General features: G+C 37.6%; 1 protein-coding gene across 5 annotated transcripts; it reads right to left on the bottom strand.

The window, feature by feature from the left end:
* Positions 1 to 15,207: 15,207 nt before the first annotated feature.
* LOC135481773 (popeye domain-containing protein 3-like) lies at positions 15,208 to 56,994 on the bottom strand. 5 transcript variants are annotated; one of them, XM_064761464.1, is made up of 10 exons: positions 56,865 to 56,994; positions 54,038 to 54,182; positions 39,986 to 40,223; positions 39,184 to 39,373; positions 38,194 to 38,316; positions 35,837 to 35,942; positions 35,049 to 35,201; positions 33,715 to 33,913; positions 19,540 to 19,604; positions 15,622 to 15,758 (listed from the first exon to the last, which is right to left on the bottom strand). In XM_064761464.1, the coding sequence occupies exons 2-9, from the start codon at positions 54,044 to 54,046 to the stop codon at positions 19,543 to 19,545; spliced, it is 1,080 nt and encodes a 359-aa protein (XP_064617534.1). In that variant the 5' UTR covers positions 54,047 to 54,182; positions 56,865 to 56,994; the 3' UTR covers positions 15,622 to 15,758; positions 19,540 to 19,542. The 5 variants fall into 5 exon arrangements, with proteins under 5 accessions (XP_064617532.1, XP_064617534.1, XP_064617535.1 ...); XM_064761465.1 differs by having other exon boundaries at positions 15,633 to 15,758; positions 19,499 to 19,604; XM_064761463.1 differs by having other exon boundaries at positions 15,635 to 15,758; positions 19,544 to 19,604.
* Positions 56,995 to 72,089: the final 15,095 nt, after the last annotated feature.

Raw genomic sequence — 72,089 nt, 5'->3', positions numbered from 1 at the left:
CACCTTCGGTTGTACGTAAGAAGGTCTGCCAGCAACCTGCAGATGGTACTGGGTTCTCCCTGGGCTCTGCTCGGTTTCCTCCCAACATAATGCTGGCTGCCGTCATATAAGTGAAATATTCTTTAGTACGGCGTAAAACACCAATCCAATAAATAAATAAATAAATCAAATTTTTATTTTTACACTGTTAAAATAAAGCATTAAGTTATACATTTAAAACATTAAAACAAATGCTATTGGTTTTAAATAAACTCTAAATTAGCACAGCTGAAATACTCCACTATAATTGTTGTGCTTTCCCCTTCAAATAATATAAATTAAGAAATTAGGACAGTTTCATGTAAAGAAAAGCTGTCAACAATTCTCAGTAATAGGTGAAAGAATGTTCTAGACCAATGAATTATTAAAATCAGGATCCAAATTATAAAGACACATGAGAAAACCCTGTAGTTCCATGTTGTTCAGCTTTAAATTAACAATTAAACCCCACCACATTAACTACAGCTGCTGGTAAGCCACTGGGAGGTCCAAGCATTGACAAATACGCAATTTAAGAGTGATTCGCTGGAGTAGATAGATGTACATGTAGAGGCCAGACGTGAGATGTGATTGAAGACTTCAGACTCGTCTGGTACATCCTTTAAAACAGCTCATGCATAGAGGATCACTTATTTAGAACCCTCGACGAGTTTTTGTAATGGATTTCTTTTATACACATCTATAAATTTTCTAAAATGCAGACTACATAATTTCTGGTCATTATTTCGAAATGATTTATAGTACAGGAAAATGCACCATGTACAAAATGTGTATAGATATATTTTTTTGTTTGGGCAAGTCATTAGAAGTTTTACAAAATATATAAGGGTACATTTCCATAGGATCTAAAACTGATTTGATCAAAGATCGCATTCTGATCAAACTATTAAGCTTGATGTCTACAGAGGTCAACAGAAGATACATAAATGCATGCAAAAGCATCACTACAGGAGTTTTGAGTTTGAACTCTTTTATCAGTAAAGCTAAAACATTGTCCCACTGTATCATGTGACCTGTCCCAAATATTAGGCAACTATTTTCAATCTGGGCATCCGAAAAAGTTTCACAAAGGGTAACTCAGAAAAAACAAACGATGGAGAAAACTGGAGATCTCAACACTCTGTAAACCTGAAAAGTTCCCATAGGAAAGGGCTTCTTTGTGCCTCTGGAACATGTTGAGACATGTGATTGGTAAATTAAGGTCAGCAAAAGTAGCATAACATTTTTCGCAATTAAGTCACATGATAGAGCAGGGCTGTTTTTACCTTTACCAGCACAAGAGAGCTCAAAACTCTCCTACTGCGTCAAAATTTTCACAGTAAATAAACTGAAGGAATTTTTCTAATAACAAGGAATACTGGTAAGCATATTCTAGAACTACAAAACAAGATGCTCTGAAGTTTTAATTATGAATCATTAAGCACTAATTAAATGTTTTGTCATTTGGGCAATTCAGCTTATTTCCATTCCACACAAATGGAAACCTTAAGTTTTATTAATTCTTACTAACAAACAGCCTATTAGGCCTCAACTGAATTCTTTTCAAGACAAGTTCTAATACCATGCACATCCAGCAATTCAGTTAGAAAAAATAAGGAATTATTCCGCAATTAAAATACCTTCTTTCATTCTTCCATGCTTCATGATTTGTCCAATCAATAAGACAATACTTCGTGCGTATATCCTATCCATCTCTGCCGCTATTAACACCATTTCCCACACAGCCCATCCTGGCAGCCAACATGTACCTGCACAACGCACACCCACATCATCATGTATCTAATATATCTGCAACCAAACTGTATAACCACTACACTGGATAAGCTACAGCATGAAAAAAACAAGAACATTTAAACATTTTATTAAGAGTGCCCTCAGCTAATTCATCAAAAAGCTTAAAAGAAAAGAAAAATGATGCCAAAATCAGATGAAATCTTATAGGCAAGTATGGCTCTTAATATTTTCTTCGATTTTTCTTTTTGTTTCAGGAGAAAAAGATATTTAAAAACATTTTTGTACAGTGGGTATTTAGGACCACAATTTGGTCTACATCATCTATAACAGGATTAATGATGTGATGCATGTCTAATAAATTTATGTGAATGTAAATTTTTTGTTTATATCCAAACACATGCATTTAATTTGTGTTATGCTAATATCTATGCATATATTAAAACCATAAATATGATCAAAATCCAGGCTGAACACATTTCTTAGCTAAAAAGACAGAATTTTAGTGCAAATTACTTATTAAACATGTGTTACAACCTCATTTATAGGATTATTACACAAACACAATATATATCAAGAGGTGCTCCCAAGTACTCACCTTACAAAAAGATTTTTTTTTAAAGAAAAATCAAAGAAAATATTGTAGACCACATTTACAACTAATTTTTCCCACTCTTTTATGTAATTTTTAGGTTTTCTCCATCTTTAATCTGAAAACCAATCAAGAACCGACTGAAGATTGGAATATTCCAAGAGAGCCATCCAACAATGCAAGATCCATAAATATTCAAGTCTGAGAGTCTACATGACTTGTTTGATCCCTCAATACAATTAATTACCTTTGCATATCGAAACAGCTCCTACACCATCCATTTTAAAACAAATTTGTTTATATCCTGAAATGCCTTGTTGTGGAAATCTCAAATCTGATATTAAATTATTCTTTTTTAAAAAGTTTAATACAGGATTGATCCTCAATAACACATGACTGTTCCTCAATAATATAAGACTGGTCCCCAATAACACATGACTGGTCCTCATTAACACATGACTGGTCCTCAATAATACATGCTTGGTCCTCAATAATACATGACTGGTCCTCAATGATACATGATTGGTCCTCAATAATACAGGATTGGTCCTCAACAATACATGCTTGGTCCTCAATAACACATGACTGTTCCTGAATAATACAGGATTGGTCCTCAATAATACATGCTTGGTCCTCAATAACACATGACTGTTCCTGAATAATACAGGATTGGTCCTCAATAATACATGCTTGGTCCTCAATAACACATGACTGGTCCTCAATAACACATGACTGGTCCTCAATAATACAGGATTGATCCTCAATAACACATGACTGGTCCTCAATAACACATGCTTGGTCCTCAATAACACATGCTTGGTCCTCAATAACACATGACTGGTCCTCAATAACACATGACTGGTCCTCAATAACACATGACTGGTCCTCAATAATACAGGATTGATCCTCAATAACACATGACTGGTCCTCAATAATACAGGATTGATCCTCAATAACACATGACTGGTCCTCAATAATACATGACTGGTCATCAATAATATAGGATTGGTCCTCTATAATACATGTAACTTCACAACATCAAGCTTATATACATAGACCCTGTCCATCCGTTGGGAGTTTGTCTTTGTTGGCTTGGGAAATATCATACTGCGTTCAATATTTTTTGGGTCATATTCGAGGGAACTTAATTTGTCTTAGTGGCATTTAGATGTTAGGAAGGTAACATGACCAAATTTAGGTATTCAAATGACTTACAATTTCCATCAGTGAACAATTTGCTCATTTTGCTTGATACTGTGAGTTCTTTTGATCTTACAAAGGTTGGAAGGTAGGATGATATCCTACTGGACAAATAGTAAAGTTACAACGCCAAAAGATAAAAAAAGGAAATACATTTTATCGCATAATGTTTATTTGCCTCTAAAAAAACATTACATGTAATTTCAAAGAAAGTTAAAGTCAGTTAGCATATAATTCCTTTATTTATTTATTTGATTGGCGTTTTACGACGTACTCAAGAATATTTCACTTATACCACGGCAACCAGCATCATGATGGGAGGAAACGGGGCAGAGCCTGGGGAGAACCCACGACCATCCGCAGGTTGCTGGAAGACGTTCACACGTACGGCCGGAGAGGAAGCCAGCATGAGCTGGACTTGAACTCACAGCGACCACATTGGTGAGAGGCTACTGGGTAATTACGCTGCACTAGTGCGCTAACCAAGTGAGCCACGGAGGCCGCCGTTAGCATATAAAGATAACCCCTTACTTATTCTTCATGGATAACAGTTTCTTTTTTTATTCTTAAAGAATAAACAAGAAGTTGATATTCCATTCCATAGGCTAAACTTTACTGACAAATTATATAACAATGTCTCTTGAAGCTTATTACGTCGTCTCAAGGAGATCTAATTTCCAAAACAAAAGTATTTAGACTTGACCAACCTCAGGTTTGAACCTGCAACCTGCAACTTCTCACTATAAGTTCTATACAACTGAAGCTCTTAGCCCATATAGATGGCCCAAGCAACCAATTTAACTGATGTGTCTATAATGAAAGGTCTACTAATCCAAGATGACTTTGGTTTAACAACCAGACTCTGTCTGATACCATCTGGGTTTGTTGACATCAGGGTCAGTGAAGAACCGTGAGAGGAAACAGCTACTCTCCTGACCATCAGATTACACGACGTCAGTAAATCACTACTCGGAAATTCCACCATTCATTCTCAGCATGCACCAACATCATTGGGTCGATATCTTTCAACCAGAACTCCAAAGAGTCCAATGTAAAGCAGTTGAGCAGAAGAGCCCTTAATAGAGATCAAGATAAAGAAAAAGACTGTATTGATACTAATACTGTCATGCAGGAGACAGCTTTGGATGTAACTATGTTTCACAGGAGATAATTTGGTTGCAGTCTGGGTGAGCTATACAATGAGTTCATAAATGCATGTAGTGATTAGCATCCTTGGCACATTAATTATTGACATCAATATCACTACCGACTTGCCTGAAGTGTTGAAGACATAAAGCCATATTAAAATCACAGTCATTATATTTCTTTATTTGATTGGTGTTCTATGCCGTACTCAAGAATATTTCATTTATACAACGGCAGCCAGCATTATAGTGAGAGAAAACCGGGCACAGCCCTGGGGAAGCCCACAACCATCCGCAGGTTGCTGGCAGACCATTATAATGTACATGTATATGTCCTGACAAAATCAAGTATGTGACATGTACTTTTGGAAACTACAGTAATACTCAAAACAACATGGATTGTTATGCACGTTACTTTTAACCAGCTGTTAAAGAAGCTAGATCCAATATAAAAAAAAAAAAAAAAATTGTCGCGATAAAACTGAAATATTGTTGAAAGCGACGTTAAAACTTTCACTCACTCACTCACTCACTCCAAAAAAAAAAAATAAATAAAATCAATCAGCACAAATTCAGACAAATTTTTGTCATTATTTTTGGGTAGCCCAAATAATTACCTTTCACAAATTATTTGCCACCTGTTATCATTCAAAATAGGTAATAAAGTCTATGAAGTAGTAGGCCCCTATGCAGGAATTATAAATTTTTACAAAATTTAAAATCACTTTGTACAAGTCTGCCATTTATTGAAGGCAATTATTTGGTTTCACTAGCGAACAGGAGGCGAATCCTTGGCAAAAGTCTGCGCTATAGCATATTTATATATATATGTTTACTTCACACAAGGCAACATTATACCACACAGAGACCACTGATTTGGCTGTTCCATACCACTGACAGACCACTGGCTTTGATGTTCCATACCACCGACAGACCACTGGCTTTGATGTTCCATACCACCCAAAGACCACTGGCTTTGGTGTTCTATACCACCCAAAGACCATAGATTTGAGCGTTCGATATTACCCACAGACCTCTGGCTTTTGTGTTCCTTACCACCCACTGATCACTGACTTGAGTATTCCATACCACCCACAGGCCACTGGCTTTTGTGTTCCTTACCACCCACTGATCACTGACTTGAGTATTCCATACCACCCACAGGCCACTGGCTTTTGTGTTCCTTACCACCCACTGATCACTGACTTGAGTATTCCATACCACCCACAGGCCACTGGCTTTTGTGTTCCTTACCACCCACTGATCACTGACTTGAGTATTCCATACCACTCAAAGACCACTGGCTTTGGTGTTCCTTACCACCCACTGATCACTGACTTGAGTATTCCATACCACCCACAGGCCACTGGCTTTTGTGTTCCTTACTACCCACTGATCACTTGACTTGAGTATTCCATACCACCCACAGGCCACTGGCTTTTGTGTTCCTTACCACCCACTGATCACTGACTTGAGTATTCCATACCACCCACAGGCCACTGGCTTTTGTGTTCCTTACCACCCACTGATCACTGACTTGAGTATTCCATACCACCCACAGGCCACTGGCTTTTGTGTTCCTTACTACCCACTGATCACTGACTTGAGTATTCCATACCACCCACGGACCTCTGGCTTTTGTGTTCCTTACCACCCACTGATCACTGACTTGAGTATTCCATACCACCCACAGGCCACTGGCTTTTGTGTTCCTTACTACCCACTGATCACTTGACTTGAGTATTCCATACCACCCACAGGCCACTGGCTTTTGTGTTCCTTACCACCCACTGATCACTGACTTGAGTATTCCATACCACCCAAAGACCACTGGCTTTTGTGTTCCTTACCACCCACTGATCACTGACTTGAGTATTCCATACCACCCACAGGCCACTGGCTTTTGTGTTCCTTACTACCCACTGATCACTGACTTGAGTATTCCATACCACCCACAGGCCACTGGCTTTTGTGTTCCTTACCACCCACTGATCACTGACTTGAGTATTCCCTACCACCCACAGGCCACTGGCTTTTGTGTTCCTTACCACCCACTGATCACTGACTTGAGTATTCCATACCACCCACAGGCCACTGGCTTTTGTGTTCCTTACCACCCACTGATCACTGACTTGAGTATTCCATACCACCCAAAGACCTCTGGCTTTTGTGTTCCTTACCACCCACTGATCACTGACTTGAGTATTCCATACCACCCACAGGCCACTGGCTTTTGTGTTCCTTACCACCCACTGATCACTGACTTGAGTATTCCATACCACTCAAACACCACTGGCTTTGGTGTTCTATACCACCCAAAGACCATAGATTTGAGCGTTCGATATTACCCACAGACCTCTGGCTTTTGTGTTCCTTACCACCCACTGATCACTGACTTGAGTATTCCATACCACCCAAAGACCTCTGGCTTTTGTGTTCCTTACCACCCACTGATCACTGACTTGAGTATTCCATACCACCCACAGGCCACTGGCTTTGGTGTTCCTTACCACCCAGAGACCAGTGACTTGAGTATTCCATACCACTCAAAGACCACTGGCTTTGGTGTTCTATACCACCCAAAGGCCATAGATTTGAGCGTTCGATATTACCCACAGACCTCTGGCTTTTGTGTTCCTTACCACCCACTGATCACTGACTTGAGTATTCCATACCACCCACAGGCCACTGGCTTTTATGTTCCTTACCACCCAGAGACCAGTGACTTGGGTGTTCCTTACCACCCACAGGCCACTGGCTTTTGTGTTCCTTACCACCCAGACACCACTGGCTTTTGTGTTTCTTACCACCCAGAGACCAGTGACTTGGGTGATCTATCTCACCCACAGACCAATGGTTTTCGTCTTCCATACAACCCTGAGACCATTGACTAAGTTTAATTCCTGAAGCAGGTATCTCAAGGCACAATGCACAAAGGTGACATTTCTTGTCAATGTCAGTTAGCGAACAACTCTGCTCTAGAAAAACCACACAGCTCTGTGCAGCACACAAACTGACCAGCAGTGAGAGTGCGATACTGACCAAAGTACTGCCAAATAACCCCTGACAATAGCACTAATGAGGGTGGCTGACAACCTTAAAATCCAGACTGATTGGGCCACTGTTCTTTGATGTGGCCATACAGATAGGCTATTATCTGTGATGAGTTTGGTTAACCAATCAGCATCTATAACAGCCTGGCTTGTTTGCCCAACAGCGACTCAGAGTGGGCGAAAATTGCTTGTATCCATCCATCCACACCCTTAGGATACATGAGGTCAGCATACAAGCTGAGTGACTTCCACCATTCACTGCCAGCACATGTACACCAAGAACATAAGCCATCCCCTAAACAGGCTTAGCAATGGGTCCCAAATTAAACCGTACATGGAAAAAGTTCAGAAGGACAGTCTGTTTTCAGCATTATATTTCTATACAAGGAAAAAGGTTAAAGACAAAAAGTAAATTTTTAATTATTAAGCTTTCATGACTTCTTTTAATTATCTAACTGATTTATTGGAACAAAAAACTTAAGGTTTTCAATTTTTTTTTATCTTATTAGCACCAGAAAACATGTAGTAAAGGTTTATTAAATTCATAATTTACGTGCTCCTATTGGTTGTGTAAGTGCCAAACAAGGCAGGCAAGTCAATGAATTATTAACAATCCACAATTCATTTGTTGCCATTGGTTGTGTAAGAGGCCAAATGTGGTAGGCAAGTCAATGAATTATTAACAATCCACAATTCATTTGTTCCTATTGGTTGTGTAAGAGGCCAAATGTGGTAGGCAAGTCAATGAATTATTAACAATCCACAATTCATTTGTTCCTATTGGTTGTGTAAGAGGCCAAATGTGGTAGGCAAGTCAATAAATTATTAACAATTTACAATTCATTCATTTGGTCTTTTAGTACACCTGCAGTAGCTCCTCAGATTTACTGCTACAGTTTCACCATTTCCATTCTTTAAAGTTTCCTCATTTAATACCAATTACACGTTATTTTATATTAACACTGGAATTTATGGTCCGACTGACTCATTTTTTTTTTGGTATTACCTTTTTTTTTAGGACTAGCTGACCAAAAGTTGTCTGAAAGTAACGTTGTTAGGTTGTGAGGTTAAGGAATACCATTAGGTCATGTCCACTGATCTTGCATTAGACTTGGTACATGTGTTTTGATGTCTTAATAAATAAACATGAAATATTTGTCTCGGACAAGAGTTCGTGTCTGAACATGAAATATTTTTTTGGAATGAAGTGTTGCTTGCATGATATTTTTCCTCTTGTTTGAACATCTGTGTGTTGGTGGGAAATGTTTTCTTGTATTAAAAGACATTTATTTTCTGTATACTATTTACAATTTTTGACACTGAAATTTCCTCATATTGGAAGGAAATTTCACTTTTATATATAGTTAATTATTCTTATTTTGAATATTTTCCACTCTGGCATATCCCATGGCAGAGCAGTGACACTGGAAGTTAACACTGCCCATTGTATACATGTACATGGCTAAATAAAATGAGCTTTTCTGATGAAATTTATACACTTCCATTTTCCTCAGATGAATAACTGCAAATTCCATTTATGCATGCACTCCAATATCACACATCAAGGAAAAACTGAAAAGTTATTATAGGTAAATTCAAGAGAGAACTGTAAATCACAAAACTACTCATCTACCAACATGCATAAGGAAAATATTATTTAGAAATATACGCAGATTATAAAATCTCCAAATAAACCACCAAACCCACACCACCACCCCCCACCCCCACCAACCAACCAACAAAAAAACACATTGCTACAAGCTATGTCATGCAAGCTGCCATATTGTAATATCACAGCAGGGCAGGGATTAATCTGTCTGTCTGATCTAAATCTGACGTGGAATAGCACGTTACTGATAGATTGCCAGACAGACTGACATTCAATAAAACAACAAGCTACTGTAAAGACAATATAGGAACAGATACTATGATTACCAAACTGTGCAATTTAGTTAACTGTCACAATGACATTAACCGTTCCGAAGAAAAGGCCAACAACAACCAAAAAAAGTTTTCCAATAAATTTACCACTTGGTTGTTATATATGTATATTGATAAAATCCGATGCTACAACATTAATTTAGAGCAATTACCAGGTACTTTATACCACAGAAATCTATTGACCGCCTATCAGTCTTATAAATGATGGGGAGGGTATATGTAACTCTAGAAAGAAGGCTATTATCGTAATGCACCCTAAGTATGTTTGAAGAGTCAGTGAGACAACACTATTCGGAAAATGTGGGTGGCAATTTATTTGTGGAGAGACCCACAAGTCTTGACATCATCCATGCAATACCGTGTTCTGAATTTCTGAGAGTATCCGATTCCCCGTCAGTAATTCAATTCCAGCAAACCGTAGCTTCTGATCATCCATCTACAGCCAAGCTGACTGAAAAATCTATTGGCTGAGACACAAAGAATGTCTCCCCATTATTTCTGCCTCACTTAATTCCCCTCGTCCTATCCTAGGAGGAATTACAGAGACGGATACATGTACAGTCTTTATATTTAAATGTTTTTTTTTTCAAAGTCTTCACATTCGTTCTTTTAAGTCTACAAAGAAACAACTTTAGCCGACACCACTTTGGAAATATGCCAAGGCACTTACTTCATGACTTTATATTATTTACTTATTTATTTAATTGGTGTTTTACGCCGTACTCAAGAATATTTCACTTATACGACAGCGGCCAGCATTATGGTGGGAAGAAACCAGGCAGAGTCTGGGGGAAACTCAAGACTCTCCGCAGGTTGCTGGCAGGCCTTTCCCATGACTTTATATTACTGTATAGCTTTTATAATTATATATTTATTTGATTGGTGTTTTTACTCAATATTTCACTTGCACATCGGAGGCCAGCATTATGGTGTGGAGAAAACCAGGCTGAAGAAAACCAGGACAAAGGTTAATGGAAGACCTTCACAAGTACAACCGAAGAAGAAGTCATCAGGAGCTGGAGTTGAACCCACAATGACCGCTTTGGAAGGAGGCTCATGTATCTTTGTGCTGCTCTAGTAGCATGCTAATCAGCAGACCATGGCTATAGCTTAAATGGTTTAATGGGTTATTCCAGAGTGAATGAATGAATGCTTTGGAGTTTTAAGTCAATTTTTCAGTCATATGATGACAACGAGTGATCTGGTGTGTGTATAGACTGCATGCGTCCTCTTTTGGCAGGGCAAGTCCATGCTGCCAAACTGCTGCCACCACTGAAGTATAATACCGAAGACACCAAACATGACACTCCAACTAGTCATGTTATGCTTACACTTACAGTCCTGTTTCCTTGCTCTAGCCTCTAAGTGTTGAGCATCCAGCGAGGCAGAGACAACTACCATTGTTAAGGCTTTGGTATGATGCTCTAATAACTGGGTTACCGCATGGGTCAAGTTATTCCTGAAGTCAAATAAAATCTAAAATTTTATGCTAAGCATATAAGTATCATTGTCAATTTCCTTCAGTGGCCAAAGCTGTTTACGACTTATGTTAAGCCTGAAATATGAATTTAGAGCTTATTTTTTATATCCTAGAAATGAAAATGTTGATCACATATGTGTCCAAATTTCAACTTCCACCACCAAAAACTAAGCACGGCCATTATGAGACTTTACATTTCAACTTCCGTCAGAATTGACAATAAATTTGTGGAACATCAGACATTATTAAGGCTAGCAGACAAACCTCCTGGCTTTAAGCCAGCGTGGATCAGTTAACATGCAAATATACGAGTCCCAGTTTGTTAATACCAGTTAATATTAAACCACTACACATGAACTTTATGGAAGCCATACTGAGCAGTGTATATATATAGATAGTCTTCGAGAAATAAAAGAAAGAATTTAAAAAGAAAGTTAACTTGTAGCTGTTTAATATACATATTACTCAACAGAAAATTTTACAAGTTGACATGTTAATAAATATATGATACACATACATGCACATGACTTTATTCCATTTAGTACAATTTACAGGATTCGTAAGTACAGTGTAAAACACCAATCAAATAAATAAATAAATTAACAAAATACCGGTACATTAATGATAACATATACGTATCAATGTATACATGTGAACCAAATAAGTAGCACAATAATTAATTAACGAAATGATAATTATTGAAATACACTTTGTTTTAACAGCATTTCATGATCTAAATCAAACAAGGTTCACATTTTTTTTTCACATATATATAAACATTTAATGATGCACATCAATATTTTAAAAATGTTTCTATATCACAGAGGAAATTTGTAAGAACACATGTGAGACAAAATGCTTTCCACCGGTGATGAACTCCGTTCAAGTTCAGTCTGGTCTGGTCTCAGTCCAGCACTATAGATGTAAACAGCTTAATAGGTTAAAAAAATATGGTTAACAAAAGAACTAGTAATAAAATTGAGAAATGTTTTTGTGTAACGGAAAAGAAAACCATTGCAAGATTTATGTTCCCAGTCACAAAAAGCCAAATCCTGTGTTAAATCATGAACACAAGTCAAAAAGCGAACACGCAAATCACACTGAAATTGTTCTCGCTCTGTTCATTCTGATTCAATGAATATTCAACATTCACATTCAACAATATATCCCCATCACATGGCATTAGGTACGTTATATGGGAGTGTATATGTTGAAACAGATTTAGACAATTCAGCAATTCCTGAATGGCTATCTGCAGCTGCATATTCATTTATAAGTCTGCATTATCCAAAACATACTGTAACAATCAAAATAGATTAATATTTCACAGTGTCATACAAAGAGAGTAACCTTGCAAGTATTACAAAATATCAGGAAGCAGCTTTAACCATATGAAACGATGAGCCACTCCTATAATCATTCGATCTATTGAGTGCTACATACTAACGTTAAACAGAAAGAAACGTAAATGCAACTGAGAGAACATGTATCTAAATTTAATTTCACATAGATCAACCTATTAGATAAGTGTTGACCATTCTCCTTTACACATAAAACTTCAATACATGGTCACTGTATTGAAAGTGAAAAATTCGTAGATACCATAGCATGAGGTTCAAGAATAATCACATAAATATAATAAAATAAAATTCAATTTCTGGGATGAGATACTAAAATAAAATGTAAGGAAGTAATTAGTATCTATCAACATGAAAATGCTAGACTACCAATTTCTGATCTCACTTCTATGACAAAGTGACCACAAAGCAATTTGATCCAAAAATTATACATTATAGCTGAAGACATGATTGAGATGATTTTTGATTTATTTATTTGTTAATCTGATTGGTGTTTCACGCCATACTCAAGAATATTTCACTTATACGACAGCGACCCACATTATGAGGGGACAAAACCAGGCAGAGCCCGGTGGAAACCCTCAATCATCCGCAGGTTGCTGGCAGACCTTCCCACATACAGCCTGAGAGGAAGCCAGTATGGTTGGGATGAAGCCATTCATCAATCTTCAATTAAACTCGGAGGATGAAAATAAATCTAACATACTGTATTTATAATACATATATACACCGTCATGGTTCATCAATCTATAATATGTGGCTAAGTCTTCAGCAGGAACTGAATTAATGAAGGTAGCAGATGGGTTTCCAACATTTCATACATATAGAATAGCATATATAAACGCAGCTGTTTTATCGCAGATATAATCTCACATTCTCAAATATTCCCATCAACGACAGACAGGTTAACAAGAATAAACAAGACAGACACTGGACAACCAATATTTGTTTTGCCAGACATAGCTTTGTTGCCTATATGTCTGGCATTAATGGGATACCACCAACTGCTCAGAAACGTTCCCCTGCCTTCTTCTTTTCCTGTACCCCTTTACTGCTTTCCTCCAGGAGCCCTTGGAATCTAAGGTAACCAAGGAATTTTGTGCAAGCTATAATTGAACAGATTCCATTCGTTCAACATCAGGAGACCAGCTCAGGGTTCAGTCTAATTTATCTGGGTCGCTGATTTTTCACTGAAACCATACATGATTGCAAATATAATCCAGCAAACATGAACTCCTATTATGCAAGCCTGTTATTTGTCTTTCTTGATCAGCCAAGCTTGTTTTTCTCAGCATCAAGAATATAGCGTGATGCATAAGACATTTTTTCTGACTTTCATCGATTTCACTTCAACAAACCATCTCTGAGTTCATGCCATTTTTTTTATTTTTTTTTTTTATTTCTTGTACTTCGTCTTCAATAGATGATACCACAGGTACAAGAATCAATAAAAAGTCTTTCACAATTTTTTTTATCTTTTTCTTCCGTCAGCACTTCAGCTTGAGAGCTTTCCATTTTGTCTTTTCTTTTTTTTTCCATAAAAAAAAAATCCCAACAAAAAGAATTTCATCCGTTAGAACAGGAGGAGGTAATCAAGCTATGCAGCTACTTTGTCTACTCTGCATGTCTATAAACTACATGTCGTAACATAACAAAGTACTCAAGAATATTTTACTTAAACGACCAGCATTATGGTGGGTGGAAACAGGGCAAAGCCCGGGGAAAACCCACGACCAGCCACAGGTTGCTGGTAGACCTTCCCACGTACAGCCGGAGAGGAAGACAGCATGAGCTGGACTTGAACTCACAGCGACCGCATTGGTGAGAGGCTCCTGGATCATTATGCTGCGCTAGCACGCTAACCAACTGAGCCACGGAGGCCCTGTATCAGTGCTTTAAAAGTATTAAAGGTGTGGCCCTAGTTTGGAGGTCTGGATTATATTAATTATCTTAAAAATAATTTTAATAACATGTTACTCAACTAAATTATTTGGAAAGGTCACGTCAACACTTTAAATTTGATACTTTTGTTTTAGTTTAAAATGAGCAAGCACACATAACTAACAACACAGTTATTCGATGGCAGGAGATGGAAATATGTGGGATCAGTACACAAATATGAGAGTTACTGACTTCATATATTTCGCAGTCCTCTGGGTAACAGTGTATCAAATTTATCCCGCCGAACACCCATCATTTACATGTACCCATCGAGACCGTTGTACTAATGGTGGATCACTTAGATGATGCCATTGGTTTTGACAGCCGAACAAACCAAACAATGCTGCAAAACCTAATTAAGGGGCACACATGGCAACGGCTGCAGAATTTGGAAATATACAACTGCACATTCCGCTTGCTTTCCAATGAAACATTATTTGACACCATGTATATACATGTACATACAGGTATTAAATAGAAAGTAAAAATTTCGAACACCAATGACATATTCTTTCTAAATAATTTTACCAATTTCAACTTGCAGCGTTTCAAAGCGTATTTAAAGATAATACATGTATACACATGCTGGAACTTTATAATATATCTACAAATTCACCCAACCGTAAATTCTTATGTATTAAATCAGTGAAGGTATTCACAGAAGATACAGACAGTATCGTGTTACTGTTACTTGTTTTGAACTCTCGAGCTCAATAATGCTGTTATATATGAGTCTTTAGCTTCCAGGTAACCACATATTTTTAAGCACTAGTTCACAGCTCTTTTATTAAAAATATGTTCGTTCAGCATAAACCAACTAACCCTCCAAAACAATGGCCCAACTCGAAAGTGTTATTAAGTTTTTTTCTTCTTTCAATGTTCATATTTTTTACAATAATTTAAATATTTTCCTATAACCAGAAAAAAAAAGTCCAAACAACATACTGTATTTTTCCTAAAATGGTCACATTACGCTCTTCAAAGAATGTTTTTTTTTTTTTAGAATGGCCCAGTAAACCTTCTCTGTCGTACCAATATCACCTTCCGATTTCTTTCAGATTCACATTCCTGGTTCCAGTTTAATATCATGAAATATCACCGATCAATCAACATTGTTCATTTGACGTCCATGGATATATCACTTTAAGAAGTTCATGTTGATGGTGGCCGTCTCTTGCGCCTCCAGGGTAGCCGTCACATTGTATGGGGTGTAGCCAGCATGTTGAACTGTGTGGCCATTTAACAGGTGCATTTTCTCACCATGTTCTAGGTAGGCATCTATAAGAAAACATGTACTGAGTTAGTCCTTAGACAAATATAATATTCCATTGTGATTATAATAATAAATATGAAATGTATTAATTAGCAATGCATACCCATCAGTACATATACAGCTATAGATAGTCATTAATTTATTTATTTGTTTGATTGGTGTTTTATGCCGTACTCAAGAATATTTCACTTATACGACGGCGGCCTGCATTGTGCTGGGAGAAAACTGGGCTCAGCATGAGGGAAACCCATGACCATCTGTACGTTGCTGGCAGACCTTCCCACGTATGGTCGGAGAGGAAGCCATTCATTAATTTAAAGACAACACATGTACTCTGATGTATCTACATGTGTGTATGTTTAGTTTATTTAATTGTTTACCCTCACTAATTTCTGAATTCCAGATAACTTTAGAGAACTACTTTTACATAATGCAATAGGCTCATAAGTTAATTTTAAATTCAAATTTTCCAAAATACCACATTTGTCAGCCGTTAAATGTATATGGGGTTCAGTTAAACTTTGTTTATTGGCTCATGAAACCTATTTTTCCAACATGAAGCGTTTCTCCACAAAAGTTGATTTGACCACTCAAAGAGCTTAAATCAACAAATCAAATAAATCGCTTAAGTAAGGTAAAGATGTTGCTTAATTAACCCCAAAACATAGGACGTTTCATTAAACTGAGCCCTAGTTGATTTCTATTGTTAGGAAAGTCATATCGCCATTTGACCTCTGGGCATCAACCAGCAAGGTGGTCGCAATATGTTATAGTCATGGGATCCAATTTGTTTCGGTTTCTCCAGGGATTTGTCCATTTGTTCCATCTACATGTATTGTCACATCCTACTCTATAGCTGTTATGTAGGTGAACTATTTATGAGTGCATACATAAACACCAAATCAAACAAAATACAAAACCATATACACAAATTGGTTTAATGTTAATGTCAGCTGTTCTCTATGTTTGAATCTGAGCTTTTCTTAATACAGTTTAAGATCATAAATTTATTACTTAAATAAGAATGCATATATAAGTATACGAAGAGCATGTATTTGTTTCTATACAATAAAATTTCCATTTTATACAAATTTAACAATAACTTATGCCAATGAACAGACATACAATCAAATGGTAATCCCATTCATTTTATCAGTCTATACAAAGTTGCTTTAAAAAAACAGATTAAACTGTACATCATACATACATTCACAACAAGAATAAATACAAGTCTACCAAACTTTCAGGAATTTAGGTTTGAAACATGGATTTCCAATAAATGGATCTAGAAGCAAGCAACATATGATTGACAATAATAATGCATTCGCATATCAAGTTTGTAAAGTACATCATGGGGAGTGTGACACAACAATACAATACGACACAGCATGCCAAACAAAATAATAAATGTAAACAGAATACTTTCAAAATGGACCAATCAGCAGGTAATGAAGCGGGTGTGGACTAAAAAGGAAAATAAAAGGCTCAATCAGAATTTTTCAGAATTACCAGCCGTTACAAATTTAAGTTTGATTCAAATTCTAAAGAAACGCAAATTGTCATTATTGTGACTGTTGATATGGAGTTTCTTGTCTGTTCTTTTGCAGTGTGAATAGCTATGAATAGCTATCAATAGCTCTATATGTTCTTTTGCAGTGTGAATAGCTATGAATAGCTATCAATAGCTCTATATGTTCTTTTGCAGTGTGAATAGCTATAAATAGCTACATGTATATATATATATATATATACATATATGTATGATTGCTATATCATGACTGTCATTTCATAAGCAGTATTACTAGCTTAAAGAAATAGACACTGCTTTTTATAAAAACACTTACAAATGAATGTTCTTTCATGAACAGCTTTCAATTTGACTCATGCTTGTACTTAATTAGGTTCAGAGTTTGCCATTATCTGATTATAAAACCTATCACGTTACAACTGATGGTTTACAAAGTGACAGTATAATGGTAATGATAATTATCTTTTGAAAGAATACGGTAATTAAAGAACCTAAATGAAGAACTACGCAAAGATGCCGTAAAAACATGCAGTTGACATGGCTTTATTTTTTTTTAACTTACTTTTTCAATGCCACATTAATTGCACAAGCACATCTCTCAATTATTCCAGATGTATCTCATACAAGCTTAGATGACATTGTAATGCGTTCTCATTATCATCAATATGCATGGTAAATGATGACTTAGAGAACGTAGTAACAACTGGTCAAAACCCATGCTGTTTACTAATAAATAAACAAAGCCTCATCCAATGATCATGCTCAGAGGGCTGACATGAAATCGTACACCAATAATCTTGATGGTCACAGTTATCTGAGGCAATTAAGGTGGTTACACCGTTATATGAAAAGGCACTTTCCCACAGATTTTGGTCCTGATATTATCTTCAAACACAGATTTCGGCCACCTGCATCATCAATTAAAATGTTACTATTAGTGACCTCATCAAGAAAGCCAACCACATGGATTTGGCCAATTGTCACCCCTCTAAAGTAATATAGATTTATTATTGATGCCAAAACTTTTATGCAAATTTAATTCAACAATTATCTCCTTTCCTGACCAACAAACAACACTGGGTGATGTCTGCGACAGACTGTCTCAGAAAAAGAAATATGAGTTACATGTTCATCCCTAAAAGAACCTTCGTGCTTACATGTCAACAAATTACCTCCCTCCACCAGGCTCCATGCATGCTTATTGCAGCGCTGTGATTTTGAACCAATGGTTGACATCATTCGTCATGGCTGTTTGCACGTGCATTCGTCAAATCTTTTTTGATTGCCATCTTGAACCACAAAGATATTGCCGTTGTATTTTCGCTTCTTTCCTTAAAATTCCCCACGGTTCAATAATACCTTCAAGTTTAATTATGGTATATGGCTTTAAGGTGCACACAAACATTTTATAGGTAAAAACGTCTCAGATTTTATTTTCAAGGCAACGTGTTGGTGTATTGTATTATTCAAGTCTGCAGTGTTTCAAAATAGCAAGGTGGAGCTTGCACAACATGCAAGTCAAAAGAATGAACTGACAGGAAAAAAAAATGGCCATTACCAACACGTGTACAATTAATTATTCCTTGATTCATAAGCATTCATCCATAAAAAGATTCTGTGTTTCTATACATTATTGTAGGATCTAAAAGCCAATGACCGATTTTAAACAATTATAAAGATGTCCAGCCCATATTGCATAAAGAGGTAGCAAACAAATCAAGGTGCAATTAAGTAAATGGAGAAAAGAAAAGAACCCATCAGATGCATTATTCTAGGTATTATAGATTCCATACAGATAAAACATGGAAAGTAGAAATGCAAACAAAAACTAAGCCATGGATCCTCAAACCTCAGATTTCAAGTAAAACAGATCAACATGAGGATCTAAAATCAAACATGCTCATTTGGCAGCAGTTAAAACGATCGACATATTACCTTCAGCATATCGTTACAAGAATAACTGTCTACTAGCTACCATATCAGCTCTGAGAAATGCTACGTACAGGCCCCTATATATCCAGTGAATGTTTTTAACACTCGGTGCTAAATGAACTGCCCACCTGCCTAAAGTACAGACCACATGAAATAAAAAAATTGCAGGAATTAACAAGCAAAAAGCTACTTGGAAATCAGAGGTTATTTTGTTAATAATAAACTGAAAATTACTTGTGCCGCCACATGTATACCTTAACTTCCAAAACAGCATAAAAAAAATACCGGTAATTGCATGCCGATGACGATTATTCAGCCCTTCTGACCTACTATATGAAGTTCTTCCTCCAACCATCTGGCAATGATGGCCACACTTGGCTTACGTAGGTATCTTGAAAAATAAAATTATGGAAAATTTAACACAGCAGCCAGGGATCGAACAACTAACTTTTTTTTTTCTTTTCTTTTTTTTTTCACACAAAAACTGTACCTGCCAGGATCTGCAGGAAACTAAGCAATAACAATGGGAAAGCCAGCATCTACACTTTTACCATTACAATCATATGGAAAATATACAGTTCTAGATATACTGTGTAAAAACAAGGTGGATATATGGATTTCAATGCACTGTAATTCTTCCACCTTTTCGCATGTTTGCAAGATGTTTCTCAAGCATGTTCTGAGAGCATTGTTCTGTGTAGGCTGCTAAAATTACAATACTTTTTGAGAAGCCCCTACACTTGCCAACCCAAGCAATGCAGTTTACTTTGTCTTCAAAAACAAATTAAAGAGGTGCATCAATCACACTCAGTTACTCTTTCACACAGCAAAATGTAGAATTCATGGTGAGAAATAAACTATATAATAATCAATATGGCAAATGGATCTAAGGTGTTACAGTTTGTATATGGAAACAATGTACGAAAGGATGAATGATTATATGGTTTAATGCCATGTCTCCAAATAAATATTTAGGACTATGGAACTAAATAAACTAAATATGTACCTCCCAAACCTAAATATGTACCTCCCAAACTAAATATGTACCCCCCCCCCCCCAAACTAAATATGTACCCCCCAAACCTAAATATGTACCTCCCAAACAAAATAAATACCTCCCAAACACCTTCCCCACCAACTAGCATTTGTCAGATTAGATATGGAGCTCCTCCAAAACACTAATGATGCCTTGGAAAGAAGCAACTTTTGGCAAACAAGCATTAATGCCAAAGAAACATAGGTTGCTATATCCAACCTGAACGGTGGTCCACAGGATCAAAACATGGCAGAACTTTACAAAGCACATTCGGATGTATAATAATGTACAAGTCTGCAAAATGAGAATAATGGCCACAATGTCTGTCAGTTACATGTACAGCTAACAAGTCTACAAAATGAGGATAATGGTCACACTGTCTGTCAGTTACATGTACAGCTAACAAGTCTACAAAATGAGGATAATGGTCACACTGTCTGTCAGTTACATGTACAGCTAACAAGTCTACAAAATGAGGATAATGGTCACACTGTCTGTTCAGTTACATGTACAGCTAACAAGTCTACAAAATGAGGATAATGGCCACAATGTCTGTCAGTTACATGTACAGCTAACAAGTCTACAAAATGAGAATAATGGCCACAATGTCTGTCAGTTACATGTACAGCTAACAAGTCTACAAAATGAGGATAATGGTCACACTGTCTGTCAGTTACATGTACAGCTAACAAGTCTACAAAATGAGGATAATGGTCACACTGTCTGTCAGTTACATGTACAGCTAACAAGTCTACAAAATGAGGATAATGGTCACACTGTCTGTCAGTTACATGTACAGCTAACAAGTCTACAAAATGAGAATAATGGTCACAATGTCTGTCAGTTACATGTACAGCTAACAAGTCTACAAAATGAGGACAATGGTCGCACTGTCTGTCAGTTACATGTACAGCTAACAAGTCTACAAAATGAGGATAATGGTCACATTGTCTGTTCAGTTACATGTACCGGTACCACTAACCTGTTAAAACCTGTAACCCGCTCATCCGAAGCGCGTTTCCCTGTACTCACAATTATCTCCCATGTTTCAGCTGCAAAAAAGTGTCCTCTGCCTCATGGTAGCCAGTTTGAGCTATGTTCGAGAGATGTGACTTTTGTATTTGAGAAGCCTGTATGAGAGGCCTATATTTGGTTTGGTAGATGCTTATTCGAAATGGGGAGTCCTATTTGGCAGACCTTAATTACTGTATTCTTCAACCTTTTCGCATGTTCGCTAGGTCTGTATTCAAGCATATTAAGAGGGCATTACTCTGGGTAGACTAATCAAATTATACTTTTAGTGAAGCCCTGTAACTGGCCAATCCAGCCAATGTAGCTTGGTCTCCAAAATCAAATTAAAATCAAAACGTATATAAATTGCATTGAAAGTTGCCCTTTCATATGCAAAAGGTTGAGGAATTAGGGTAAGTTTGAGAGATGCTTGTGTGGGATATGTATGATTATGTGGTTTGGGAGATATTTATTTGGTCTGGGAGATGTTTTTTTGTTTTGGTACAAATGTATACAGTATGTTACATTTCTGGCAACACACCTGTATTTCTGCCTTCCGTAGTGGCTGAAAGTTGGACTACCTTATACAGAAATTTCCAACACTGTCACCCAGTGGGATGCAGTTTTATGTTATGTAAACAGCATTCACATATATATATATATAATTCTGTGAGGCCATGCATGTTAATCTACTCTTTCAGAATGTAGCAAGGCAGACAAAGAAGAATGAATGCATGTTGTTTTTTTTTTTTTTGTTTTTTTTACTGAATCCATATCATATAAATACATGCCTTTAATAGTCAGCTTTATGTAACAAGATTTTTCAGGTTCCAAGCAAAGGTCAATGGATTACTGAGTTAATTTTGTGTTTTTTATTTTGACTGGTGTTTTACGCTGTACACAAGAATATTTCACTTATACAACAGAGGCCAGCATTATGGTATGAGGAAACCGGGGAAGAAAAAACAAAAAAATGATGCCCAAATCAGATGAAAGAGCATCAAAACTTATTTGCAAATATAATCTTGAATATTTTTTGGGATTTTTTTTTTTTTAAGAGAAAAGGGTATTTGAAAATATTTTTGTATGGTGGGTATTTGGGACCAACTTTTAGTATTTATCATTGTTGCATAATAATGTTCTAAATAAGGATGTGGTGCTTGTCTAATAAATTTATTTAAATGTAAATTTGTTGCTTATATTGAAACATATATGCATTAAACCTAAATTATGATAATATTTATGAACATAATAAAAATATAAATATGATCCAAATTAAGGTTTAATACATTTGTTAGCTGAAAAGAACAAATTCTAGTGAAAAAATACATATTTAACCTGTGTTACATCCTCATTTATGACATTATTAAACAAGGACTATAAATACCAAAAGGTGGTCCCAAATACCCACCATACAAAAATTATTTTTAAGAATCTTTTTCTCCTTAAGGAAAAATCGCAAAAACATACTGAACACCACAGTTAGGAATAACTTTTCGCACTCTTTCACCTGAACTGTGTGTAATTTTTATGTATTCTCCACCTTTAAAGTAAAGGACCTGATGGTGGTGAGTTACATACAGTAAGGCTATAGTACTATCTCCACCAGAGAGCTTCAATACATATGAATACTGTTTAGAAATGCAATAAGTTAATTTTCATCTTTGACTTTGAGGGTGATTATTGAAGCTGCTATGTAAACCCACAGACATCATCCATAATAAATACATTTTATTTACAACTGTACATGAAAACCAAGGCTGGCAACACTGACATTCTAAAGCATGCCAGCCAATTGCAAGTGTAAATTATGCCATTGATGAACAGATTAACAGCTACTTTCTGGACTGTTTGTCTGTACACTGTATAATGTATGAGCACGATCCACATGTACATATATATATATATATATATATATATATTAATCTCAGCAGACATTATTAAAAGCTCTCAATAGTAGAGTTCGCTGCTGTATGCCAACAAAGCCAGCCAAAATATTTATAGCAGACACAGTACACGGGCATCAATATTATACCAGGCTTATTCATCGCAGGACCAGCAGCCGGCCAGCTACATACATGTGTGGCATCAAAACACACAATCGCTCATCAGATCTCTGCAATAAAAGCCTATATAGAAGTACAGTCCCATACTGAACATCAGTTTACGTGAGCGAAGAAGTCTGTCTGTTTTTTCAAGAGAGCTAGCATTATTTCAGTCTACAATATCAGCTGCAGCAGCCAAGAGCATCAACAAACTACAAGCGCTGGTCATTACTGGATTTATTGATATGATCGATGTGTTTAATAACAACAACAACAGTCAGATATATGGATGGAAAACACTCAGAGGAAACCACCGTAGTCCAGGACAATCTTCCTGAACTTAATGTCACAGTATGCGAGTTGGATTTGTACAAGTGACCACAGTAATTCTGGTAAAGATTATCCGAGGTTGAAACCTGAGCATCTACCGCTCCTCTTGGCCAGCAAGGCCCAGATATATATATAGTCACTGAACCAAATTTTCCCAAATTTTCCACACAACGGAGTCTTAAGCTGAACTTACAATGCTGGAATAATAAAATATCATCGGTTAGCTCACAAAATGTCACCATCAAGGCAAGAACATCACTGGACAATAGACTATACAGATTAGGCTTGAATTTCATGTATTTTTAGCCTGGAATCGGGTTCCCCATTAGTCCAGCACCCATCACAATACACATGCATAACTGATAGTTCTTACTGCTAGCTCTCACTGTTATAATTAGCACAGCAAGGGGAAGAATTGGAAACTAAAGTGCAATGTTGTCTCAGGAGGAAATTCCTCCTCAGCAAATATATATATATATATATATATATATATATATATATATATTATTTTCTGAGGGTGACAAATGATCAACATTTATTCTGTCAGTTACAAAAACTGTTCTTCTCAGCGGCCCTCAGAGACAAAACAAACACGAATTTACAAGTAAATATTAACAGTGACCAGACGAACAGTTTGCACACAAAGCGGTATCAAAAGTACGCATAGATTCAGTAATTCTGCTATACAAAGCAATACAAAGCGAACGCAATCAGCAAAGGACAGATTACAATCAAGATATTAACTGTGTATATATTGAAAATGGGTTTTTAAGCATTTACATTTTGTTTTTCAAGCATGGTAAAATGAAACTTTTTACAGAGGACTTTTGGAGATTTTGACTCTTTTAAGTCCTTTCTGAGTTCCACAGATTTAGACCATTGTATCAAAGGCTTTGTTTGACATACTTTGAGGATGGGAATGGCTCTTGGAGATTACCATTCGAGGTAGATCTTGAAAAGGTTGGAAGTTGGTGTTAAATAAGGGGCATTTAATATTAGTCTAGCTGCTCTTTTTTGAAGTTGTCTTTCTATCTGGTACTTGCTGGCATATCCCCAGATCATGCAACAGTAATCGATATGTTGCAGAATGAAGGATTTATAATACAGAATTTTTGTATTTGTTTCCAATATATGTTTGTTTCCTGAATAATACACCAAGTTTGGTTGTGATCTTTTCACAGACAGAATCAGTGGGGGAATTCCAGTTAAGGCTTTGATTAAATGAGTTGCCTTGCTGTAATGTCTGGTTTACATAATTTATATTCAGTGCCTAATAACAGAATGGTTGATTTGTCAATATAAAGAAACATTTCACTGTAGTGACACTACCTCATGACTGATTTATTTATTTATTTGATTGGTGTTTTACGCCATACTCAAGCATATTTCACTTATACGATGGGGACCAGCATTATGGTAGGAGGAAACCGGGCACAGCCCGGGGGAAACCCACGACCATCCGCAGGTTGCTGGTAGACCTTCCCACATACGGCCAGACAGAAAGCCAGCATGAGCTGAGACTTGAACTCACAGCGACCGAATTGGTGGGAGGCTCCTGGGTCATTACGCAGCTCTAGCGTGCGAACCAACTGAGCCACGAAGGCCCCTTTCTGATTCATAGCAGCCTCTAATTCTGTTAGATTTGTGCCATGGTTATATGCAGTTGTGTCGTCACCATACAAGTCAATTGTACTCATGGTTGGGCAAAACAATAGGTCATTTACATAAATTATAAATATCTCCTTTGTTCCTTTACCATATTGTTCTTGAAGGACTGAAATGCTGAAAATAGCTTTTTTCCATATCTTGTACCATGTAATCTTTTCCATGCATGAATTAACTGGCATATATTTCTTCCTGCCTGGTCCTTTGATATAAATAAATTCAGCAGCACACATGATGCTGCAGGAATTATTTCGTCACTACCCTCCAAATAGCACAGCCTGCTGACAACACTTCCAGCTAAAACCATGACGCCCAGCTCTCTTGAGATAAAACTGGCAGGGATTTCCTCGTTCTTTTACAGAGCGCTGTTGACAGAGTGCTTATCTCCTTCAGTAAGGGTTTCTTGCCTTGTTTGGGCGGCCATGGACTGACCTGTCACCCTGTCATTTCATTGGGATAATAACATCCAATGAAATCCCACCTGGGGCAACAGAGAATGCTCTTCAGCTGTCTAATGCAAATTTGCTCTGGGACAAATATTGGTTCAGAGGATGAAAATGTGGCCATCCACTGTCAACAGGTTGGGCCTGACACTCAGATGATCAGGAACATATGTTCTCAACACTGCCAATTTGCCCTGGTGCTACCATCTCAGTCCCTACAGAGAACTGGCGAATGCAGTGTATAGTGTATTCGATATGTTAAAATATACAAACATAGACCTTTTACCCCAAGTATTTGTATTTATACAGACTGATCAAACAATGGCCTCTTTAGAGGCTGCATAACATTTTCAATATTTGATGAACCATTTAGGCAAAAAAAAAAAAAAATGTTCAATCGCTAGAAAATTATATCTGCGGCCAGTTTGCCAACTATGCCTTCTTGGAATTACAAAATCATGGTTTCCTTATAGCTTCCATCATTCATTGACTTGTATAAAAATATAATGCAAGAAAATGCAATATAAAACTACACCCTCATCAAGGGCTGCTTCACAGATGAAAAAAAAAATGGACAAAGTGTTAATCAATGTCAAAATTTTTAAGAATTCCAGATTAATGGCAGGCTTTATGTCTCCCTATACACCCACAAAATGGATGATGGTCAGCATATCATTCACCCTGAAACTTTAAAAGCTGTGACAGCTCTTACAATCACCACCCCTTAACGGCCCCATACATCAGGATTACAGACACTATTCTGTTTGCCACTAATTTCATCATGCAAGATTTTATGGTTTTGTTTACTTTTTTTTATACATATTTTGTTTTCTGCACTTTTCTAGTTTTGTGTGCATAATCCAGTGAAAGTATTTTTCTTATGTTAACAGTTGCGTTTCTCGGAAGCGCAAGGCAGGCGCACATAGTTCTGGCTTGATCACTTTCTGTGATGATATCTGCTGCAGACATTATACATTTATCCAAGAGCATACATTTCTGCATTATTTGCATGTGTGAAGGCTGCACTATCAATCACTATGAGACATACATAAGGTACTGCAGGTTCAAGCCAAGCGTTATACATGGAATTTGTAAATTTGACGAAAAGTTTGTCCTCCATTTCTGTGCATATCTGTACTTCCCATGTATAGTAGGCAAAAAATATGCATACAGTGCTAGAAATGTGTGACCAGTTAATCTACTACATGTGTGTTTCCTTGCAAAACAGGCATTGCCTTGCATGTGGCTGCGATCAATGAACCAAGAGCCAAGAAATACAATATAAGTCATTAATCAAAATTAAGCTATTTCAGAGCTAAAAGAAAAAAAAAATGGACAGGTTCAACAATGTTTCTAAGAATTTACTTCTGTTTCACATAAATATTTTTTCTTTCTTTTTTTTTCTATATCAAGCTTTGTGTGACTAAAATCTAGTGAAACAATTTTTCCACTGGGAACAGTTGTTATCCTCAGAAGTAAAGGCAGACACAAATTTTACCTTGGGTCGATGGTGATGATGACATCCTGCGACCATGATACGTTATCCGTGTGAATTTTCTGTGACACACACATTTCTATACACAGGTACTGTAGTGCTTAAAACCTGCTTTGCACTGCATTGCATTTTTCAACAATAAAAGTTAACCACATGCGCAGTTACCATATCAGTACAGAAGATAACCAAATCCATATCTGTGAAAGGAAATACATGTTCATATGCGTTCTATTAAACCTCATTCTGATTCAATATTAAAATCTCTGAATTAAGAGCGTTATGCAAGCTTTTAAAACAAAAAGAAACAAGCAAAGAGCCAACTTTAACAGAAAAATCTACTTTTTCAGTAAAAGTGGCAATTTTTAAAAATTCTGAAATACAACTGATCGTGTTACTTTATGCTTCCTTTTCAAATACACATTTTACATAAATTGAGAGCTAATGACCAAAGTTTCATTATTAAGCACACATGAAAATGGAGTGGGATTAATATATTTCTGATCTTGATGCATCTGAAAATATCATCACACAAAAAGATGTCTGCTACTCCATTTTGCACAACAAAGCAATCTGATTTGTTCTTACAGATTATTAAATTGGACAGGTACATTTAAAGCTATTACATCAATTTGTGATCAAAGCCACGTGATAATTCCTTTCCCTTTAATATCTGCGCTTCAAAATCCCACCTGCCAGTTATGGTATGTTTTGATACAGGATATACATACAGTAACTTTGTTAACTTTTAAGTGCACGTTGAAATCACCTTTCAATCTGTCCAATTTCACAAAGAGTCCATTAATAGTCTATACACCACAAATGCCATTGTTCATGGCAATGTGGTGTGATTATCAAACATGATGTTATAATAAAAATATGTATATGTACTAATAAATAGCCCATCATGATAATCTATATGTTTATAATATTAAAGAGTGTATTTGACTTGTGCAATAGCAGCCACCATGTTCATCGGCCCACCAAATGCCAGGTACCAACTCCCAGCTTAAAGATGCAACCTGCATAAAATCTGTATAAATGAAGTGGCTTGCTGATCGACTTCCAGGTGAACCCAATAGCTCACAATGATTAACTGACTGACTGATTGCTGCAAATAAGGCCATACTCAAAAATTTTTCACTTACACGATGACAGTCAGTTTTTCACGAGTGGAAGAATTACCAGATTCCCCTTAGATAAACCTTTGACAAGTTACTGACGGATTTTCCCACATGTGATATGGGCTAGTGACATGCAGGCTATATTCATAGAAAACAGGTGGTCTTCAACCAATGTTGATATAAAACTACATGTACCTAAATAGCCCTATGAGTGCCGTAACCTGTTTACTGTTATTTATTTACATGTATGTACATTAGGAATTCCTTATCCAAAGCCAGGACTGAATCCGCCACCGGCCTGAGAGGACCAGTCCTGTCCGTATACAAGTACCTATGTAATATGCTTATGTTTTATCTAGCACATGTTTCCATGGTGACTGCCCCCAAAAAAGAGAAAAAAAAGGCTGGTCACCGATCTGGTTAATCGCATCAACTGTAGCTGTAACTTAATTCCCTCAACCAAAGCAAAATGAATCTGTTACCTTTGATGCTGACCACTGATGTCTTTATCCAGTCTGGCTCAGACCTAGCAGTGTGGTTCTACTCAACTGATGATCGCTATAGGCTCTCAAGATAAGAAGCATTTGTCTTCTGCCTTAAATATATTATTACATTCTTGTCTACAGGCCAGAAATACTCTATGAACCCATCAATAATTCTCTAATGAGTGAAACAATAAATAGCTAGACCATGCTATGTGTCTGTGGTCTATTGTACAATACATAATGATATTCGTGATGAACAATGCCTTATTTTCTCTACGACTTGCAGAATCTTGGGGATATATCATGTATATTATCTTTATTATAGGTCCATATTTGTGTATGTCTGTGGTCTATTGTACAATACATGAGGATATTTGTGATGAACAATGCCTTATTTTCTCAATGACTTGCTGAATCTTGGGGATATATCATGTATATTGTCTTTATTATACGTCCATATTTGTGTATGTGTCTGTGGTCTATTGTACAATACATGAGGATATTAGTGATGAACAATGCCTTATTTTCTCTATGACTTGCGGAATCCTGGGGATATATCATGTATATTGTCTTTATTATACGTCCATATTTGTGTATGTGTCTGTGGTCTATTGTACAATACATGAGGATATTAGTGATGAACAATGCCTTATTTTCTCTATGACTTGCGGAATCCTGGGGATATATCATGTATATTGTCTTTATTATACGTCCATATTTGTGTATGTGTCTGCAGTCTATTGTACAATACATGATGATATTCGTGATGAACAATGCCTTATTTTCTCTATGACTTGCAGAATCTTGGGGATATATCATGTATATTATCTTTATTATAGGTCCATATTTGTGTATGTGTCTGCAGTCTATTGTACAATACATGATGATATTCGTGATGAACATTGCCTTATTTTCTCAATGACTTGCTGAATCTTGGGGATATATCATGTATATTATCTTTATTATACGTCCATATTTGTGTATGTGTCTGCAGTCTATTGTACAATACATGATGATATTCGTGATGAACAATGCCTTATTTTCTCTATGACTTGCTGAATCTTGGGGATATATCATGTATATTATCTTTATTATAGGTCCATATTTGTGTATGTGTCTGTGGTCTATTGTACAATACATAATGATATTTGTGATGAACAATGCCTTATTTTCTCTATGACTTGCAGAATCTTGGGGATATATCATGTATATTATCTTTATTATACGTCCATATTTGTGTATGTGTCTGCAGTCTATTGTACAATACATGATGATATTCGTGATGAACAATGCCTTATTTTCTCTACGACTTGCTGAATCTTGGGGATATATCATGTATATTGTCTTTATTATACGTCCATATTTGTGTATGTGTCTGTGGTCTATTGTACAATACATGAGGATATTTGTGATAAACAATGCCTTATTTTCTCAATGACTTGCTGAATCTTGGGGATATATCATGTATATTATCTTTATTATACGTCCATATTTGTGTATGTGTCTGCAGTCTATTGTACAATACATGATGATATTCGTGATGAACAATGCCTTATTTTCTCTATGACTTGCTGAATCTTGGGGATATATCATGTATATTATCTTTATTATAGGTCCATATTTGTGTATGTGTCTGCAGTCTATTGTACAATACATGATGATATTCGTGATGAACAATGCCTTATTTTCTCTATGACTTGCTGAATCTTGGGGATATATCATGTATATTATCTTTATTATACGTCCATATTTGTGTATGTGTCTGCAGTCTATTGTACAATACATGATGATATTCGTGATGAACAATGCCTTATTTTCTCTATGACTTGCAGAATCTTGGGGATATATCATGTATATTATCTTTATTATAGGTCCATATTTGTGTATGTGTCTGTGGTCTATTGTACAATACATAATGATATTCGTGATGAACAATGCCTTATTTTCTCTATGACTTGCAGAATCTTGGGGATATATCATGTATATTATCTTTATTATAGGTCCATATTTGTGTATGTGTCTGCAGTCTATTGTACAATACATGATGATATTCGTGATGAACAATGCCTTATTTTCTCTATGACTTGCAGAATCTTGGGGATATATCATGTATATTATCTTTATTATAGGTCCATATTTGTGTATGTGTCTGCAGTCTATTGTACAACACATGATGATATTCGTGATGAACAATGCCTTATTTTCTCTATGACTTGCAGAATCTTGGGGATATATCATGTATATTATCTTTATTATAGGTCCATATTTGTGTATGTGTCTGCAGTCTATTGTACAATACATGATGATATTTGTGATGAACATTGCCTTATTTTCTCTATGACTTGCTGAATCTTGGGGATATATCATGTATATTGTCTTTATTATAGGTCCATATTTGTGTATGTGTCTGCAGTCTATTGTACAATACATGATGATATTCGTGATGAACAATGCCTTATTTTCTCTATGACTTGCAGAATCTTGGGGATATATCATGTATATTATCTTTATTATAGGTCCATATTTGTGTATGTGTCTGTGGTCTATTGTACAATACATGATGATATTCGTGATGAACAATGCCTTATTTTCTCTATGACTTGCAGAATCTTGGGGATATATCATGTATATTATCTTTATTATAGGTCCATATTTGTGTATGTGTCTGTGGTCTATTGTACAATACATGATGATATTCGTGATGAACAATGCCTTATTTTCTCTATGACTTGCAGAATCTTGGGGATATATCATGTATATTATCTTTATTATACGTCCATATTTGTGTATGTGTCTGTGGTCTATTGTACAATACATGATGATATTCGTGATGAACAATGCCTTATTTTCTCTATGACTTGCAGAATCTTGGGGATATATCATGTATATTATCTTTATTATACGTCCATATTTGTGTATGTGTCTGCAGTCTATTGTACAATACATGATGATATTCGTGATGAACAATGCCTTATTTTCTCTATGACTTGCAGAATCTTGGGGATATATCATGTATATTATCTTTATTATAGGTCCATATTTGTGTATGTGTCTGCAGTCTATTGTACAATACATGATGATATTCGTGATGAACAATGCCTTATTTTCTCTATGACTTGCTGAATCTTGGGGATATATCATGTATATTATCTTTATTATACGTCCATATTTGTGTATGTGTCTGCAGTCTATTGTACAATACATGATGATATTCGTGATGAACAATGCCTTATTTTCTCTATGACTTGCAGAATCTTGGGGATATATCATGTATATTATCTTTATTATAGGTCCATATTTGTGTATGTGTCTGCAGTCTATTGTACAATACATGAGGATATTCGTGATGAACAATGCCTTATTTTCTCTATGACTTGCTGAATCTTGGGGATATATCATGTATATTGTCTTCACTATAGGTCCATATTTGAATCCACATTACAAATACACACATATGCTAAATGGCCTAAAATTTCCCCTACTAAAGTGCATTTTTACAGGCAAATGTCACAAAATAATAGTTTTTGGTGCTGAAACTTACAATTTTTCACCAGAATATCATCCCATGTCCCAAGCAAACCTCAAAACACCTTTCTAAAATCAACAGAACTCTCAGAATCTGGGAATCTGGGAAAATTTAAATACTATTTTGACATCTCAAACAATATGACTTTACCACACTGATCATGTACAGACAAGGTCCTGTGCCAAACACGATAACCTGATAACATTACAAGGGTACAAGTACTCAGTATAATATGAAACTTAAAGATGCAGACTCAGCAAATTATCTATGACATTTAATAATTGTCCTGAAATAGTTCTTTCACTCAAGTACTCATTTTGCGCACTAACCCGCTTAATTAATTCAAAAGATGAATAAAATTGTCCCACCAAGGCACTGATGACACGTCATAAAACACTCTGTGTGCTCACATATTCATTTTAACTTATATCACTATATTTAAGTAAATCATCATTCAATCACTTCACCTGTTGACAATTTCTGTAATTAGCATAAATAAAACACTGACAAATTACATAAGTTCCATGAATGATGTCTATCAACAGTGTCTCATGGAAAGTTAAATCCATCATTGAATGCAATATTTTTATTAACATACCATGCACATGGGAATGTGAATGCAATGAAAAAATCAAAAAATCAAAAAATTGAACTTGATGAAGGCACACAGAAATACCCTTAATTGTCAGGAACAGATGAAACATTCTTTGGCCAATAAATTTACCTTGGCCATTGAATAAATTTACTGTAGGGTGTCTGAAGGCAATAAAAATAACATTATCAACAAATGAACTTGGGGATTGAAAAAAAAAAACGTTTTTGTGAAACACTTCAATGCAAAGGTTAAAGATGCACAAAGTCAAGTAACGTTCTTTCCAGCATCATTTTTCTACAGTATGTGTTAGTTGTAAAGTAAAGTTGTTGGGTTGAATGGGTTTGAAAGTTTCTTTTATATTTATCTGCGATACAATATGATATATTGTATTCCATATATGTATGATAGATTTTTGAGATTATAAAAGTTTCAAAACCAAATAAAAATAAAACATTCATATATCTGAAAAACATTCACTTTCAAATGTTATTTACTTCTAATGATTACAAACCACTTATAAAACACTGGCAGTTTACAACAGTTTAGATATAAACTATAGAATTCATTGATGCAAAAACAAATTTGTTCTCTTTTTTTTTTTCCCCTTGGACATGCTTTTCAACATTTCAAGAGGGTAAAACTGACTAACACTTGCCATGGTGAAGGAAAAACAATTAGTTCACTTTGTGCAATCTAATACTATTAGGTGAAGTTACAATAACCATGCACTATCACTCAAACCACCTTACCTTCACTGTCATCGTAGTTGCCCTCATTGTCCTCGATGCTACTGTCGTCTAATGGAGTCCTGCATGGGCCAGTCAGAAAGCGGTCTGAACGCTCCGTCTTCATGGAACTCCCCCTGGTGGTCTGGCCGCTCCTACCTCCCCCTGAAGACAAACTAGGGAGGCGAATGTCCACACGTCCTCCACCCTGGTACGAGCCCGCCTGTGGAATAACAAGTTTGCAAATTATATATCATTAAAGAAACTACCTGTTCACCACAGATTTTTTTGCAAAAAAAAAAAAACAAATTCACTAATCAAATCAAATTTTCTGTGTTTACCAAGAACAGCTCAAATTATTGCTGTTCAGTAAATATCAGTTTGAAATACATGTAGTTTTAATGTGACCCGTGTGATAAATTTTAGGAACTTTTGTTACCGATTTTGACAAGGCTGATATTTGGGCTACTCCAAAATAATAGTGAAAATTTATTTGATTTGTACTGAATGATTTTTTTTAGAGGAAGAGATAACTTTTAAAAGAAAAAATAACTAAAGAATCTTGACTTCACACTATTCAAAAAACTATTCTTTGCTTCTTGTAAAAACAGTTGTCTTTATATAAATGGTATATAAACTATTGTTTTTTACTCAAGAATTTTTCACTTAGAACATGGCAGTCATACATATATGTATTATTCTGATCCACCAACAATTTTGGTGTCCTCCGTCAAATCAACATAGCTCGGTCCAGATTTGCCGGATGCACACCAATACCCAGTGTGAAAGGTTCGAGTTTGAGCCCTCTGTGGGCAAATCAGATGTTACATCTACTGATCAGATTACTACTAGTGTATTAACGCAAACATTAATAAACTGGTAAACTGAACGCAGCTGGCTCTGCACCAGCTTGTTTTAGCCTGTCATTTTGATTCTTGCAATGTAATCTCAGGCCGTAAGTGGGAAGGTCTGTCAGCAACCTGCGGATGGTCATGGGTTTCCCCCGGGCTCTGCCCGGTTTCCACCCACCATAATGCCGTCGTATAAGTGAAATATTCTTGAGTACGGCGTAAAACACCAATCAAATAAATAAATAAATAATACTGTGAAAGGTATGTAATTTTCTTTAAACTTCATGTAAGACCCAAAAAAACCCTGCACCATCGACTACCTACTGCCTCCTAGTCCATGAGAACAAAAGAATCAGTTAAATCTTGAAAATTTCCTGTCTGTGAACAGGCTTGATCCCACGTTTTGTTCCCTGAGTAATGATTAAAAAGCAAGCATCTTTAATAACCGAGCAGACACAATACTCTCCCCCAAACAGTTTGATGTAATTAACAGTGTTTTCTTAATACCTTGTCATTAAGAGCATACAGTTTTGTGGCAATGTCCCTGCCTATGATAATATTCATCAGATTGGCCAGGTAGGGTTCCTTAATCAGCAGGTATTCCAAAGCTTGTCTGGGCCAAAAGATGTATCGACAGGATGTTGCCCCAATGATGGACACCTGTCAATCAAAAGTCACAAAATATGAAGTCATCATGCAGATGATATATATTAAATAAGAGACCATTTATACTGTATTCATTTTCACTTTCAACCGCATGCATGCACCACACAAACCATGATATTTGCCAAATCTTCTTTGTACTCGTTTAATGTTCAATACTCATCCACGAATTTTTGAGTCAAGCGTTCCATCTGAGTAGCTAAATCAAAATTTACAAGACAGATTCACGCTTTGATTGACTGGTGTTTAATGTGATGAAGTACCTGGGATGGCCTCCAGCAACCTACGGATGGTCGTGGGTTTCCCCCCGGGCTCTACCCGCCTTCCTCCCACCATAAAGCTGGCCGCCTTTGTATAAGTGAAATATTCTTGAGTACGGCATAAAACACCAATCAAATAAATAAATAAATAAAGTGATGAACTTTCTCAGGTGTTACAGACAGGCTTGTACGCCATACTTGTGGGAGACAAATGGTGTTCAATGACCATTACACTGTGAACGTCACACACTCACTGTCACTATGCCAGCCCCATGAACAGTGAAAGCTGGAGAATGTACAAATCAATATGACTGAGATTTTGGTATGTCACACTTTATCACCACTATACACATACATTTATGGGCAGCTTACCCCGTATTTCTCCTCTCCCGTGACACTGGACTCAAACTCTGGAGAGTCAATGAACTGTCTCTCGTAGATATGATGTAGGAACGTCTGGCTGCTGTACACATTAATCCTGAGACAGAAGAAAAAATAAACACGGCCGTAACTACTGTAATTCTTCAACCTTTTTGCATGTTTGCACTTTTTGTGAAGTCCTGAAACTGGTCAATACAACCAATGTAGTTTTGTCTCCAAAATCAACTTAAAAATGTGTGCAAATTGCACTGAAAATTGCTCTTACATATGCGAAAAGGTTGAAGAATTAAGGTGCTTCTCCATTTCATATATTTAGTTTTAGATCATTTTGTCTGTTAACTTATATTTTACCTGCTTGGAGTTTCCACACTTTAACACTATCGCAATATGGTTAAAACATTTATGAGTAGAAGAATACCAGCAAATAAAATAAAGAACTTCATAGCCAATACACCATAATAATCTCTACAACTGTTCTTGTGTACATGTGAATGCATGATTAGTTTAATAAAAGTAAGTGATTTGAATCTACTTGTACAACAAGTACGTTTCACCGCTATTAAAATCAACTGTGCGAACTACAATTCCTACAGCGGGGTGATTAGCTGGTGAGCAATTCCATCAGGATGAAATTAACCTAATTCTTCAACCACCTCTGCCACCAATATTTTGAAACATTTCTAGAGAACTACGGGTTCTAGAGGAATAATTTGCACAGTTTCATGAAACTTAAATGCATCTTAAGTGATACCAAAAATTGATTTTTAGCATCATTTTCATACTAATTGTAAGCATAAATTCCACTTTAAAAAGTGCTGTGGTGGTTGAAAAGGTTGCAGATTTACAGTGTAAAAAATTTAATTCTAAAAAAGGTCATGGCCAGATTCATTCATGTCTTTGTCAAGATAAACAGCTGTACAGCTGTAAGACACTAAAGCTTACACCCCAGACACAAGGAGGTCCAGCTTGCTTACTGGAGACAAATGGCAGAGACAAGAACAAAGAGACAAAACAATGGCACTTATACCCCAGACATGGTGAGCTCCAGCTGGTTTACTGCAGACAAACGGCAGAGACAAGAACAAAGAGACAAAACAATAGCACTTACACCCCAGGCATGGTGAGCTCCAGCTGGTTTACTGCAGACAAACGGCAGAGACAAGAACAAAGAGACAAAACAATAGCACTTACACCCCAGACATGGTGAGCTCCAGCTGGTTTACTGCAGACAAACAGCACAGACAAGAACAAAGAGACAAAACAATCGCACTTACACCCCAGACACGAGGAGGTCCAGCTTGTTTACTGGAGACAAACGGCAGAGACAAGAACAAAGAGACAAAACAATAGCACTTACACCCCAGACATGGTGAGCTCCAGCTGGTTTACTGCAGACAAACAGCACAGACAAGAACAAAGAGACAAAACAATCGCACTTACACCCCAGACACGAGGAGGTCCAGCTTGTTTACTGGAGACAAACGGCAGAGACAAGAACAAAGAGACAAAACAATAGCACTTACACCCCAGACATGGTGAGCTCCAGCTGGTTTACTGCAGACAAACGGCAGACCAGAACAAAGACACATAAAAATCGCACTTACACCCCAGACACGAGGAGGTCCAGCTTGTTTACTGGAGACAAACGGCAGAGACAAGAACAAAGAGACAAAACAATAGCACTTACAACCCAGACATGGTGAGCTCCAGCTGGTTTACTGCAGACAAACGGCAGAGACAAGAACAAAGAGACAAAACAATAGCATTTACAACCCAGACATGGTGAGCTCCAGCTGGTTTACTGCAGACAAACGGCAGAGACAAGAACAAAGAGACAAAACAATAGCATTTACACCCCAGACATGGTGAGCTCCAGCTGGTTTACTGCAGACAAACGGCAGAGACAAGAACAAAGAGACAAAACAATAGCACTTACACCCCACACATGGTGAGCTCCAGCTGGTTTACTGCAGACAAACAGCACAGACAAGAACAAAGAGACAAAACAATCGCACTTACACCCCAGACACGAGGAGGTCCAGCTTGTTTACTGGAGACAAACGGCAAAGACAAGAACAAAGAGACAAAACAATGGCACTTACACCCCAGACACGAGGAGGTCCAGCTTGTTTACTGGAGACAAACGGCAGAGACAAGAACAAAGAGACAAAACAATAGCACTTACACACCAGACATAGTAAGCTCCATGGTTTACTGCAGACAAACGGCAGAGACAAGAACAAAGAGACAAAACAATAGCATTTACACACCAGACACAGGGAGTGCCAGCTTATTTACTGAGACAAACAGCAGACACAAGAACAAAGAGACAAGACAATAGTGCTTACACCCCAGACACGAGGAGTCCCAGCTTGTCCGTCTTTGTGATTGACTGAGTGGCGTAGCTTTCGCCTGGGTGTAGGGTCATCAGGGTGCAGTGTTCAGGGCTTGTCAGCTTCTTGTACATCGCCCTGCAGGCCAACAAAAACGTTGTTTACAAATATTCACTCATTTTATCGATATTTCCTCCCTAATGTAATATCTTCTCACTTTTATGGTAGTAGTAGTGCCAGATTTAAGGGTGGATCAAGGAAACTTAATATTATATATATTAAATTAATTTATTTATTTTATTAATTTATTTGATTGGTTTTTCACGCCGTACTCAAGAATATTTTATACATATATATTAAAGTCCATGTGTACGTAAACCACCAGGTTCATGTACATATTTTGTTTATTTACCTTAATTTTTTCACAAAGTGGATAACAAACTGTAATATACTAATCACAAGGAGCAAAGTCCAAAGAAAAATGACATCAAGGAGTGCAAAGAGAGCATGAGTGGCCGTGTCATTAAATTCAAGTCTGACAAATGCTAGTAAGAGCAATAAAGTTGGAAGATTTGCGTAGCAAAAATCTGAACTAGCCACGTGTAATAAACATTTTCCAACTACATGTATACTAGAATAAATGGCACTTTAGGCGGCTCTGAAGAGATTTATCAAGAAAAAATGTCACTGCTACATCAATTTATCCATAGCACACAAAATACAAGTCAACATTTGCATGTTTCATAGTTTCTCTATGTTCCTCAGAGTTGTAGAACAGTGAAGCATGCTTTGTTAATCAAGAAATAAAATAACTCTGGCCTTGCTTCAAAATCTAACACCTCTAATAGCTGATTGGCATCCTCAAACTAAGCAAGGCATACATTACAATGCTGTCTGCCTCTATATCTTCAGGGGCAAAGCCTACAAACCGTTTATCAGAAACATTATCCGAAGACTGATCGCCTTTTATCCCTTGAGAGTAAAATGAAAGATCGGGTAACGAACCTGGATACTCGTAACGGGGCAAACAGCGAATCATAAACCTCCTCCAGTTCCTCGCAAAACTTGATGCGTCTGATGCGGTAGGTGATAAACAGCATCTGTATTCCATTGATGACCATGAAGGCAAAGTTCCAGGAGAAGACATCGGGCGCACAGAGAATCATCCAGGCCCAGACTGACATCAGTAAAAACCCTGCCACACACAAACACAACTGTTTTGCCTCTAAACTTGACCGTACATGAATTTGTTTTGTGCACTACGCACATGAAAATGTAGAGGACAAGCTCTCACTGAACAGCATGAGCTTCCACAGACCCAGAAATTCTCTGCTGACAGTGTTTATTTTGTACTTATATGCACATTTTATGTAAATTGGGCACAACACATGCCTTTCTTCATTTATTCAGTTTAATTAAACCTGTCAGTCATTAGGATCACAACAATCTATATTATATATAATTATAAATGTATATCTAAACTGGGTGAAATTAAAATTCATATTTTAACAATAAAAGAGCCTTTGAATGGATACAACAGTCCAGTTTTAATAGTCATACCCCTTGACAAAACAAAACTCCCACTCTAGCGAGCTACAAAATGTTAAATTTAAACAATGTGCATGTACATGTATTAAAAGAAACAAAATAATCAGTCACAAACAATTAACATATTTCAAATTCTGTCTTGCCCTGATGTGGCATTATTAGCCATTATCATTCACACCCTGTCAAAGCTAAATTTTCAAAATTTTAGAAAAGAAAGTTTTGAAAAGAAAACTGTAGCTTAGTTTAAAATCGCACTTACCAAACATGAAGAGGGTATGCAGGAAAAGGACCCCATACGTGCCACTGGGGGCAAACAATCCCACGCAGATAGCCAAGTTAGCCAGGTGATAGATGATGTGATTGGCTGGCAGGAAGGTGACACAGCTTTTGAGGGGGGTGAGGGCAGCCAGGGTATAGTTCAGGGAGCCACTCCCACTGCCACTGGATATCCACATCTCTGTGTCGTTTTGATCAGTTAACAGCGTTGTCCATTCAATCTGCAGCAGCAACCATTGATTGTGATTGTAGTACAGTGGGTAGCAGTTGGATGGAATGCAGCCAACATGTATATTTGTCTGCTTTAGAGCAGCGTATAAATTTATACCACAATTATTTGTGACATAAAAATGGTAACTACAAGTAAGTGGCCTTTCCTACATGCATGATGTGTAAAAACTAATTCATAAACCAGAGACCCATCTTACAAAGCTGTCACAACAAAAAAGCACATTTACAATGGTGACCATCTCTTCAAAATGTGTCGGTTATCATGGAAGTCATGCCAGGAGCAAAATTACAACTGATTTATGAAACATGAAGGCCCCTGGCTGCAAAATACATAGGTGTCCTTCTTGAAAAAAAAAAACAATAATTCATCATGCTATTAATCTAATTAGTGTTAGTTCATAATATGGCACAATCATGTTAATAACACAGCTCTTACATGTAGACTTCATAAATCTGCAAACCATAAAACTTTCTAGCAACATACAATGCATGTATCTGAAAGAAAGAACTTGTGAATAACAGTGACAGTGAGTAATATATACGTCTTTACTTACTGCATTTTAACACGTAAATTTAACAGGTTTACACTTTACCCAATGAATTTTAGGAATTAATTAGGTAATTGAATTCTGTAAGGTAATAAAATTTTCACTATGTTGAATTTGTAATATTAATTTATTTATTTATTTATTTGATTGGTGTTTAACGCCGTACTCAAGAATATTTTACTTATATGACGGCGGCCAGCATTATGGTGGGTGGAAACCGGGCACAGCCCGGGGGAAACCCACGACCATCCGCAGGTTGCTGCAGACCTTCCCACGTACAGCCGGAGAGGAAGCCAGCATGAACTGGACTTGAACTCACAGCAACCGCATTGGTGAGAGGCGCGCTAACCAACTGAGCCACGGAGGCCCCCCAAATTTGTAATATTAATTTACTCGAAACAAAAATTATGTGCATTACAGATCATGTCACTAGAGAGTGTGTGCATAAACAAATGCAACTCAAAATTAAAATATAGAAGAAACTTCTTGGATGTTGACACTTGGTGGAGGGTTAATAATAATTGCTAAAGTATAGTGGCAGTCTCAAAGACCAGTAATGTACATGCTAACTTCTGTTCAAAGAGATTGAAGAGGAGCATGCATTTATTTAAAGCTGTTTCACTTCGTACTCAAAAGTATCTCACTTATACGACGGTGGCCAGCATTATATGGTGGGAGGAAACTAGGCTGATTCCAGGGGAAACCCATGACCATCCGCAGATTGCTGGCAGACCTTCCCACATACCAATGGAGAGGAAGTCAACATGAGTTGGACTTGAACTCACACCGACCGCATTCTTGAGAGGTTTCTGGGTCATTGTGCCATGTTAGCGAGCTAACCACCTCGGCCACAGAGGCCTCTCAATTGGAAGAAGAAAAAAAGGAGAAAAAATGACCAGTAAAATGTCAAAGTCAACAAAACCTATAAAACAGGATTCTGTGGATACTGAATTTATACTCGGAGGTAGTAATTTAAACAGATTCTGCTCCACCTGTGAGAAATCGATGTAACACATGGCACTCCAGGGAGAAATAGATCAGGGTTAACACCAAAACAAATGGCATAAAATCCTGAGTGAAACAGAAATGGGTCTATATTAATCCAGAACACCCATAAACTATCCAATATTTACAGGTGTCCAGCTGCATGGCCATCATATTGTGGGGAACAATAAGCAGATTTATTTTGCTGGACAAACACGAAATCTGCCACCAATCAGAAAGCAAAAAAAGCTGAGCAACAGACTTTTACATGGAAATGAAGCTGATGAAAATATTACTACCCAGCAAATCAATAAAGACCTTTTGTCAACGGTTACACTCTAGCTATGTGTCTTTGCCAGCAATTTAGGGGAGCCTGTTAGAACATGCCACTGCATACAGACACATAACTGAATATCTCATAGTTTCGGACACTAAGTAGCCAAACTGGAATCGGAATCAGAATCTGAAAATAATGACCCTGCCCCAGGTCTGACTGGGGATTTACTTGCCAGTGCTACAGCACTGATTTTGATGAACTCGAGTAGGGAGTAAATACAGGACCAGCCACTTTCCACCAATGTTTTATACGCACCTTGTTCTCCAGCCCAATAATGCAGGTAACGCTCCCAACGGCTTACGGCAGATTAAATAGATAAAATCTCCAAGCAATTTGACTGACGCATTTAAACACACTTAAATCATGGCAGGCACATGGTTCAATCACAAAATGCGAAGTGCATGTATACCAAAACCTTGATCTTGTTAAGCATTTATTATTATATATCATACACTGATTCTTAGTTTCCATTGGTCAAGACACTGTCACATGATATTCAACAGAAACTGATTTACAACCATAATGCGCTCCAGCAATACAACATCGTGCTCACAAAGTCATATCCCATATCGATAGCCAAAAATCTCACCACACCAATTTAAATTTTTGTTTAACGGGCAGAATGGATGTCATCAGAGGGTTATAAACATAAAAATTAAATACCATCTAATTTGTGGAAAATGTGATCTGTCCAAGCAATTGTTCCTTTTACAGACATAAAGATCAGAAAGCCTTTAAATAATTGGAAAATCATTAAAAGCATTAAAGTGAACATAAAGTCAGTCACTCAAGCTGAATTAATTAATAAAGTATTTAAAAAATTCTACACCTTTTATCAACAAAATAAATACCAAACAATCGTCAGTGCCTAGGCATTCATTTGGTGACGCCATTTTGCCATGTTACAGCTATCTAGAGTGAAGTCACAAAACCTAGGAGCTCTCCTGTACCATCTCGTACTATGTGCTTATGATGTGTGAACACTTGAAAACTGCTTGAAAACCACAAATCTACATATTTTATTATCAAAGTGTGTTTCTAAGAGAATTAAAAACTTACAAAAACTAAATATAAATGATAATGACACTTGACTTGATAGAAAAAAAATGAAACACTTGATTTCTTGTTTCCAGCCACCTATCAAACATCATTAAGGTTTTCCTCTGCACATCTGAACCCATCATTTCATTATTTTTGCCTGAGATTGTCAGAAAAAGTGAGATTATCATAACAGGTAGTTGAAATATAATGATAATAAAAACTGTTCTGACACCCACACCAGTATAATTAAGGGATCAAGTCAGTGTCATTCGCCAATTTGACCTAATCATCAATGCATTTTTAGTGCATTTATAATTAAACAAACCCTTAGTTAACACAGGCTTGGTCTAGTAGGAACTACAGTAGGGGCACTTGCTTTTCAATCATGTCAATCAAAAGGACACATGAGGTTCGTATTCAATCCTGGCCTTGCATTAACAGGGAATTTGCAGACCCCCAACTCCCACTGCTTATGAGACCTTTGTCACAATATAAAACCATGGACCACACTCATGTAGCCATTGAACATCACTCATCTTAACCCAATATGGTGTGCTCGTCTTTACATAAAATGTGGAAAGGTTTGTTAGTAATTTGCCAAAATTTGGTGGTTTATGCCATGCAGGCACTCCAATGTAACCCATAAAGCTGATCATCATTGTGTACGTCAAACAAATTTTAGATTGGTGCTAAACTACAATCAAATAAATAAAACAAATTAATTAACCACACAACACTTTAAAAGAAAATGTGTATAATAATTTCTAAAAGCCACATGCACAGAAATACACAATACCATGGTAAATAACATACATATTGTCAACACTTAACAGCCTGGAACAAGCTACAATTTTAACCATGTGCTCTTAAGATGTATTCCTTTCTTCAGCTGCTGCTGAAGATGTTTGAACTCACTCATGGTAACAAAATTTACAACTGCATGGACAAGTATAACACGCATGAAGAGATCTACACGTCAGAATCAATGAAGTGTAACAATATACCCAGAAATCTGTCTGAAATCGTTGTCTTGCAGGTGGCTCGATCACATGAGACCAGTCTGGAGTTTGGATAAAGGTTTACAATACAGCAGAATGTTCAATCCACTGGCGAAAAACTCGAAAATCACAATATCTGTCGAATTGGCATGTATATATATACAGCTTTTGCAGTGCTGTAACAGGTCTTCACCAACTGCAGCCAGCTAGAGCATCTGAAATGTATCTACATCATGTACACATATAAAATCACCCCGTCATTATATAAAGGGCACAAGCCAGAGCAATAAGTTGATGCTCTCCAGTACTCCATCCTTGACAAAGACAGGCACACCTGTGTCCCTCTCACATTATCGGTTAGGCAGCTGTGTGCAAACAATCCTGATTGATCAACATGATTAATTTCTTGCTACCTGATGACATGCATGAATAAGAAACACGTCGTGTCATTTTCAAGGCACCTCACAAAAACAAAAGAGGTCTAAAAATATTGCTGGTTTCAAGTGTTTACAAGAAAATGCAATTTTGGCACTACAGTTTTTAACATTACATGACGAAAAAAAAAAGTGACAATACCACTGCATGAGAATTATAAATTTTCTCGTAGCTATAGCCAGCTTAATAAGCACAGATGTTGTTTGCCTCACTCCAACAAAACCTGTACTGAGTGCCACCAAATGAGAGGATACATGTCTGATTGATTGTATCTGCTTAGAGTTGTCACACTCTTATAAACATGCCAATGTGTGCAGGTAATAATCTTTTATCCATAAATATTTAAACAAATAGTTAATTGTTTATAACCAGTTCACCTATGTGCAGCATGTATCTATTCAGCAATATAAGAAATCATGTCCCATGAATGACTGATACACAAATAGGCCATTGTTGAATCCCAGGCAAGTTCAAACTTTAATTCATCAAAAAAGCTCACAAATGCTCTGTATTTTTACTTGCTACGGGTTTAAATACCATAACTTTCGGCAAGATTTTACAAATTTCTTACGAACATTTCAAGCAATACCTAAAAGGAACTCTTAGAATGCAGTCCTCCACGACGGCTACATGTACAAATCCCCACACTACACACAAAGGAAGAATACTCTGCCTTTCTGTTGCTGGCGAAATATTGTTTAAAGTTGCCAACAGAAAAAAAAGACAAACAAACTACTGAAAGCTGCTAAAAACATAACCTCCTAATAAAGAAACTTCATTAGTTAATAAAGTAAGTTCTCAACACGGATGGGCTTGAGGAAGGGCATTTGATTGAGCATACCAGTTTTCACTTTTATCCAATGTAGCAGAATGGGTTATTGAACTTTCTGATGGATTGAAAAATTGGAAAACATAGAATGGCCTATTTAATTTTATAATGGAACGAAAAGAAGGAAGACATAGAATTGCCTTTTGAATTTAATGATGGACTGAAAAGCTTAAAAACACAGAATGGCCTATTGAATTTTATAATGGACCGAAAAGAAGGAAGACATAGAATTACCTATTGAATTTAATGATGGACGGAAAAGCTGGAAGACATAGAATGGCCTATTGAATTTAATGATGGACGGAAAAGCTGGAAGACATAGAATGGCCTATTGAATTTAATGATGGACTGAAAAGCTGGAAGACATAGAATGGCCTATTCAATTTAATGATGGACTGAAAAGCTTGAAGACATAGAATTGCCTATTGAATTTTATGATGGACTGAAAAGCTGAAAAACATAGAATTGAATTTTATAATGGACCAAAAAGAAGGAAGACATAGAACTGCCTTTTGAATTTAATGATGGACTGAAAAGCTGGAAAACACAGAATGGCCTACTGAATTTTATAATGGACTGAAAAGAAGGAAGACATAGAATGGCCTATTGAATTTAATGATGGACGGAAAAGCTGGAAGACATAGAATGGCCTATTGAATTTAATGATGGACTGAAAAGCTGGAAGACATAGAATGGCATATTGAATTTAATGATGGACTGAAAAACTGGAAGACATAGAATGGCCTATTCAATTTAATGATGGACTGAAAAACTGGAAGACATAGAATGGCCTATTCAATTTAATGATGGACTGAAAAGCTTGAAGACATAGAATTGCCTATTGAATTTTATGATGGACTGAAAAGCTGAAAAACATAGAATTGAATTTTATAATGGACCAAAAAGAAGGAAGACATAGAACTGCCTTTTGAATTTAATGAAGGACTGAAAAGCTGGAAAACACAGAATGGCCTACTGAATTTTATAATGGACTGAAAAGAAGGAAGACATGAATGGCCTATTGAATTTAATGATGGACGGAAAAGCTGGAAGACATAGAATGGCCTATTGAATTTAATGATGGACGGAAAAGCTGGAAGACATAGAATGGCCTATTGAATTTAATGATGGACGGAAAAGCTGGAAGACATAGAATGGCCTATTGAATTTAATGATGGACAGAAAAGCTGGAAGACATAGAATGGCCTATTCAATTTAATGATGGACGGAAAAGCTGAAAGACATAGAATGGCCTATTCAATTTAATGATGGACGGAAAAGCTGGAAGACATAGAATGGCCTATTGAATTTAATGATGGACAGAAAAGCTGGAAGACATAGAAAATAGACAGAGTACTCAGAAACCATTGACCTTTGGTTAGGCAACTAGCCATGTATCCCACAAATGATTCAACTCCGAGGTGCAGGACACATTAGTCAAAAGAGATATGATTTACAAAGAGCACTGTCAGTTTCTTGTTTGAACAGGGTTGGGCGGGATTTGAACATGTGCCTTGCTTGACTTAATGGTTGTACATGTAGGTCAAGAGAGTACTGAATTAATAAGTACAGTCTTTAACTAGGCTATGTGACTGTTCAATATTTATGCAATTCAGCTTGTGAATCAGGTAAATTGCCTGGCTGTTCAGTCAACTCAGCAGGATACAAAGATATTCTGGTTTTAGAGCTCATTAATTCTGATTTATTATACTATAGGCATTTTCAAAACTTTCAAACCCTAAAGGCTTTACTTACTGACATCTACTGAGTGAGCAATGTTTCAGTATAGGTACTAATACCATTACCAAGCATAAAAGGATTAGTATCACATCATTAGGTTTGATAATGGTATTAGTATCAAATCATTATGTTTGATAACTGTATTAGTGTCAAACCATTATGTTTGATAACTGTATTAGTGTCAAATCATTATGTTTGATAACGATATTTGTACTTATAGCGAAATGTCACTCACTCTATAAAAAGTTGTCATCTATATATTGTTACCCAACTCAGCTTCTAAATGTCACTGAAAGAAGTTCTACTTGACATTAACCAACCAACCAGTAGTTAAGGAAGTTTCCTTAAAAACAGAGAAGCATTTCATTATTATTTTATTACAGGTATAACAGCTTTATTATGATATTCTATACTTTGTATAATAACTTACAACAAGCACCTGCATCAGATAGCCAGCAAGATGTCCCAGAGACCTATAATGGATTTACCAAGGTACTTCATGTGTTTTTTTTTTGTTTTTGTTTTTTTTTCTTTGGGGGGGGGGGGGAGTTACAGTTAAGCTGTCATTTGACACATTGACTGTTCAGACATTTGATTAATCAAATGATGTTTTAATTTTTCTGTGCCTTCATTGCATACACACTAGCCCACATCCTCCTTTTTTTTCTTTTTGCGTAAAATTCTCCTTATTTGAATATTGGGTCCTCTGTAGCCAAGTGATCTAAGGCCTAACAACTATTTTAGCCAGAGTTCTACCAATGAGGTCAGAGCTTGAATCTGACTTGTGTTTTTATTCTCCCTGGTTTTATGCGCGACAGCCTCGCCAGTGTAGCTGGCTGTGAAGAGTGGGTTTCCTGTGGGTGTCCATCAGGTTCCTTTCCAGCGTCATACACTGGTGCCAATGTCATATGATGAGAATAATGTAAAGTACAGCCTTACATCAACCCATACTGGAGTATTCATAAAGGATTCCATGTTGTTGTTTTAACTTTGTTTGCTTTGTTTTCATATAATGTGTCATACTACCTGTCAGATGTTTTTTTTTTAAACAGCACCAGCTTAAGGCTACAATAGCTCACTTCACAATTTTCAGTGAGTTGGCCAAATTTCTGTTTCAGCTGTTCTTCAAGGAAGAAGAGTGGTTAGGCAGAACTTTAACGGGGAGTAGGCCCAATAAATTGCGCCCAAGAAGGAGCCAGTGACTTGCAGTTATACAAGGTGGAGCAAAAGTCTGGACCCATAGGCAATTTACTATATTAGAATTTACAGCTTACAATGAGAGTTTGAACTGACTTCCACCTTCCTCCAAACACTTTCTTACTCAGGAGACACATGATCTTTGCACATTTCGAAGCAATGAGTTATTCCCTCTTATGGTTTCAATTTCTTGTGTGATCTTTTAGTGCTTGTAATGTTCTTGATTTGTTAGCATAAACCACTGATTTATTTATTTATTTATTTGATCGGTGTTTTACGCCGTACTCAAGAATATTTCACTTATATGACGGTGGCCAACAATATGATGGGTGGAAACTGGGCACAGCCTGGGGGAAACCCACACTGATTTTAGAAAAATCCCCATAAGAAAAAATCCAAAGGAGTCAAATCCAGAGATCTCGGTGGCCCTCCATGTCTAATCCATTCCCCTGGAAATGTGGTGTTATGTAAAATCATATATGATACTTAAATGATCAAAATTATGTTAAAAATAAATGAAAAATCCATAGTAAATCCAAGAGTCCAGACTTTTGCTCCACCCTGTATATGGTAATTTAATCATCATGGAACATCCATCACTGAGTGTAACATTAGTGTTAAGGTGGGGGTGCTCTATCTCCTTTCAGCCATTTCTCTTCATTAGACCTAATTAGTATTATATATTAGTATTTGTATTCTACACAGTTGGTCAGTAAAAAGGTTCCTATGAAGCCGGGAAAGATTACTGTGCTAACAGATGCACCTGGTCAAGTCAAAACTACCATCATTTTCTCACTTTTGAAACTTCTACATATTTAATGAGGCTAAACATTTTTTCTGCTTTTGTCTCAGAAGTTGTACAGGACATGTTTAGCGGCATAACACAGTCATTAATTAATAGAAAATTAGCCGAAATAATCAAGCCAAGCCACACCTGTAAACTGAAATAAAATCATAGTTCTTGTGAAGATCAAACTTTTTTCAATTCTTTATTTGAAATAATAACTTTTGAATTGACATTTAGAAGTACCAAATTACAAGACAGGCGCTCACAGATTTCTAAGGCCACATGAGGTGTCGGCTGGTTTCAGAGGTTACCTACACAGATTTCCGAGGCGTTCGCTGGTTTCCAAGGTTACCTACACAGACTTCCGAGGCGTTCGCTGGTTTACGAGGTTACCTACACAGATTTCCGAGGCGTTCGCTGGTTTCCGAGGTTACCTACACAGATGTCCAAGGTGTCCGCTGGTTTCCGAAGTTACCTTACACAGATTTCCGAGGTACAGAGATATTCATTATATAGTGCTAAGATATTGCCATTAAATCAACAAGAAAGGCCAAAATTCTCATACTGTTGTAACTAACACGGTTTATCGTACAGTAACGATTGCAGACCAGTGACTTTGTATGTTATGGAGTTGGAAGTAACTGGGAGTTTGAGCAGAAATTAATGGCAGAGGTCTTTGATATGAAAATACATATACTATGGACCAAAGTGGCAACTGCAACCCTATGAATGGCTGAAAAAATGTTTATCTATGCGGTAAAAAATTCCTTCTTTGATCTTTAGTCTTTGATATGCAAATCACTACCGATGATTGGCTATCTGTGTACTATAGGTGACCAGATAGCCAACAATGATTGGCCAACAACTTCAACCAAACTGGATACAAACACCGCCACCGCCAATGTCTGATCCCCCTCTCACAATACCTCTCCTTACTTGGTAAAGCCAGCTAAAAATGGAATTGTCCTTCAAAACATCTTGATGGGCCGAAAGGCTGTAAAACATAGAACTGCTTTTTTGAAAATCCTGAGGGGAATGAAAAGGTGGAATAATTTAATGGTCTATAAACCCTGGGATGAAATGAAAATCGTGAAAACATTATACAATGTATTTCCAAGAGATGTTTTTACCATCACGTTGGGATGAACACAGGATTGCATTTTGGACTTCCTGATTCAATGAATTTTAGAAAACCCTGTCTTCTAATTCTGGTGGACTATATTACGAGACTATATTAATATATGTTTACTGCTGTAACTGCATTTCGGTCACTACTGCAGTTAAAGATTAAGATTTCAGAAGTTTAAATCAGCATCAGCATTTCAGTGTGCTAAGGTTTTGCAATGATTGTATATGCATACTGTACTGACATGCAGACTGCTGGGAAACTATCCGTTATGTTTCAGCCGTTTTTTGTGAACCATATGTGTTGTACCAGTACAACCAAGTGTCTCTCTGTATGCTCCATGTATACAGTTTTGACGATGTATGGCAAGGATTATGTGACTTCTTTCACAGGCATAAGGGAGCTGGGGTTGTATAGGTGAACAGACAGGTTTCTTATGGATAACAACTACTGTGTTTATTAGATGGTAACATTTCGGTATAGTTTCTAATACTGTTCTCAAACCATATGACACATACCATAACGTATGCATACATACATGAATAACTGTATACTGTTCTCAAACCATATGACACATACCATAACGTATGCATACATACATGTATAACTGTATACTGTTCTCATAACGTATGCATACATACATGAATAACTGTATACTGTTCTCAAACCATATGACACATACCATAACGTATGCACACATACATGAATAACTGTATACTGTTCTCAAACCATATGACACATATCATAACGTATGCATACATACATGTATAACTGTATACTGTTCTCAAACCATATGACACATACCATAACGTATGCATACATACATGTATAACTGTATACTGTTCTCAATCCATATGACACATATCATAACGTATGCATACATACATGTATAACTGTATACTGTTCTCAAACCATATGACACATACCATAACACATACATGTATAACTATCTAGAGTGATGATAAGTATTACCTGAAAGGTGTGTAAAATAGTAGTTGAGATCAGCAACAAGTGAGTTGAGATCAGCAAGTACATAAAAAGTATATAGTGAGTTGAGATCAGCAGATTATTGGGTGGAGGGATTAAGGCGGTCTTTCTCCAGTTGGATGATGAGGTCAGAGGCACTCGGTAGGTGATAACCTTCGTCTCTGTTTAACTGGTGTTGCTTTATCATAATGGCTTCCAGTAGTTTGCATTTCTTGTAGTCACTGTTGTTGGTTGATAGTGGTTTGATGGAGTCCCATTGAAGTTTGTGATTTGGGTGGGCAGCTATCTGGTCGCTTAATGCTGACTTTCCATCCATTTTTGTACTGAACGTTTTATGTTCTTTGATTCTGACGTTTAATGGTCTGCAGGTTTATTCGATACAATGTTGTTGGCAGTCACATTTTATACGGTAGATGCTTCCGTTGGGTTGCTGTTTGAGCATGGACTGGCATTTTCCTGTGGCTTTTAGCAGGGTCTTTGGGTCGGGGCTGGTGGAGAATGTAGTCCTGATGTTGAGTTTTGACTGCAGGATTCTTCCTATGTGGCGACCGACAGAGCCTACATATGGTATAGAGATGTGTATATTTTCCATAATTCTGAAAAACATAATTCAATCTAGGCAGCAGGGACCTAACATATGAAGAGAGATCTCTTTTCTCCAAAGGCCTGAACTATGTACCTACACCCAGTACCATCCCAACTGATGATTTTGTTACCAGCCTCCAACAACTTGCCCTAGGAGGGATTTGCGACATACTAAGAAAGGCACCCAAGCAACGACCCAATCTCTCCATCAAAGAAAAGCAGGTCATCAGAACACTGAAGAATGATAAGACCATCACAATAGCACCTGCCGATAAAGGGAAAGCCACCATTGTCATTGACACAAAACACTTCGAACAACTAGTAAATAATGTATTGGAAAACACAACAACTTACCGACCCATCACTAAAGACCCCACCGCTTGCCTTGAAAGACAGTTTAGAAGCCAGCTAAAACAACAACTAGATTGGAATGAAATCGACCTACAACTATACCACCAGCTTAACATTTCACATCGAAGAGCACCTTATATTAGAGCGACTGTCAAAGTCCACAAAAATCCAGTCAAAGCCCGCCTACTGATCTGCCCCCTGGCATAGTGTACTACCACGCAGCTCAACACCTTACCAAATTGCTCACACCCCTCAGAAAGACAGCAACATCATACATAAAAGACTGGTCAGATTTTTGCAACAAGATAGCCAATGTTCAACCCACCAACCAACTAGTCAGCTACGATGTCGTTGACCTGTCTACGAACATCCCCAGAGATGAGGCACTAGAAATAATCAGTGAGAAGAAACCAACCAGGCCATACCTTTCTTAGACGTACTAATCATCACAGACGACAACTCCCTACAGATGTCAGTGTACCGAAAGCCCACCCACTCAGACCAGTATTCACACTTTCAATCTAATCAACCTACCCAGATCAAAACAGCAATCATTACAACACTAACTAAGACAGCGATCAACATTTCCACTTGATCCAACATGAAATCTTAAAGGGATTTTCCCCGACTTAAATGGATATCCATCAAAGTTAGTTAACAAGACCATAAAAAGAGCCACCAAGTCCAGCAGGCATGAAATACCAACTAGACAAGACCAACCTGGAATACACAGCTCTACACCATATGTAGGCTCTGTCAGTCATCAAAAAGGAAGACTCCTGCAGTTGAAACTCAACACCAGGACTATATTCTCCACCAGCTGATCTCAATTCACTTGTTGCTGATCTCAACTACTGCTTTTTTTACACCTTTCAGGTCATACTTGTCCTTAACATTCATCACTCTAGATAGGTATATATATGCATACGTTATGCTGTATGTTATATGGTTTGAGAACGGTATTAGAAGCTATAGCGAAACGTTACCAGCTAATAAACACAGGAGTTGTTATCCATAAGAAGGATTATGTGATAAATCTAACGTATCTCATCCGCTGAAACTTATGTTACCCATAATTAACAAACTAGCACACACCTTCAGTTTGATCATGCTACTGGGTCAAATATGTGCATGATAAAATATACATAAATCTCTGGCACAAAGTTTTTCAGGAGGACTATAATACCTGGGCTATATGGGCATTTTACTGGCTTTTTCATTGGCCAAGGATGCCAAGAGAACTGGGGGGTATACACTAAATATATAGAGTACTCAGCATCACCTGCGTAACTGTAATTTAACTTATATCTAATTATGATCCCAAATAATATAACAAATAATCAATCTCCTAAAAATGAAGTTGTCCAAATCAACTGTAATATGGTATATCATTCACAGCCAATATCTGCTCCTTAACTACAGTGACAGCCTGAGCAAATACATTTATTTATTTATTTATTTGATTGGTGTTTTATGCCGTACTCAAGAATATTTCACTTATACGATGGCGACCAGCATTATGTTGGGTGGAAACCGAGCACAGCCCAGGGGGAAACCCACGACCATCCGCAGGTTGCTGACAGACCTTCCCACATACGGCCGGAGAGGAAGCCAGCATGAGCTGGACTCACAGCAACCGCATTGGTGGGAGACTCCTGGGTCATTACGCTGCGCTAGCGCGCTAACCAACTGAGCCACGGAGGCCCCTGCCTGAGCAAATACATGCAGCAGATCACATATATATATATATATATATATATATATATATATATATATATATATATATATATATATATGTTACAAACTACAAATAACACATTCCTAAAGAAAATTTTAAAAAAATACAGCTCCAAAATTACCACTCTCATTTTTCCAGGTTCCACGGGGCTCTGCCAGCTAGCTTCTCCAAAATGTTGCTTTCTGTTTGCTCAGTGTGCCATCAGTCTCTTACATAACTATAGTGGCCAGCACATGCCGTTTCCATGGCAACCATTGCAGCAAGTCCTGAAAGTAGTCAACAAAGCAAGGTCAAAATGTCAGCAACATCATTTGGCTTGGAGGCGTTTTAGATCAATGAAAATTATGATTAAGATATTTCAAATATAAAGAAATTGAAATATTACCTCAATAAACCATTAAGCCCAACAAAATTCTTCTAATCAGCCTTATGGTTGGCCTCAACATTAAAAGAAATATGTATCTGTGCAACTCGGGGGAGGTGGGGGGAGGGAGGGAGGGGGGGAGGGAAGAAACAGCGAGGAATGAATGTGAAGACGCCACTTCATTGGTAATGCAATGCACTGGTAATCACAGTGAGCCAGCACTTTTACCATCTATACTATAACAGAGCCCCCTAGTTCTATGTTTTTAGGGGGTTTTTTTTCAAATAATCCTATTTCAGTTTCATGAATTAAACCGCAAAGTATTCCTACTTAAATTATCAAGCACTTTATAGAGTCATGTGAAAAATAAATGTCTTGTAACATTTTCCGCAAATTTTGCTCAAATGTCTATAACAAACATCACAAAGAAATCACATGTTTACCAACATTAAAATGAACAAAACTGGCTTACTCCTGGTGGTGATGCACAGTACTTTGTTTAATGTAACCATTTATATGTGAAAAACAAAGGACTGGACTTACCCCTGTCATATCTAACTTTAAATACTTTAATTAATGCACAGTATAAAAAATATTTCAGAAATCACTATACATACACATATAACATTATGAAACAGATCCTAAACTAAAGCACAGAGCATCAACAATGAAATATCCCTCTCAGGTTATTGTGCCTTACACGTACATAAAACATGAGCTCAATATATGCATACTTTTTTTGAGATACACAACATTTACCTTAACACAGACTCCAAAACAAAATGGGCCTATGCTAAGTCGTGAATTTTATGGCTTACGGTAATTAATGTCCACCTTGGACATTAATAATGAAACATCTCCTTCATGTTATTGCGCTTTTATACACATACATGTATGCAAAACCTGTGTTTAATGTGGGATTAAGACAGACCACCTTCATACAAGGTTTAATATATGCAGTACTTTTGAACATACCATCCCTAACTGTTACCATAATTAACAACACTCTCCCTGTTCATCATGTTCATTAAACACCGATGGCGACGCTTAGGGTAGAGTGTTATGGCTATGTCTGTACTTCGTGCAGATGAGCGGAAAATAAAATAACACCAATGAAAGTACATAAATGCCTTTCCTAAATTCATGTCACATTCAAAATAACATGTGCCCTGTTCAACACTAATATCGCTATATGTGAAATTTACTGCTAATTTTACATCAATTGCTTCAATTTGCTCTCAGGTACATGTGTTTTATTTGCTGAATACTACACTCTCTATGAACATTCTGAAGCCTATGATAATTAACTTGGTTGATTTCTTTATTTGTTTTAATTGTGTGCCAAAGAATTAATAGTTTGTCGTAAGCTATGGATCATTATAATTATGGAGGACCAGGTGCCTGACAAAAGTTTGGATTCATTTTTTTTAATTTTTTTTTTTTACTGGATTGATTTGACTGCTGTTTATCCCATACTCAAGTATTTTCACGTTATATACTAATGATCAGTTATACTGGTTGAGGAGGACAGTGAAGAGTTTGGGGTAAACAGTCTTTTTGGTAACCTTTGGTGTGTAATACTGCTCCACTGACATGATTGACTGCTTCAGCTTATTGCCATCAAGGACAGGTGTTAATCTACATTCCTTGTTCACGACTGCTGAGTACAGTGTAAAACACTAATCAAATAAGTGTTTAAGGCCGGGATTGAAACCTGCATATTGTCACATGCCTTAAAGTTGTAGTTCTGCGTCACGGATGCTGCATTGATGTAGGCTTCTCAGCAGCTGTGCATATGTGCCATCTCATACGACTGCACCTGCTCAGAAAGGACCTCCCCATTAAAAACTTTGGACCTCCCAATAGAAAACTTTGGTTGGCCAAATCAGCAATATAATGAACACTGAGAAAACAGTGGCTGTACAAAACTTGTGCTACAAGTGATAGTTTGAACGGACACTGAAATCTGTGTTTCTATTTGAGAAAGCTCAGAGGCACAGACATGCATCACAGGTCAGTTTTTCAATCTTTTCTTTAAGTAGGAGGTGTATAATGTGTGCCTTCCTTCCCTACAGACTCATTATAGAACAACCTGAGCCTGTATGCCTACACTTCGCTCTTTCATATTTGTACTGGCACCAGTAGTATAATCATTCTGAACTAAGAAAATGCTATGATTCTGTGAAAATAGTATGGAGGGAATATACAAGTGAGTGTACGTGTCATCAAAAACGTGAACTAGGAAATTAAGTTTTAGTTGACCTTTTCGTCACATAGTAGAGAATATGGGTACAGTAGTTGTAAAATTTAGGTTTTGTCCTTCTGTAAGTTTGTTCCGTCAATGAGCCCCTTCTCAGATTTTCATTGTGAAAAGCCGGTTCTTCAATGAGTTGACACCACCATATCTAATCTGTCCTCTGCTTCCATTACAAGATTTTCTCTTCTTTGTAAATTAGCCACAGCACAACCACAATCAACCTATTCAACATTGGGACATTATTTTTGATAGTGCAAATCATTCGACGCATGCAACGTGTTTCGTCCAGAAAGCCAGGTTTAAACAACATGCAAAAAATTAACTTACTCGTGTGTCAGAGCCTTCCAGCGAGCACAAAAGCGACATTTGCCTTCAGCATCGAGACAATCACCGAGTGTCACTATTTAAATGCTGCCAGAAACCCACAAACAACTCACCATGCGAGGAAAACTAGACGTTCACAACACCATACGACATCCAACATCCACTTCCGGCTCTTTGAGTGCCGCTTCCGGGTCGGCCTACCCTACGCAAGTGTTAAAAATACTTAAAATACAGCTTTATTTATGAACTCCCGACAGTGTTTAAGGTGATCAATGTCAACAGTAGCCCTTCCCGCAGAAATTAGCTCATATGTTCGAAGGATATATTTACACAACTCCAACCTTCCGCGGAAAGCAAACATATTTGTTCCCGCGAAACATCGCGCCGTTGAAACATTTGTGATGGACCAAGGGACGTAACACTAGGAAATAGACAACGAGCTCGTCAAATGGTCGAGGTTATCCCCCATGGACCGTGTTCTTTGGTACGTTGACAACAATAGGCCTAAAGTCGAACTTGGTTGTACCAATGCACGGGCCGCCCGTTTACATTGTTTTCATGTGAATGTTTACTGGTATTAAAAGTGATGGCAATCTACGGTGGCCCATATACGGCATTTTCCTTTTTTCTTAACTGTTGTAACTTTTTCTTAGGTTTCCACCTGGATAAAAGGTGGAAACGGTTCTCACCTGGGTTGAAACTCACGTGATGCAGAAGCATCGTTCTCGTTTCCGTGGGCAGCCTAACTTTAAGACGAGTTATTAATGAAAGATGAAATCATTTTCACAACACATAAAATTTTGGGGATACTCTATAGGGAGGTCGTGTGGAATTCCATGTGACTTGTCTCATCCACGCCTTTCTCTGTCATGCTGAAGTTCTTACATCATTCTGCCCACGGAAACGAGAACGAGGCTTCTTACATCACGTGAATTTCCACCTGGGTGAAAAGGTGAAAACAGGCGAGAACATATTCACCCAGGTGGAAACCTAAGAAAAAGTTACAAAAGTAAGAAAAAAGGAAAATATCGGGCCACCGTAGCAAATGATCATTTTGAATAATTATATACCAGTGACATGTACCGGTACTAAGTTACAACGAACCTCACTGTTTATTTTTTTACCTAACGCTGTTTAAGCCGTGGTGTTAACCTTGGGGGATGTGTAAGTTGCTACTATTATGAAATCTCTATTGTATGTTTTTTTTTATCTAATTCTGTTTAAGCCGTGGTGTTAACCTTGGGGGATGGGTAAAGTTGCTACTATTATGAAATCCCCACTGTATGTTTTTTACCTAATTCTGTTTAAGCCGTGGTGTTAACCTTGGGGGATGTGTAAGTTGCTACTATTATGAAATGTACGCAAAACGGCTAGAAGAAAACCCTCAGGTAAACAGACAAGAGGTCAGATTAATTGGCTACGAGTGACGATTTGCAAATTGAATAGGCGTTACACACAGTTTAATAATTCAGAGGCATATACGTAGTAAGTAAGAACAAGGAACCCATTTTGTATTATTGACGCACAGTTTTACATACCTTTCCTGAAGCGATGTATATTAGAAAGAGTACCTAAGTCTTATGTCAAACTGGTAAATTTGTCCGGAACCGTGTAATTGTTTTCTTATAGAAACATTTTTTGATAAGATACCGTAGGTACCGGTATTAGCTTCTTAAGTCTACATGATAAAACTGATGCCATCCACATATCAGTAAGATGAACAGGTTCGCTTCGGAAGCGGTAGATCCAGGTCAGTCCTGGGCCAAACTTCCTCGCTTGGCGTTCAGCATGAAGGGGATAGTGCAACGACTGGTTGACCCGCATCGGTATAATGGCTCGGGCGGGGCGCCTTACTTGCCTTCTGTAAGACGTCTCAGTGAAGCAGCACCAGATAAAAGAGCGCTGGAAATCCGCCCTGCAACAAAGAGGCACATTACATGCACTCTAAGGATTCCTTCGTCGTTATATGACTGAAAAACTGTTAAGTACGACGTTAAACCCCGAGCACGCACGCACACACGCATGCTAAGATGAACAATATGGTTTGAGATGGCGGTCAGAGATAGACGTAAAAGGTCACTTGTGTATAAAGGCTACACTATATAGTTGATATAGCAATACAAGATCGTCAATGCACATACAACAGGCATAGACTATTTGTATTGTGGAAAGCAGGTGAATCACATTCACTATCGCGGAGGCAGGTGAGTCACATTCACTGTCGCGGAGGCAGGTGAGTTACACTCACCGTCGCGGATGCAGGTGAATCACATTCACTGTCGCGGAGGCAGGTGAGTCACATTCACTGTCGCGGAGGCAGGTGAATCATATTCACTGTCGCGGAGGGAGGTGAACCACATTCACTGTCGCGGATGCAGGTGAATCACATTCCCTGTCGCGGAGGCAGGTGAGTCACATTCACTGTCGCGGAGGCAGGTGAGTCACATTCACCGTCGCGGAGGCAGGTGAGTCACATTCACCGTCGCGGATGCAGGTGAATCACATTCCCTGTCGCGGAGGCAGGTGAGTCACATTCACTGTCGCGGAGGCAGGTGTGTCACATTCACTGTCGCGGAGGCAGGTGAATCATATTCACTGTCGCGGAGGGAGGTGAACCACATTCACTGTCGCGGATGCAGGTGAATCACATTCCCTGTCGCGGAGGCAGGTGAGTCACATTCACTGTCGCGGAGGGAGGTGAACCACATTCATTGTCGCGGAGGGAGGTGAATCACATTCACCGTCCCGCAGATGGGCTCGAAAGTAATTAAGAAACATCTTGAAGAGGTTACGACTAAGGTTGTCTCTATGCCTCAAACCAACAGTAGCCTGCGACGATCTGGCGATTTCCAGCATGAAAGCATGCTTCTTTGGGCCTATATGCATGTAGCATGCTGGTATAACTTTTAAGCGCCAACAAATGCCAACTTTCCATAATTTAAGAATAGCCAAGTATGTATACACAGACCTACTACTTGAAACCTTTCAAGAAAGTCAACGAAGCATCATATGCATATCAATAAGCGACCTTAAATAAAACATGACATGTGATAGTTTTGCCAGTAATGGAGAATCTTATTTACGCCTAGATTACGTATTGACCTTTGCAGGATCATAGTAAACTTCCTGGTTGCGCATTTGTTCCATGTCACATTATGACTGCATATATGCAACATATATACCAGTATAGGACTGGTTTTAAAAACCGTTGTGGATAACCAGTTCCATTTTTGTCCTACAATAATAATAATCTGTTTACCATGTGAATTTTGTGGAACTATACAATTTTTCAAAGATTGGACTTCCACCCGTTGCGTATAAGCTGTATAGGCCTACACCAGTCTTATACGCCAGAACAATACGTAATATGAAGTTGGCCTTTCAACGAATACTAATAGTATTGTGAATACAGAGAATCCGAGTTCAAACCGAGGAACAGTTAGATGTTTTTTTTCTTTTTTGTTGCTTGTGTGTTATTATATTCCACCAATATAAAAAATTTCCATGTCACAATTCGTATCATACACTCTGATTGCTATGTATGTTCTTCTCATGCCAGCCACGGTGGTTTCAGAGTGAATGAGTTAAATGAATTGAATTGAACCGAATTGAACCGAATTGGCACGTTACACCGACGAACCTCTCATGTGATATATCATCTTTGTGGAAGGCAATTGGTCTTCATAGAGCTTCATGTAAAACTGCATGAAAGAGAAATGCCGCCCAATAATTGGCACGACGGCCTGGAGTGCAATGGAAGAAGCGCAATCTTGGAAACTTCCTGCCGAGAGTGGCAATGAACTATCGTCTATAATATGACCTAGCGATTGAAGTACAAGCTTCAAAATCACTCGGCCACGACATGCTTGCCATGGTGTATTGAAGTGAAGCCAAAAAAAATATGTAGTCCCTACTGTGAGCCATCAATACGTGTATTGGAGTGAAGCAAAAAACATATGTAGAACCAACTGTGCGCCATCAATAGGTGTATTGAAGCTGAGGTGGAAAACTTATATTACATGCACGAAAAAGTTGACCATCGCCATCCACTAAAAAGAAAATTAACAGATAATCAATGTAAATGATGAACAGTATGGGTCCAATAACTTTTACTCCACCTTTTTGTTTGATGTTTTGTTTCTAAAGTGTCTGCAGTGAAAGTTATGAACTTGTAATTGGCAAGTTTCCAATTCAAGGGATGTAAGTATAGTCACCATTCGTTTGCAGAACACTGATGGCTTGCTGACCGGTTTCTTCCCCTTGACCGGAAAAGGCTTCCTGGAAAAATTCCGTAGCACGACGTTAAACACCAATCAATCAGTCATCCTGTGCTTTCGTATAAAAATCACTTTGGCGTGTGTGTGTGTGTATTTTTTTTTTACTATTTTTTTTCTACCGAAATTTTTTTTAAATATAGGTGGAGGATAATACCCCAAGCTGAAGATGCGATGTTTGTGATTCTACTGTATGGCACATGTATATGACCGAACATGTCATTTTCTTTCGTACTATATAAGCCAGTACTTTTGCACTTCTGTGAAGTGAAACGTAAACTGTAGTCTCTATCTATATGTACGCGATACATATCGCTATACACATTGACAGCTGATACTACACACGGACACTGTGCTCTGGTGTTAGTGTGCTACAGGTGGCAGTGTGCGTATTCGAATCGCTGCACTCGTGTTGATTCCACATGAGAACTCGATTTCGAATAATTAACGAACAATATTTTTACTCTCCATTTAAATCTATCCAAGAATTATAAAACTTGGTGCAACAGGAAAAATATTGACATATAGCGTCTTATGGTCTTTTTGCATTTACACATTGGTGGCCAGCGCGTGGTGAGTTTCATCCTCTCCAGGGCGTCTAATGTGGCGTGAAATCCACATTCGAGATTTGCACCTTCTAAGATTCGTGTTCATGTGTCAGTCATATCAGTTTGCACAAAGTTTACTTTGAGAAACGGGATTATGAATTTGCCTGAACCGTATCCCTCTAATACACTATACACACGGTTACATGCTGCTCAGTGACTGTCCTGTGATGAAACTAGCTCAGTTCTTTATGGTAAAAAGTTGATAAGATCGCCATTCATTCAGATTCAGAAAGTTTTACTGACGAACAGAGCGACTTATGAAGCTACTTGGTAGCCTGAGGGTCGTTCCATCGTTTCAGTCCATCACTTCAACATTCGGCCCTACAGTTATGGGTCACTTGTTCCGCAAGGAAAAAGACGTGCCGTTTTTAAATAAATAACATCAGTTATCACTGTTGCTCGTTGTGACAGCTTGAAATGAAAGCTAAACAGGGTGACGCGTGAGATTTGCGAAGTTTGTCTCATAAGTATGTTAAAATATTTCAGGCTGCTAAGAATTACGCTGAAGAAACTTCAAGAATTGTGTAGAAGAAATACTGATACTCAGGCTAGTTTCATTCAGCCTCTGGCGGATGAATATGAAATGAAATTTCTGAAAGAAAACTTCGTGAAAAGTGCAAGTTTAAACGTTTGCAAAAGTTTTACCAAACATTATTTTGCACCAAGAAAGGGAAGTTGAGCATTGTCCTCTGTTTTAGAACTACGGAAGGTGTCCATTTGTACATTAATCAGCATGGCGTAATAGAGATCAGCTGATGCGCCACATCATTGCCATCACTAGTAAATTTTGTACAGAAGTCTTGAAGAACCCCAAGGTCAACGGGGTCTAGGTCATGACGTAAGGATTGTAAGAAAACTAAAAAATTCCAGTTCAGTCTTTGTTTCCTTGTAATACTTGATACACATGCATTCTCTTCATCTGATGCATGCATCTAACGGATGCCTGGAACAACTTTATTTTTGAATGCAGATTATATGTTCGCGCGAGGACAGCAGTGGTGAGGCTAAGCCTAAACAAGCCTATGTGGATCGCACAGGCTCCTGTCTATAGGCAGCAGCGATGTAAAGCTTGCGCAGAGAGCAGCACATGCCGCGCTGTAACCGTTACATGTATACAGAAACCGTGTAGTTGGCTTGTGCCAGCGTATCTTTCGAATCACTAGAGATGACCGATATCTCCTCTCCAGAGGTGCAATACCTATTGAAGTATGTATGTGTCCATGTATGGCCTTGGATGGCAATTGACATTACGAAGACATCGAACCAACCATCACTTTGATGTGTTTTTAATGATTTATTCTGTATGTCACATAGGGATTTGAATTCTGATCTCCTGATCCCAAATCCATTATTCTACCAACTGTACTGAAGAGAAATTCCCATTAGCTACAGCTATTACATATAAGCACTGAAAAGCGAAACTGACATTAGTAAGACATTATTATATTATTATTACATTTCCTTATATGGAAATAATAGAGAGAGGACGCAGTGCTTATATATGCAGAGATTTCAAAGGACCAGTGCTGATCTGCTGAACAGGATGGGTGACACCCTTGAAAAAATAAACAAACAAATACATTTCTACGCTTCTGACATCTGTTTGCAAAACACTAAACCTACCCGTATTAGTTTTCAAAATCCACTGTCCTCCGACCGTCTGCCAGCAACCTGTGGATGGTTGTGAGTTTCCTCCGGGTTCGACCCGGTTTCCTCCCACCATAATGCTGGCCGCCGTCGTATAATTGAAATATTCTTGAGTACGGCGTAAAATACCAATGAAATAAATAAAAATGAATAAAAACCATTGTCTCAAAACATATTATTTTTTCTGTTTCTTTGGACCAAAACATTAACAAATGTTCTACAGCAATCCAGCCCTGCCAGGTTTCCAAGGCAACATACAAAACTACTTCCGTACCAAATATTTTTAATGCGATGCACTCAAGCCAACGAGGAGAGGATATCTCGCTTTTCATTGGCTTCGAAAAACTTGGATAGTAAGCTAATGGGTGTTATTGGTCGAAGTAATTTGGAGTCGAATTTCACTTCCGGCAATGTTCTTATGCAACAAATGTGGCTTTTTCAGCTACGTCTAAATTTGCCTAGCTGGTAGGCCCATTATTTGTATCGGTTGGACGGTTTTCTGGATATGATCGTAAAATTAAGGACCTTTCGGAATTGTTGACTTGCGCTGGGAACGAAAAGACAGATGTGTGATTTCTGGTTATTATATACCATCAACGTAACCTGTATTTATATGTGTGATTGGAGTTTCATGCCCTACTCAAGAATACTTCACTTAATTATACGACGTTAGCCAGCAATATGGTGACAGGAAACCGAACAGAGCCTGGGATGAAATCCACGCCCATCAGCAGGTTGCCTAACATGTACATTTGATAACATTAGATTTTGTCAACAAACTGTAGAGAACACCACACATGTAGGCCGCAGAACCACAAGGCCTAGGCCATACGAAAGGTATTCAGCACTATTGATGAATAAATTATTGACTGATTTGATTGTACTCAGAGCGTACTAAGCTCTGCCCGGTTTCCTCCAACCTTAATGCTGGCGGCCCTCATATAGGCGAAATATCATTACGGCGTAGATACGGAGTAAAACTCTAATTAATTAAAGACCTGTATTTACATTGACAATTTTGTTAGCGCAGTGGATGAGGAGATATTTTTAAAGTATTTAAAATTAAACTTGCTTGCTCAGCCTGTTGTTCATTTTAACGCCAGTGAAGCTATACTTTCTACACGAGCAGATCATGCGTTTGTACTTGCTGTTTTACAAACTTTTACCTGCCACCCCAAATCCTCGTCATGTCGTCCACAAATTTGACCAAATTCGTTGGTAGAGATCGAGTTTTATGAACGGAGACTACTTAATATGGTTCATTTGTGATCGATCGCTGACGCCAGGTATGGCTAAAGTTGTTTTTATGTTGCTGGAAATGCGTGATTCGGTAGACATCTTGAATCCGTATAAGTTATGTGGATAGTAATGAAAACACTTCCACACACCAATGAAAAGTGGTACTCGTTTACGAAGGTATTTTGATGGTACAGAGAGTTCATTCGCTAACACGGATCACGTCACATTTTACAGAAAAACAGGTTCCACAGAGCATGGAACCGACAGATTCGATTGGTCTATCGTGGAGAGAGTACGTACGCTTCCTGATACCCTGCCGAGTTCTATGGACTGTAAAGGTACCTGTTAATGTTGCAGTTGCGCATTGTTCTTTTAGGCAGAGCTGCAGGCTCCCTGTCACTCCAAGTTTGGCCTCCCCACTAACACTCGGCACCCACCATCCACTCGCAAGTGCCAATTTTTATCCGTCTGTCATACTCTTGTTTATGGAAGCCGAGAGAGGACATCTCGCTACCTCTACCTTTCTAATACAGGGCGAGGCAGCGAGGTAACGAAGCGAGGTAAACAGGTAACGAAGTAGAGAGGCAGCAATGCGAGGCAACGAGGTAACAAGATTATGTTCTCGCTACCTCACTGCCTCGCATTGCTCTTATTCGTTACCTCTCTTCGCTACCTCGTTACCTTTCTGCCTCGCCCTGTATTTGAAAGTTCGAGGTAGCGAGATGTCCTCTGTTGGCTTCAATACCTGTTGCCGTATTTAAACATACACTATTTGTCTACTGTCGTCAAGTGAGCTGTAAATCATCCTTGCATCACGAATCGCTTTCATCTTTGTTGATTGCAGGTTAAAAATACCGAGAATCCCATGACAGGAAGCTGATCTTGTCATTTCCGGTTACATAAAGCGGGCTGTAAAAACATGAGATATACGCTATCAAATCACGAGAAATGGCCACCTTATTAAATACGAAGTTTTGTGGAGCCACTGTCTCGAACTACAAAGGGAATGCATTTTATAATTAAAGACTCGCCCAGTGCACGTGCATCGCGAAAATGTCAAACTGATTAACACAAAAATCGTATTGTACAACATATACGCCTACAGAGAACAAAAGTAACTCTATTCTATGCCTACGTGAATGTGTCAACACCAGAAGGGTCAACCAAGTATGTATGCTACAAGTGATATGATAAGATATGATTATTGTGCTGTAAGAAGAATAGCACAAAGAACAACAAGAAATGCACAAGGCCATCTAGATCTCTTGTGTATATTTATTATGAATTTTGCCAACTAAAATCCTCTATCCAATAGATCCTCTATCCAATTAAACATTATTTTTTATAGGAACCGTGGTTTAAGCTGTGCTCAAGGAATGTATAATAAACACTAATTAATTAATATTAATTAAATGAATTAAACTTGAGATACTCACTATATATACAGAATTGATTGATTTTCTTTCTATGTAGCGTTCGTTAGATCATCTGAAACACAATCGTTGATTGTATCTGATCGGAGGACGATAAATATGATTAGAAAATCGGCTGTACACAAATTGTTTGTTAATGAGGATTTACATCGAATACTTGTGATTGAAGTGGCGAGAAACTAGTAAAGACCGGCCAAAACAGTTTAAAGCGAGATTAATACTCTGTTGCTGAATCACTGTGTGTAAATATTATATATATAGTTTATAAATATAATTATATTATATTTGACTGATTTATTTATTTGATTGGTGTTTTACACTGTACTCAAGAATATTTCACTTGTACGACGGCGGCCAGTATTTTCGTAGGAGCAAACCTGGCAGAGCCCAGGAGAATCCACTACCCATCCGTAGGTTGCTGGAGACCTTCCCACGTACTGCTGAAGAGGAAACCAGAATGAGCTGGACTTGGGCTCACAGGGACCGCATTGGTGACCAACTGAGCCACGGAGGCCCCCTCGATTATATTATAAATTGATGCATTAATAAATATGATGAAAATCGGACAGTTCGTATCATTTGATTTATTCATCTGTTTTTACGCCGTACTCAAGAATATTTCACTTATACGACACTGACATTCTTTCAAACGTTGCAGAATCAACACTATAAGTCCGGTCAACAGATTTCTACCATGCAACTCCACTTCCAATCTCTTATTTTAACTTTGATGAACATTTCCACACTGCAGTTCAGCTTTGAAGCTATGATTCCCCAAGCTGGACCTATCTTAGTGACAGATCCTCACGCAGCAACTCATCTTAGTGGCAGATTCTCCCACAGTAACTCACCTTAGTGGCAGATTCTCACACAATAACTCACCTTAGTAGCAAATTCTCACACAATAACTCACCTTAGTAGCAGATTCTCACGCAGCAAACTCACCTTTATGGTGGCAGATTCTCACACAGTAATTTATCTTAAAGGAAAAGAAACTGTTAAAAAAGAAATGAGCATCAGCGCAAACACCATTATCGAAAATACCTTCACTGTTTGTCAGATGTTTTACACTGAATTAAATGAAGTCAAATGTTTCCATTTTAGGATGGGGTTTATGGACTGTAATAATACTGCATGTCGCAAATGACATATAACAAATTTTTCTACATCTTTATGTCCAGGGTCTGACTGCTCAAAAGCGTACTAGCTAATACCGGTATTAAGCCACATGATATATTCACGATTTTAACCACAGCAAGCATCCAATACACTTGTACAGAGACCAGTTGGAACAGCAGCCAATTTAGTTCATATTTAGTATGCTGTTACACAATCATTTTGGGGTCAAAACTGAAGACTTGGCTTAAAGGTAAATCTGGTACTAGGCCGGAAGACAGATTTGTACAACCGGTTGCAGGTCTGAATAACATTCTTTTTCACATGTAATGTGCGCTTTGCACTAAAAAGCAAATCAGTGGTGTAACTGGTGACAAACAATATCGGTATAATCAATGAGACAACTTAAAATTCAAAGATGTGATTGCATTTAATTCAGTGTAAAACAGATAGAAAAAAAATATATAAATGTATAGGGGAAGTTCTTTTTGATGGCGTGTAGACGATCCGACCAACAGGTCTCACACAAAAGTAGAAGGTTGCTGACCCGTAGAATTTATGGTCCACTTGTATATTTTTCTCTGATGATCAGAAAGTTAGGACACAATTAGAGTAAAATCCTAACTGAGATAAACTGACAAGAATCGGCATTTCATCGGTCACGTGTGACACACTGTCGTCAATGCTCCGGTTTTACTCTCTGTGGTGTATACGTTTTTAATTATAGGCCTACAGCTCTTCAAGTCCAGCTCATGCTGGCTTCCTCTCAGGCCGTATAAAGTGGGATGGTCTATCAGCTGTCAGCGGATGGTCGTGGGTTTTTCCCGGTCTCTGCTCGGTTTCCTCCCACCAAATATTCTTGAGTACGGCGTAAAACAGCAATAGAATAAATAAATTATACAGCTCCCTTAGCTGAACATACCAACAAACCTGAAATATACATTAGGAATAATTTACGTATGTCTTTGATTGGCGATTTGTGCTGTACTTCATCTTACAAATATTTCAATTATACGACGGCGCTCAGGGGAACACATGGCCATCCGCAGCTTGCTGACAGACCGTCCCACTTCATACGACCGAAGGGGAAGCCAGCATGAGGTGGACTGATCCTTTGCATTAGGACCAATATAGAGTGTGCATTTAAAACTCTCTGAAACTGTTCAGATCTCATTCAAATCAATATTTGAGTACAGTTTTAAAGCTAACTTATAGGACCTAAAAATTAAACTTCATCTTATAAATGTTATCTTATAATAAAACATATGTATAAAAAAATTTCAGCTTCATCAGTACCGAAAGCAAATTATTGTGACAATCTTAAGGTATCATATATTGGCTTTGTATTTACCAATGAGGTCACATGTTCGAATCCAACTTTCGCTTTTTTAACTGCGGCTTTAAGTCAGCAGGTTTATTTAGTATCTAGCATAGGACGGTGAAATACTGCTGGCACTCCGTCAGTGAACAAATATATATTGGTTATGATATAAAAGAGCATAGAGATTAAAACCAGAACAGTGACAATCCTGTGATAGTTGGGAAATGCTCACACGTTTGAAATCCCCTTTTCAATTTACCCCTGGTAGGGTTTTAGTCTAACTGTTCATGTATATGCTTAAAAAGTAGCAATGTACACCAGCCACCCCACCCCACCCCACCCCACCACACCCCCAAACAAACAAACCTATCACCCTGGCTAAAACGGAAAGAAAATAAAAGAAAATTGGACTGAAAATTATAGGTCACTGGTCTAAAATTATTCAAATTATTGTGTAATCACTTAATGTTCATTTACATTACATTTTCATTTGTTATCACATATAATATAAAATCACATTAAAATGTGTGTTTCCATAACATTTAATGTAATCACATTAAATCCTTTACTGTTATTTATCATTTTTTATATTTGCATGGGGCATATAGGGATAGCTTTAATATATATATAAAAAAAAAGGTTGTTTAACCTCTATAATTGCGTGACCTTCCAATTTCACAATGTAGGGCGTCCATACTCTCAAGGGATTGACCCCTCAGACGAGGTGAAGGCCACGCAGGGGAAGGCCAATGATAAACTGTTATTGATCCAAACTGGGTGTATTTTGAGAACTGGCACGACCCAAGAGGTGAAACGCGTAAGTGGATTGGACACGAAATTCTTTGAGATAGAAAACACCAGCATGGACACGACTAGGCGAGCCAGACAGCGCATTCCAAGCGGATTACTCGACAATCAAGTTAAAGCCAGAGTCGATCTTCATTCGTCCCAATGGTTTCTCTCAGAAATAGCCCCAGATAACAAATCCTGACAGTGATTGTCATTTCATAGGTGTGGGTGTGGCCTTGAAAGACGGGCTGTTTTTGAAATATCCTATGCTCTTAAATTCAGTGTTGAAGTTGTTCTGTATTCCCCATGAGGCTGCCTTGATGACTTTAGTGTTTTGTCCAACAGCTCGGTGGAAAAGCAGAAAATGAGAGATCATTAATACTATCGTCACGACGCCATTGTAACACTACCGAAGGCATCATGTAAAATGCTGCTTGTGTTTTGGGGATTTTGTCCATTTTGGCTTTCACTCGATCAGGACAGACAAAACAACTCCGCCTATGACGTGAAACAATCGCCAACAGTGCTTGGTCATCTTTTGAATACTGGGATTAAACGTTTTTCTGAAGTCAGATATGTTTTGCTACTTACACCTTATTGCGCACGTGCTCTATGCTCGCCTCACATCACTGCCATTCGACAAGCCTGACCTTTGGAGCCCGTGGGTGGCACGTAGGCTAGTTTAGGCTTAGCCTCTTCAAAAGTGCCCTTGCGCGGAACTAATTAATTTAATATTGTTTCTTGTGTTGTTTAGATTGTATGTATGTGGCTAAAATTTTTAGTCAATAATTCGATAACTATGTATGTGGCTAAAATTTTTATAGTTAATAATTCGATATCCATGTATGTGGCTAAAATTTTGTTATGTTGTGGTATCTCTTGTAGTCCGATGGGTTATAGCTGAAGACATCGGATATCGGACTATATATCACAGTCTAATCAGTGTCCAGAGAAGAACTATAGATTGAACCTGGTTGTAAACTATACAGCTTGAAACGATGTTCAGGTTATGTCTGGAATTTGACTTTGTGTGCCCTGTTTAGATAACAACCGCCCACATCAAGGCCTTGACTTGTGAAATGACATGGGCTTTTTTAAATGGATTTTATTCACTTTTTTGTTAGCTTGTTTTTGTGACGTTCTCCTGAGGGCTGCTGTTTTGACCAAAGGTTGCAATCGGAAGACATAATTAGTTAAGCTGAAACTGACAGATCATTGGATCGCCCGGACACCATTGCAAACCGCCAGAAGCTTCAATCAGTGCTGTGTTGGTCTTGTGCCTGCCAGGCATCGCGCTACAATTCATGTGCAAAAGGCGTTTCCTTGAAATGATTATGTTTTTTTTTCCATTGTCTTTTCCTGTTTAAAGTTAAATGTACATACATAAGCCATTATTTTCCTACTCCCAAGTCGTTTCCCTGCGGGCTTTTGGTTTGGTTCAAAGCACGTTAATATTTTAAACTGACTGTAGCCTACCATTAGGAGTTAAATTGCGCTTTCATTAAATGCACCGCTCAAGCCATTTTTTCATAACTGCTTGCAATAAAAATTGCAACTGTCGACCAGTTGTGCTGGTTTATATCTGTGCAGCCGCTGGTTACCAAAAACCGCTTGGTCATTTGACGAATTATGTAATCTGAAGGCGGATTCCACGCATGGAATCTACCTCCTACACTTAAAACACGGAAGAAAAGTACTGAAGTTGACATATAAATTATTCCTTCGGCAAAATGTCACTCTAAATTACCAAAGGCTTTACACAAACTTGATGCTAGATTGTTCGGTTCCTTCAGCAGTTCCACTGCTTTCCACAAACAGAGAAAATGCCTACGGCCAAGGTCATGCCTCAAAGGTACTGGCGTGTTCCCGAAACGGTAATGGCTCTAAAATGTTCTTTCAGCGCAGAATATGTCTTACTCGTTATCATAAGCCTACTTACAAGTATATTTGTACATGTAAGTCAAAGTCAATTCAACTTTAGACATAGGATTGTTGCTTTTCGTTATCCCTGAAGAGATTATTGCTGAAAGGTACAATGGAGCATGCCTGTAGAGTAATAATCTATTGGTTAACTCACTGTGAGTCACAACCAGCTCAGGCCAATGTTGAAATGTTTTGATGGTTTCAACTACAAAGACGTGTGCTATTCCACGGGCGAAATTATTTGAGCAATGATAAATCGTGGTCAAAGAGTATGATTTGTTGATGGATGGATTGAATGAATGGTCGAATGTTGTTTAACACCATCCTCAAGGAATTTTCACTGATACGATGGCGGTCAATCTTATGAGGAAGGTAAGCCACCGGCCTTTGGCATACAGATATGCACACTATATTTGTGATGTCCAGTGAACTGCGAAAAATGCAAATCAGGTATGTTCTGTGTGATTAACACTCATATCGTTAACCGTTCATTGCTACCAAGCCTGGTTTTGAACCCGCACCCCGTGCGAGTATGAATATACATCAGCGAGTATGAATATAACCACATGTTTAATTACATCCAGGTGTTGATAAGGGGCGGTGACATGAAAAGTAATCAGCATGGAACTGGGCATATAAATTAGATGCTGCAGATATACATCTAGTATTGAGACAAACATATTTGCAAACAAACACATATATAACACATAGATAGGAATGCACCCATACCAACACTGAAAAATGAGATAGAAACATAACAGAAATTCAGACTTATCGTACATTTATTTGTCAGGCATGTTCGAAAAAGGTATTCATTTTATTCCATTTGTCTTCAAAATATGTTATTCTGTTTGGATTGTAGCAGAACCTTTTTTCAT

This window comes from Liolophura sinensis, chromosome 1 (genome assembly GCF_032854445.1).
Source record: "Liolophura sinensis isolate JHLJ2023 chromosome 1, CUHK_Ljap_v2, whole genome shotgun sequence".
In the NCBI taxonomy this organism is placed as follows: Eukaryota; Metazoa; Mollusca; class Polyplacophora; order Chitonida; family Chitonidae; genus Liolophura; species Liolophura sinensis.
This window is presented reverse-complemented; position numbering and strand designations above follow the sequence as displayed.

Bases quoted from the DNA above. Each gene is read 5' to 3' on its own strand.
- LOC135481773 (XM_064761462.1), bottom strand. The intron at 39,374-39,985 runs GTAAGTGCGATT...TGTGTGTGGCAG, and splicing joins GCATACCCTCTTCATGTTTG to GGTTTTTACTGATGTCAGTC. The intron at 35,943-38,193 runs GTAAGCACTATT...CTTCTGTCTCAG, and splicing joins GGACTCCTCGTGTCTGGGGT to GATTAATGTGTACAGCAGCC.